General features: G+C 40.2%; 1 protein-coding gene and 10 non-coding genes across 11 annotated transcripts in view; 4 read left to right on the top strand and 7 right to left on the bottom strand.

Moving 5' to 3' along the window:
• Window positions 1-5,487: 5,487 nt before the first annotated feature.
• On the bottom strand, window positions 5,488-5,560 carry TRNAM-CAU (transfer RNA methionine (anticodon CAU)). Its single transcript has one exon. It is a non-coding gene; the product is annotated as a tRNA-Met (tRNA).
• Window positions 5,561-10,332: 4,772 nt separating this feature from the next.
• On the bottom strand, window positions 10,333-10,405 carry TRNAV-AAC (transfer RNA valine (anticodon AAC)). The gene has a single exon. It is a non-coding gene; the product is annotated as a tRNA-Val (tRNA).
• A 3,229-nt stretch (window positions 10,406-13,634) lies between these two features.
• Window positions 13,635-13,707, bottom strand: TRNAM-CAU (transfer RNA methionine (anticodon CAU)). Its single transcript has one exon. It is a non-coding gene; the product is annotated as a tRNA-Met (tRNA).
• Window positions 13,708-15,198: 1,491 nt separating this feature from the next.
• On the bottom strand, window positions 15,199-15,271 carry TRNAA-AGC (transfer RNA alanine (anticodon AGC)). The gene has a single exon. It is a non-coding gene; the product is annotated as a tRNA-Ala (tRNA).
• Window positions 15,272-17,442: 2,171 nt separating this feature from the next.
• On the bottom strand, window positions 17,443-17,515 carry TRNAM-CAU (transfer RNA methionine (anticodon CAU)). Its single transcript has one exon. It is a non-coding gene; the product is annotated as a tRNA-Met (tRNA).
• A 4,163-nt stretch (window positions 17,516-21,678) lies between these two features.
• TRNAR-ACG (transfer RNA arginine (anticodon ACG)) lies at window positions 21,679-21,751 on the bottom strand. The gene has a single exon. It is a non-coding gene; the product is annotated as a tRNA-Arg (tRNA).
• A 9,570-nt stretch (window positions 21,752-31,321) lies between these two features.
• On the top strand, window positions 31,322-31,415 carry TRNAI-UAU (transfer RNA isoleucine (anticodon UAU)). The gene is made up of 2 exons: window positions 31,322-31,359; window positions 31,380-31,415. It is a non-coding gene; the product is annotated as a tRNA-Ile (tRNA).
• A 5,426-nt stretch (window positions 31,416-36,841) lies between these two features.
• TRNAS-GCU (transfer RNA serine (anticodon GCU)) lies at window positions 36,842-36,923 on the top strand. The gene has a single exon. It is a non-coding gene; the product is annotated as a tRNA-Ser (tRNA).
• Window positions 36,924-47,909: 10,986 nt separating this feature from the next.
• On the top strand, window positions 47,910-47,981 carry TRNAP-CGG (transfer RNA proline (anticodon CGG)). Its single transcript has one exon. It is a non-coding gene; the product is annotated as a tRNA-Pro (tRNA).
• A 6,280-nt stretch (window positions 47,982-54,261) lies between these two features.
• Window positions 54,262-54,343, top strand: TRNAS-GCU (transfer RNA serine (anticodon GCU)). Its single transcript has one exon. It is a non-coding gene; the product is annotated as a tRNA-Ser (tRNA).
• Window positions 54,344-60,896: 6,553 nt separating this feature from the next.
• The window catches only part of LOC102976132 (histone H2B type 1-J-like), an 8,867-nt gene continuing 8,815 nt past the window's right edge, over window positions 60,897-60,948 (bottom strand). Inside the window, exon 3 of the mRNA XM_007128599.2 lies at window positions 60,897-60,915. The gene's annotated coding sequence lies outside the window, so the exon portion shown is untranslated. The remainder of the gene's footprint in view (window positions 60,916-60,948) is intronic.

The following is a 60,948-nucleotide window of genomic DNA, read 5'->3' as shown; positions in this document are numbered from 1 at the left end:
AACTTTTCAGCCTTTGCTGTCACTACTTCCCTTCATGGGTATTTTAAAGCCCCCTCAATTAGAAAGGCCATACACTTTTTCTCATAGAGGAATTCTCACTTCCATGCCTGGTTCACACATTCGTGATTTCTCATCTTCATTCTCTAAGGCCCATTCTTGATACTTCCATTCTTATATGATCTTGACTTTTTTTTCTGGAATCCATGACTCCTTTTCAGTAACCATCTTATGGTTTTTGCTGTTCCAGTATTCAGTCTGGATGTGCCCCATCTTTCATTAATATCTTCCATCTAGCAGTCACTATATCCATAAGGAAGTGCAGCCAGTGGAGCTACGCTCCAAACCCTGACATATGCATAGACTAATTATTGAGTTGGCCAAAAATTTCCTTCGGTCTTTAAGTAAAAATAAAAGACGCATTTTTCATTTTCACCAAGAACTTTATTGAACAATGTATTCGCCGTTTTGTTCCACTACCTTCTGCCATTTTCCAGGCAACTTCATAATTCCATCTTCCCAAAATTTTTTATCTTTTTGAGCAAAGAACTGTTCCAGGTGCCTTTTACAGTCTTCCAGGGAATTGAAATTTTTTCCCTTAAGAAAATTTTGTAAAGGAATAAATGGAAATCCAAAGGTGCAATGTCTGGTGAATATGAGGATGAATCAGAACTTCCCAGCCAAGCTGTAACAGTTTTTGCCTGGTCATCAAAGAAACATGCAGTCTTGTGTTATCCTGATAGAAGATTATGCATTTTCTGTTGACTAATACTGGATGCTTTTCATCGAATGCCTCTTTCAGTTGGTCTAACTGGGAGCAGTACTTGTTGGAATTAATCGTTTGGTTTTCCGGAAGGAGCTCATAATAGAGGACTCCCTTCCAATCCCACCATATACACAACGTCACCTTCTTTGGATGAAGACCGGCCTTTGGTGTGGTTGGTGGTGGTTCATTTCGCTTGCCCCATGATCTCTTCCGTTCCACATTATTGTACAGTATCCACTTTTCATCACCCGTGACAATTTGTTTTAAAAACAGAACTTTTTTTTACGTTTAAGTAGAGACTTGCATGCGGAAATATGGTCAAGAAGGTTTTTTTCGCTTAACTTATGTGGAACCCAAACATCAAAGTGATGGACATAACCAAGCTGGTGCAAATGATTTTCAACACTTGATTTGGATATTTTGAGTATGTCGGCTAGCTCCTGCGTGGTGTAATGTTGATTGTTCTCAATTAATGTCTCAATTTGACTGCTATCAACTTCAACTGGTCTACCCGACTGTGGAGCATCGTCCAGTGAGAAATCTCCAGCACGAAACTTCGCAAACCACTTTTGACATGCTCGATCAGTCACAGCACCTTCTCCATATACTGCACAAATCTTTTTTGTGTGTTTCAGTTGCGATTTTACCTTTCTTGAAAGAATAAAGCATAATATGCCAAAAATGTTGCTTTTTTTCCTTCCATCTTCAATATTAAAATGGCTACACAAAAATTCACCAGTTTTGATAAGTTTTTCTTTAAATGCACGCTGATAAGACAGCTGTCAGAATACAATCTGACAAAATTGTTTCGAACGAAGTTAAAGACAACTAAGCGCTACTAGAGACATCTTACGGAAAACCAAATGAACTTTTTGGCCAACCCAATATTTATATTGCCTAAAGAAATTCCTGACTCTGAGTCCTGATTCTGAAGGTAGCCATTTGTTATCTTCTTATTCACTCAGGTTCTTGCTAAGCTTACAGGATCCAATGCAAGTCCCAGGAAAAGAGGGAGGAAGGTAATGCTAACCCTGCTTATGTTTCTACCTACCTGGTTCCTTTAGCTGGAAGCTCTGTAGCATCCATGTCATGGGATGATTTTTGCCATAGTCTCAGGAGTTTTTCTAATGTTAAGAGTATGTTTTCTAATGAACTCTTTCGTTGGTGAGCTCTTGTCATTTGTCTTGGTCAATGCCAGTAACGGGTCTGCATGTCAAAGTGCTTGTAGGTACTTGGGATGTTCTTCTCTTCCTCCATATTTGGGTGAATCATTTTCTCTTAATTAGGGAAGTTCTTTCACTCTTGTTTCAAAGTCTAGTCCAATATGCTTCTTTTACAAAACCTCTTCCTCCATGCTACATTTCTCTTCAGATCCTTTTCAGAGCCTCTTAGATCCTTGGGGTGATGGTTGGGGGGATCCTGGCTATAACGACTTTCTACATTGCTACACATCTCTATTTAAATTTGAACAGGGACATAAAATGAGAAAAAAAATACACATTCGTGTCTCAAAATATATAGCACAAATGCAAATAGGGAACAGCTGACAATAGACCAGGAACTATCTACTTTCTGCTCTGGTTTTAAACAGTTTTTATGTTGTGGCATGTTAAAGACAAATAAGTGGGAGTTATTGGCTAGAACAAGATATTATTCCAAAAGTGCAAGTAATTGGGACACAGGAAATTCATGACTTTTTATTTTATTTGCCATCTCTAAACAGAAATTATATTTACACCAATACTCAGAAATTGAAAATGTCAAGTAGCTTTACATTATAAACATTGTTGTATCTGCCATGTGTTTGGAATAACCCAAATGGAACATTGCCTCTTAGATATCTGAGATGTCATTTTTTGGTATGATAGTAATAATAACAAAACTGATTAATGGATAGCCATATAACTTCATCAATTGGACCTCTCCAAATTCTGTGACATGAAAATGACCAATCTCTGGGATAGAATAATACAGAAGATACATTTAGGTCTTCCATTATCATTTTATTTTTGTTCACTGGATGCATTCTTTTCCTACCTCCATATGAAGTTTTATGACTTATCCTGACTAATACCATCTCAGTCCCAAAATTAAAGTGCTAAGCTCCATGTAACACTCTAAAATGCAAACTTGACATAAAGATAAAACTTCTCCCTTCACCCACTGGGGATGTTGAGTCATGGCTACTTGAATAACTGCTAGGGAAAATATTTCATCTCTCTTTGCTTCCCTGAACTCCTACCCTTCCCCTGCCACCTTGTTAACTCAGGCTTTGACCCTTCCAAGTTTGAGTGTAGTGGAAGGATGAGTTAAGGCAGAGCGAGGTGAGATTAAGGGGACGGGGGTACAATAAAATTCTTACTTAAATGGTGACGTCATTACTGTGGCCCTCTCTGGTTGTTCAGATTTTAAATATGAATAATTCTTCTTTGAACAACACACAAGATTGTGGGTTCTCTTTTGCATTTCCCCTGATGATGACGTATTCTCCTCCAATTCCTTCCTTGTGACTTCCTTTTCAGCAGCTGTGAAACTCAAAGTTTCCTCCTGCTTCTTTTTTCCTAAGCTGCTTTCTTTTCTCCACTCAGCCACTTGAACTGGCTTTAAGTTGATCCCCTGCCATTGCTCCCTCTCTCCTGTTTCCCACACATGTTTTGTGGGAAATGCCCATGACTGGTTGTCCCTGATAAGCTCTGGAACTACAGGCCAATCCCAAGAAAAGAGCAACTTCAGGCAGTCAAGCTGCCCATCTCTTGCCTTTATATTACCCATGCCCCTCTCCACCGTGTCTCCCATATTTTGATGCCATTGACTGGCCTTGCTGACACCTCTCTTGTGCAGATTTAGTAAAAGGGCAGAGACACCCCAATCTGCATCATGTGTAGGGAATGTGTAGAAATAATAGCATACCAACAGCTCACTCTAAAATCCTTTTCATAAATTCTATTTCCATTGCCATCGCTTTGTACTATACGGATGCTCTCCTCACCCTGCTCAGGATCTGATGCCACTGGCTGGGCTCCTGCTTCCCACAGACACATCCCTCCTGCTGATTAGGCTTCAATACCTCATGCTGAGCTACCCTCTTCATCTCACTGGGGCTCCGACACTGTGCTTGCAGCCCCCTTCTTAATTAAGTGGATGCCTTTTTCACTACACTTGGGTTGAACAACCAGCAATAGACAGTTCTCCCTGATACTTGTCTATGCGTTTTCTCACCATGATTTGCATTGCAAGTCTAATAGAATGTAAATTCTTTGTCATTTTTGTTTACTGATTGGTCTAAAAAGTCTAGAACAGTGTCTCTGAAAATATTTGCTGAAGAATATATCTGTGAAAATTTCCTTCTTTCTATAGTATATTCTTGAGATTTCCTTTATTGAGGATCACTTGTGGGATAAACTCTCAAATTTTCTTTTGTCTTCTGGTATCTTTATGTCACTAATGTTCTTCAAAAATAGATTCACTAAATAAAATTTTAGTTGAAGAGTAATTTTATTTCTTCAATTTGAAAATTCTAATAAGCTATTTTGTAGTTAACAGTGTCACCTTTGCAGGCAATCTCTTTTCTATTTTTTGAGGATTGTCCTTTGTCTCTAGTGCCATTGTGATCCTTTCTTTTTTCCTCTTCCCCCTCCCCCCTCCTCCCCCGCCCCTCTCCTCCTCCTCCTTCTTCTTGCTTTTTTCTTTTTCTTTTACAGTTTCATCAGTGCCAAGAAGGCTTTGTATCATTCAACCTAATTCCCATGCTCTAACCCTCTTTTTGACCTGGGGTCATTCTAGACATGTGCCCTAACCAGTTGTATGGGTCTAATCTGGTGCCACAAGGTTATTTCATTGCCACCAAAGAGGACCTGAGAGAGCAGAACATCGGAAATATGACTTCAGCAAAAGCACAACGAAAAAGTACTGTTTCTATTAAGGAGTGGGGGGGGGGGAGTGAGATCTATAGTATTTCATCATGGGAATGATCTAGCTCTGAAACCATTTCACTCTTGAATTGCCAGAAAGCAAGTAAAGGTCCCACCTGGGTGGGGTGCCCAGTTGGAATTGCGGGGCTGTCTCACATGTCATGTATTTCTCTATAAAACAGAGTTGTGATTGTTAGAGATTTTGGAAATATGGCCACCTAGGAGGAGGAGGAGGAGGAGGAGGAGGGGCGGCTTCTGCAGCCCTCTCACCTGCACAATTAAGCCCTCCCAACGTGGCCCAGGTTGCTGGGTAGGGCTTCATTCCTCCTCCTGTCTTCCAGAGAAAGATAGGATTGGCATAGTAAGACACTAAGATCCTGGACAAGGATGAGGTAACAGAGGGAAGAGGAAGAATTTTCAAGAGAACATCGGAAACTGGAAATCAGGGCTTTTACTCGGTCTTTAATTTTAAAGAAATGAAGGAATGGTCAAGAAATAGCAACACATAATCAAGAAAAAACTGCTCAAACAAGAAAAGTTCAACAAAAACGCTGATGCTCCGCAGGTCAGAATCCCTTCTCATCCTAAATATCTGTCAGACATTTTGAGTTTTCTGGTCACAATTTTAGTCAGATTGTGGAAGGAAGATCAGAAGTGTGATATAACTTGTGTTTTCTGGTGTAATCTAAGCGTTTTCACCAATGATTTTACTGAAGTTACTGGGAAGTGCAACAAACTTGAAATCTAATTTCACCCTTTTAAGCAAACGCTGGCTCATTTTTCAAAATGACCGTGGAAAGATAACCTCCACCTTGCCCTCTCTGAGGCTCGAACTCAGGACCTTCAGATTATGAGACTGACGCGCTGCCTGCTGCGCTAAGAGGGCAGATGTCGTAAGCTTTACTCATTGAGAATAAAATAGGAGACAGTACTTTCCAACCACCACTATTTTATCAGTTTCTAGCTTTTAATAAATACAATCAATGGTACTTGAAAATCATTCCAATAAGCCAATGCTCCAGATCAGGAATGATGCAGTCTATGCCTTTCCGGTATTCACCTACAGATAAGATCATCTGGGTTGTTTGACTGGAGACAATGGGCTGTCTTCTGTTAGTCTTGCGTTCCAGTGATGCGCTTTTTCCTGCCCTCAGAGATCTCAGTCAATCTTACACCTTTCATGATCTCCTTTGTTGAAAGAAACATAGGAGCTGCCCAGTTAATATTATTTCACTGAGTGAATCAATAGTCCTCAAATTTGTCTACAGTCTGTACTTCTCTGTCTTACTCTACATCTCCATTCGTAGCTATATGACTGGAGACATTCTCCCTACAAAAACCACAAACTGAACTTAACAAAAAGCCACCTTGTTTTTTCAACCTTACGTGCTAAATCATACTAAGAGATTTATGGAGATTATTTCATGTAGTCCAGTTGAATTTTGGCAACAAAACTATGTAACATATTTTGCACTTTCCAGATAAAATGGAGGCTCAGAGAAGTTAGGTAGTTTTTCTAAGGTCCCAGAGCTGCTAAACAGCAAAGTATGAATTGAGAAAAATTATTAGATTCCAAACTGTGAGCTCTTTCTCAGCTCTAGCTCATGATCTCTCTGTCTGTTCTTCTCCACAGTAGCCCATTCATCCACACATCAACTGTCTAATTCCCAACCTCTGTGCTGGACTTCTGGGCTTATACTTCCAAGTCAACTTTGGCTCAGTCTCCTCCTTCAAAACCTACATCAAATGACTTGCCAAATACGGAACATTATTCTTGTGCAGCTTTTTTGAATCCATCACCTCCTTTCCATTCATTCAGTGCATATTCGTTGGGAAGCTGCTCTGTGCCAGGCACTGCAGTAGGCTCAGGCCACTGAGAAGGAATCTGACCACCCATACCTCAGGAGCAGGGAGGATAAATATGGACACAGAATGATCCACTTCCGGTTTCACCACGTTCAGTCTCCCTGGCATTGGTAGCTAAGTAACTCTTTCTAAAATACCAGTTTTCTGCTTCACACTGACCATTTTTGATTTCCTAATTTTGATATGATTTTGCTTTTCTCTCAACTTCTTCTACCTACATTGCAATTTTACTTAATAAGGTGATTTAGATCCAGTGGTGGATAGTGTTTATTTCCTTGATGTATTCCCTGATTTGTTATCTACTAGGTCTACCAGTGAAAGAGATAGGATTGTTGACATCTGCAACAATAATTGTGGATTTTTCTATTTTTCTTTTCAGTTTCATTAGCTATTGTTTATGGGTTTTGAAGCTCTGTGGTCAGAGGCATACACATTTAGGATTGTTATTTTGTTAATGAGCTGACATCTTATAATTGTATACCTTCTCAATTAATACCTGGCAATTTTCTTTGCTTTCAAATCCACTTTGTCTTATATTAATATATCCACTTTATCTTTTTTGATTAATGCTCATGTGGGGTCTCTTTTCCCATTCTTTTCTTTTAATCTCCTATATCTCCTTTACTCTTGAATATAGCTTTTAATCTCACATTTAACTATATTTGAAATGGGTTTCTTATAATCAGCAAATTTATTTTTAATACACTGACAAACTGATTTTTAATTGATATATCTGGATTGTCAGAATGTATTAAAAATAAATATGCTGACTATAAGAAACTCACATCATATTATTACTAAGTTTGCATTTACCATTTAATAATTTAGTAATGGTTTTTTCCCTTTGTTTTTCATATTTCTTTGTCCCTCTTCCTTCCTACCTTCACCTGACTTATTTAAACATTGTTAGTAGCTGGTCTAGTGATTACCATCCACATCCTTAATATTTCACAGTATACTTAGAATCAATAAATTACCATTCAAGTTGAGTATAGAAACCTCACCACCATGTAGTCCCTTTACCATAACCCCTTTACGTTATGTATATAATACATATAGATACAATGAAAACTCCAGCAGATAATGTAATAATTTTCACTTTCAAGCATCAAATATACTTTAAAGAACTGAAGAGTAACATAAGAGTCTATTATATTTACCCAGTTATTTCCTTCTTTGTTATGGTTCTGATGACAAACTGAAATAATAATGGAGTAATCATAGTTCAGGCATATAAAAATAGGGTGGATGGCCACTGAGGATCTGGTCTTAGACCAGTCCCTACATCACTGAGAATTTGAAATTTGAACTGTACCAAACCCAAGGACACCACCAGCCATATTGGGAGCAACTTCCACAAGCTGCAAACTTATAGTCTCAAGGTTCCCCCTTGTAACTATGTAACCATTGCAGACCCTAACCAATTCTTGCTTAACAAGCAGTCTTGCTTCTTGCCAGTTCCAATTATAATTATGGACAAACAACTTATGTAACTAACTGTGTGGCCTTGTAGTTTTTCCCTTTAATAAGCTTCCTTCATTTTATAGTCCAGTGGAACACAGCTCATGTGCTTCTTGAACCTGTGTCTCCCAGGCTGTAGTCCCAATAAACATCATTTTATTTCAAACAGGTTTCTGTTTCTGAAATTTTGGTTAACTGTTCCTTCATTTATGCTATTCTGTTTCCTTCTGGCATAATTTTTCTTGTCTCATGACATTACTCTTTTCTAGCACTTCTGTTAGCAATGAATTCTCTCAGTTTACCTCAAATGAGAATGTGTTTCTTTCACCTTTATGTCTGAAGGGTATTTTTGTTATATGTAGCTATTGGAGTGACAGGTCTTTTCTTTCACAATTTAATAAAATCATGTCATTTCTTTACGGTTCTTACGGTTTCTGATGAGAAATCCACAGTCATTCAGATTGCAGTTTCCCTTTCATTTTCTTCTGGTGCTTTCAAGCATTTTTTTCCTCTTTTGTTTCCAGCAGTTTAATTGTCATATGTCTGGGTGTGGATTTATTTGGTTTTATGCTGCTTTAGTGTTGCTGAATGTTTTTATTCTGGTTTATATCTTTTGCCAAATTTGGGGAGTTTTCAACTATTAATATTTCCAGTGTTCCCCCCACCCTCTTTTCAAGGACCTCTTTCTCTTCCTCTGTTGGGTTTCCCATGATGTGAATATAAGAACTTTGCTATTTTCCTATTTGTCCTTAAAGCTCCGTCCATCTTTTAAAATACACTTTTCTCTATGTCATTTTGATTGAGTAGTTACTATTGTTCTATCTACACATTCACTGACTTTTTCCAGTCATCTCCTTCTCCTATTGAGACAATCCAGTGAGATGTTCTTTATAATTTTGGTTAATATATTTTTCAGTTCTGAAGTTGCAATTTGGATGTATATCTTCCCATTTTTTGCTAAGACTTCCTAACATTACATTCATTTCAGAGTTCTCACCCCTAATTCTCAGAGCATTGAAAATATTTGTCAGCGGATTCCAACATCTGTGTCATCTCAGTATTGGTATCTGTTGATTCTCTTTTTCAGTGAATTAAGATTTTTCTTGGTTCTTCATATGCTGAATAATTTTGGATTATAACCTGGCCATTTTGTATTACATTATAAGGCTTTATGTTTTGTTCAAAGCTTATGGGGAATATTGCCAATCTTGCTTTTGCAGGCACCTGACTGCCTTGTGTTCAAATTCCAAGTACCGAACAGCCTTATGTGTGTTGTGGTTTCATAGTCCAATCCATTTCCAAAGCCTTTCTGATGCTATTTGGAGATCTCTGGAGTGTGTGCAATCCAGTGACCAGTGTGGACTTGGGCAGTGCGCTAGCACTTCAGTTCTCAAAGTCCATGGTAGGTTGTTTAGGATCAGAGCCACTTATTCACAGTTCGCGGGTGCATCCAGAAGTTCACTAATAACTTCACGTGTTTGCTTTCCACAGTGTCTTTCCTGATATTTTCTGGTTACTTGGGGCACTCGGTTTCAGTCCCTGACAAGAAAACTGAGGCTTTATTGACCCAGCTCTGCCCCGTGCTTCTCAGGAGTGTACCACCTTGCGGCTAAGTAGCAGGAAGAAACAGGAATAAAAAGAGGAATTGGGCATATCCCTTGAGATGACCAGCTATTCTGAAAAAACAGAGAATAAATTATAGGCTGATAGTAAAGGTACATACCAAAGACCAGTGAGCCAGCGCTGCTCTGTCATGTCCTTGCCCAGAGCTGGGTGCAAAGGGTCTAATTTTCTCATTTCTTTCTACAGGTTGGAAGATTTGCAGTTATCAGCCAGAGCTCCTCGACTGAGGGCAAAAAGCTGGAGAATGTGGGCATCGATCCCACTACCTCTCACATGCTAAGCGAGCGCTCTACCACTTGAGCTAATCCCCCCTGCGTCATCTCTTCTTTTCCCCGAGCTTTTCAGAGTCCCATCTCCATCATTCGCTTGAAATAAGGGCAAGTCGTCTCAAAGATGCCCTGAGGCAAGAGCACGGTTGGTACCCATTCCTCTTCTAAGGAAAAGGAGCGGGGGAGTAGCCATGGGAAAAGCTTGGCGTCCCAAAAGTTCACGTTTCAGATTTTCCGAGATAGAAGGGAAAACGTCGCAGTTGGGAGGAGTCACCCAGAACAGCCGGCTAACCCAACAGGACTATCTCAGGATGTTTATCTGTTTCTTAAAAACGAAATGAAAACGACAAACCAACAGGAGTGGGATGATCACTGGTTCCTTTTAGAGGAGGCGGAAGGCTGATTTTCCCCGCATGGTGGAAGGCAAAAAAGCATCAACTGTTTCCGCTCGGTTTCGAACCGAGGACCTCTCGCGTGTTAGGCGAGCGTGATGACCACTACACTACGGAAACTCACATTTTGGGCCGTTTTAAGATATTTCTCTGTTGTTACTGAGGCAGGTCATGAGGATTTACATATCTACACCGCAGGATAGAACAATAAAATAATACAAGATATTACAGACAAGAGCCATCGGAAATAAGACGCGAGAGCATATCATAGTGAAGGAAAAAATACGGACATTTAGGGGTGAAGATGGAAGGAACAGGGTGCACAGGGTGGAAGGAACAGGCATGGAGGTAGAATTCCTGTGTTCAGAAATATACCTGTTCAATTGGAGTGCTTGTGTGTGTGTGTGTGTGTGTGTGTGTGTGTGTGTGTGTGTGTATGTGTGTAAAATAGACCTGGAGAGAAAGTGATTGAAAACCTGTACACGTGAAGATACACTGCGGAGAAAACTGTGGAGGCTTGAAAACCTTTGAAAAAAATCCAGGCACAAGGCTTACATAATCAAGGTAACATTTTATGAAAGGTGGGGGAAACCAGAATTGAAGAGAACGAAAAAGAAGTTATAAAATATTAAGGGATTGAGGTTTATTCTTTTAGCTCCTGGGATTAGCAGTAGCATGAGTCTTTTTGCATCTCCAGCTCAGTACACTGTCTGGCACAGAATCCATCCTCCATAAACATAGAATGGATAAAGGCACAGATGCATGGGTTAGCTGCAATGCTAAATCAAACAAGTTGCATAAATTAATAAAATTTTAGTACAATTTCTAGCACATGGTTCTGAAAGAGGATTTATTTCATTCCTTTTTAATCTTTCTTCACCTGTATTCCAAGTCCCCACTCCCTAAGAGAAAATCACGGAGAAATAGTTGGGATCCTACAAACTATAATCATATATATCACCATTTTGTCATTGGTCCCACAAAAAATAAACTGTTTTCAAGATACTTGATTATCCTGAAAAGGCTGCTACACTGTCTACATTGTCATCATTCCGAACATGACTACCGTCTCCTCTTCTTCCCTGCAGCCTCTAAGCTGTGCAATGTCAAAGATTTGTGGTCTACCTGTATAAGAATTCTCACAAGCCTCCAAACCCTCAAGCTCTCTTCATCCTGACACCTAGAAGAAGAGACGAGGGAACATTTTTGGGCTTCACTGTTGAAGAGAGAAAGAAAGTGGAAATTAAGAACCTGTGTAGAAGAAAATGTTTGGAGGAAATACATGCAAAAGGAAATAGGCTTTAAATTTGGTTCTAGTTTTCACCCAACTTCAAACTGTTATCAGTTGTGACTGTTTTATAACAGGAGTCCTAAACATCTGTGGTCCCTTACACCTTTACTTGTTATTCACTAATTAGAAGGTAGAAAATTCTGTCTGGGAAAAATTAAAATTATGCATTATAAATAAACTGCCATTCATCAATAAAATTCAAAACATCAAATAAGTCATAAAGAAAGAGCAAACTGAATTTAAAGATGCAGAGATTAACATTTTGGAAGTTAATAAAATGATTTATTAAATTATTAACTTGTATTTGATCTGCCTATTAACTCCATTAACCTATTACTTCCATTTTAAGACAGATGCCATATTTATGCCTTAACTCCAGGCACTGAGGACACAGTGATTTGAGCCTAAAGATCCTTATATTCTAGAGGAGAGACAAGAAATTTAAAAAGAAAAACTTCATAAGACACTTTCTAAAACTTCATAAGACACTTTCTAAAACACTTCATAAGACACTTTGTGAGGAAGGTGGCATAAGTTGATGTAATAGATTGAAATCACAATAAGAGTCATTAGCTATGGGGGGTGGTGTCAGTAGTAAAGTGACATGTGATTCAGGGACTGAGTACCTAGAAGTAGGCACCTTATTACTAAGTCTGATTCAAAATGAGAAGATGTATTAGTCAGGAGCTGAGAGGTGAAGAAAGGCCCTCTGTGGGCAACTGGGAAACTAGCCCAGACAGAGCCCGGTTACCAAGTACCCACAACAGAGTCAAAATGTAAGACATTTTCTATCTTATTGCAAGACTGTGTGCCACTGTCTTAAGCAAAAGTTGGGTTTGCTGAAGGCCCACCTATTCAGAGTCTCGAAGAACTTCACCCAAAGGATTCTTTGTGTCTGAAGAAGCTTAAGCTCAATTTGAGGGAAAGGGAAGTCTCTCAGTGAAAAGCAAAGTGCAAGGGCTGTTCACAGCTCAGCATGGCAGAATCATGATGCTCTCTTTTCTCAATTTTTTTGGACCTCATCAGGATCTGATCACTAATGCTGATTAATATATTTCCTGCATTACTTCCTGGGATTCTCCCCCCCACCATTTTAAACCATATTTCAGCTGCCTGTGCAAAGAGGAAAAATTCTATCCGGGTTTGTTTGTGTGGAAATTAAATACCACCTGATTGTTTCATTTTTTTGGAGGTATTTCTGAAGGTATTGATTTGGACTGTGATGGCTGGGTTGGGACAGATGGGTAAGAAACCTTCTTAAGGAAGAACTACCCAAAGATCCTACTCCTATTCTTCCTTCATGAGTTTTCCTAAGAATTCCCCTGGTTTCATTTTTTTTTTCTTGTTGTTGTTGTTGTTGTTGTTGTTTGACCGTCTGGGTCTTTCTGATTCTCTCGCAGACCCAGGCTACTCAGACCTCAGAAGGACAAATTCTGCTGTATGCCTTGTCTCTCTAGGTGTCCCTCAACAGCCTTCCTTCTTTCCTCAGGCCAACTGCCCCATAAAATTCAAGTACAAAATAGTGTAAAGGCCTTGTTTTCACCAGGATCTCTCTCTTCGGAAGCAGAGGTGGGAGGTCCACCCTCCCGCTAGCCAAAAACCATGAATGTTGAGATGGAAAGGCCAGCACTGTCCAGTACAGACCATGTTCACTCCCTCACAGCTTTTTTCAGGTTTTCCTTCCTTGTCTATAGACCAATGACACGGAGCATTCATTCCTTGAAGACTGAAACTGAGCTGAATTAGAAAAACTTCGGGCACAAGGATTTCAGCAAGCGTGAAAGGAGAGACTAAAAGGCATCTTCAACGCGATATCTTTCCTGACTCTTCCGCTGAAAGCTGAACGTGCCACCTCCACACTCCCGAGCCGCTTTACTGCCTAATGATTACACCCCAGCACACATTTCCTCATGTGCTTATGATGCATTTTTTTCTTACTTGCTTCTTGTTCAGTTTCTCCCACTCCTCCTGACTGGGGTAAAGCTCCACGAGGAAGGGACTAACAGGAGATATTTGTTGCTTGATAAAAGATGAAGGAAAAAAAAAAAAGGGAACGCCTGCCCTCTCTGAGGCTCGAACTCAGGACCTTCAGATTATGAGACTGACGCGCTGCCTACTGCGCTAAGAGGGCAGATGCTCCGTATATTTTGGCTTTGAAAATAAAATATGAAATTTTATTTTCCAGGTATGTCTATCAGTTTCCAGCTTTTGAAGAATGTAATCAATGTTACTTGCAAATCGTTCCATTTAAACCAATGCTGCCCCTGAAGTGTTCCACATCCAGGAATTGTGGAGTCCACACCTTTCCAGTATACACCCAGCAGTTGGACACTCTGGCTTGCAGTACCCAAGAATTGTACAGGTCTTTTGCTGCCCTTTTTCCCTCTTGTGTTCCAGTGATCTGCCTCTTCCCACCTTCAGACATCTCAGTCACTTTTATACTTTCCTTGGTACCTTATGTTCAAAAGAAACTTTTGAACAGTGCCCAGTTAATATTAGTTCACTGACTGAGTGAGTGAATGAATACTCCTCACATTTGTCTACAGTCCATATTTCTCTCTCACTCTAAATCTCCACTTGGATATACATGACCGGAGACATTATCCTTACAAAAAACACAAACTGCACTTAATAAAAAACTTCCTCATTTGTTTCAGCCTTATAAGTATACTAAGAAATTTATGGAGATGATTTCATATATTCAAATTGAATTTTGGCAACAAAAGTATGTATCATGATTTGCATTTTTCAGATATAATGGAGGCTTAGAGAAGTTAAGTAATGTTTCTAAGGTCCCAGAGCTGCTAAGCAGCAAAGTATGAATTGAGAAACAGACTTTTAGATTCCAAATTGTTATCTTTTTTCCTGCTCTAGCTCGTGATCTCACTGTCTGTTCTCCACAATAGCTCATTCATCCACACTCTATCTAATTCCCAACCTCCTCTATGCTGGCCTTTTGGGCTTAGACTTCCAAGTCAATTTTGGCTCATTCTCCTCCTTCAAAATCCACATCCACTACCCTGCCAAATACTGAACATTATTCTTGTGACGCTCTCTTGAATCTATCCCTTGCTTTCCATTCAGTCAGTACATATTCATTGGGGAGCTGCTGTGTGCTGGGCAGTAGGCTCAGGTGATTCAGAACGAATCTGACCACACAGATCTCTGGAGCTAGAAGGATAAATATGGACAAGGAATGATCCTCTTCCGGTTTCACTACTTTCAGTCTCCCTGGCATTTGCAGCTAAATAATGCTTTTAAAAATATTTGTTTTCATAATGTCCCTCTGCTTCACTCTGACCATTTTTGATTTTATAAGTTTTGATATGATCTTGCTTTTCTTTCAACTCTTTGGTAGAACCTCATTGTGATTTTGCTTTATAAGGTAAATTCCACCCATTGGTGCATGGTGTTATATTTTCAATCTGTTTTTTGATTTTTTTAATCTACTTGATTTATCATTAATGAGACATGTACATACCAAAGACCAGTAGAGTCAGCGTTGCCCCGTTTTGTCCTTGCCCAGAGAAGGGTCCAAAGTGTATAGTTTTTTCATTTCTTTCTATAGTTTGGAAGATTTGCGGTTATCAACAAGAGCTCCTCCGTTGAACCGGTAAAAGGCTGGAGAATGTGGGCATCGATCCCACTACCTCTCGCATGCTAAGCGAGCGCTCTACCACTTGAGCTAATTCCCCACCTTCAATCTTCCCCTTTTCCTCCCATTTTTCAGAGGACCATCTCCATCCACTTCATTCCTTCTGGGGCCGACCAGAAGGTCAGGAAAAGTCAGGGCCATTAGGTTGGAGTAGGGGCACATCCTCTCAAAGATACTCTGCGGCAAGCGCGCGGTTGGTACCTATTCCTCTAGTAAGGGAGGGAGAAAGTCGCCTTGGGAAAGGTCTGGCCGCAAAAGTACAGGTTTCAGATTTTCCGGGACGGAAGAGGGCACGTCCCAGTTGAGAGGACTCACGCAGAACACCAGGCTAATGCGGGAGGACTATCTCAGGTTGCTTACCTGTTTCTTAAGCACGAAACTAAAGCAGCAAAGGAACATAAGTGGGATGATCACTGGTTCCTTTTAGGGGAGGCGGTGGGCTGAATTTTCCCTATGGTGGAAAGCAAAAGGCAGCGCTTGTTTCCGCGCCAAGGACCTCTCATGTGTTAGGCGAGCGTGATAACCACTACACCACGAAAACCTCCGCTTTGCATTGTTTCTGAGATAGTTATTGAATTCTTGCTGAGTCGGGTCTTGAGAAGTTACATATTTACACTATATGGAAGAACGAAAATACATAGTGTTACATACAAGAGCCATAGGAATTTAGAGGCGAGACGTATCAGAGCGAAGGAAAAATATATGGACATTGAAGTGTACAGATGAAGAGTGAACACAGGATGGAAGGAACAGGCATGGAGGTAGGGATCCTGTGTTCAGAAATATACCGGTTCAGTTGGCGGGGGTGTACGTGCGTGTGCGTGTGTGTAAAATAGACATGTAGGGAAACAGTGATTGAAAAGCCTGGACACAGGAGGATACATTGGAGAAAACATTGTGGAGCCTTAAGAACCCTTGAAAAAATTCCACGCAGCTGGCTTACATGATCAAGGTAACATTTTATGAAAGGTTTTTAATTTTGAATGCCAAATAGGTAGGAAATAGGGAAACCAGAATTGAAGAGAACGAAAAAGAAGTTATAAGATATTAAGGGATTGAGTGAGGTTTATTCTTTTAGCTCCTAAGATTAGCAATAGCATGAGTCTTTCTGCATCTCCATCCCAGTACACTGTCTGGCACAGAATACATTCTCCATAAACATTATAGAATGGATGAAGGCATAGATGAATGAGAAGAAAGAGAAAGACTCTGGAGAGGTTGTGCAGGAAAGATCTACAGTATTTGACGATGTCTCAAGACACTGGATGTAGAGTTTTGAGGGAGAAGAAGGAGTCAAGGACAATTAGAAGTCTTGAACCTGGGTGGCAGACACAGAAGTGATTTTGAATTCATGTCTGATGAATGGAAAAATGAATCCACTCATTTAAAAATATTTGTTCTATGAATGTATGAAGGAAGAAAGCAAGTGGTATGGAGAAAAACTGCTTATGAGACTATACCTTAAATTAAAAGTGAAGCTCACATATTTTCATACAGAAAAAAACAACTTTTCATGTCTGGTTTTGCTCCTTAGAGCTATTAGACCTGAGAAAAATGATTCAACTCCTCTGAAATTCAATTTCATCTTTCAGATAGAAATAATGATATTTGGGTTAGCTGCAAAGCTAAATCAAATGACTTGCATAAAATTAATAAACTTTTAGTACAATTTCTAGAATGTGTTGCAGATGTGAGGGCTACAGAAGCTACCCCACTTCCTCCTCCTATGTGCCATATTTCCAAAATCTCATAACAACCACAGCTGTTTTTATAGAGAAATACACGATGTGTGGAAGAGCTCCAAATTTCTAACTGCACCCAGAACAGTGCATTAACAAGAAATATTTGTTACATAATTAAAAGAATAAATGATTTTGCCCTTCCCCATCCCTTAACTGTGGTTGGACGACATTTAGAGCACGAATTTAGAAAAGAAAATTCCCCTGCTTCTTCCATCGGGTGGAGAGGAAGACCAAAAATATGGTATAGATTTTGTTTTCTAGTGTAATCTACTTTTCTTGTCTACTTCACTCAAACCACTGAGAGGTGCAACAAACCAGAAAGCTGATTTCATCCTCTTGAGCAAATATAGAATATTGAAACATTTATCAAATGCTTATCTGGCAGCATTTGCTAATTTTCCTTTGTGTTGATTTCTTTAAGCACAGATGACACATACTTCGCCAGCCCGACTGTAAAAACAATAGGTCCTACCCTCTCTGAGGCTCGAACTCAGGACCTTCAGATTATGAGACTGACGCGCTGCCCACTGCGCTAAGAGAGCAGGCATCCTGCAGTTTTGGCTTTGAAAGTAAAATATGAAATAGTATTTTCCAAGAACATCTGCTTTATCTGTTTCCAGTTTTTAAAGAGTGTATGTGCTCAATGTTACTTGAAAATCACTCCGTTTAACCCAATGTTACCCAGGTAAGATTCCACACCTATGAAAGGTGGAGTCCATGTCTTTCCGATATTCACCCTAAGATAGGACCATCTGGACCTCGGCACTAGGGACAATTCATTGTGTCTGTCTTTTGCTGGTCTTGTGTTTGAATGACGTCGTATTTCCTGCTCTCAGAGAGCTCAGTGGATCTTACACCTTTCATAATCTCCTTTGTTGAAAGAAAAGTAGGAGGTGCCCAGTTAACATTAGTTCACTGACTGAATGAATCAATAGCCCTCAAATTTGTCTACAGTCCATACTTCTCTGTCTTAGTCTACATCTCCACTTGCATCTACATGACTGGAGACATTCTTCTCTACAAAAACTTAAACTGAACTTAATGAAAAGTCTCCCTGCTTTTTTTTTTTTTCAGTCGTATGTGCCATTCATCCTGCTAAGAGATTTATGGAGATTATTTCATGTAGTCTAATTGAATTTTGGAAACAAAACTATTTATCATAATGTTACCAAACCAAACTTGGGGCCAATGGCCCCAGTGCAGCAAAGCCAGTCTGCTGACATCAGGTTGTGGTGAAGGAAAGTACAGCATTTATTGCAGGGTGCCAAGCAAGGAGAACTGGCTCAAACGACCCAAACTCCCCAAAAGCTTTCAGAGAAGAGTTTTTAAACACAGTGTGAGGGAGATATTCACAGGGTGTATAATCAGCCAATGTGAAATTGCCTGATTAACTGATGGTGAGGTAACAGGGTGGTATTTTGGAAAACTCAATTATCAATTTTCTGGCTCTGACAAGTCTGGGATCTACACACTACTGATCAGCATGCAGTCACCTTTTTCCATCTGTTGGGAGTTTTAGTATCTGCAAAACAACTGAAAGATATGGCTCAGAATATTATCCATAGCCCTTAAGGAGGAACTAAATGCTCTTGAGTTTGTCTTATGGCTAAACTATCAATATTATTATTTGTCTTGTTTGACTGCTTTCCTTTGTCTTCACTTTCTCACTTCTCTGATTAAATTTGCTCTTTGAACTGGGGGAAGGCCTAGGATGCTAAAGCTTTTCTACAAACAAGAGGCAGGCAGGGGATACGGGGGATGGGGGGGGAATCTGTCCCCAGGAAGGCCCTAAAGGGTCCTGCTCAGTTTCAATAATTTGCATTTTCCAGATATAATGGAAGCTCAGAGAAGTTATGTTCTTAAGGTTCTAGAGCAGGTAAATGGCAAAGCCTGAATTGAGAACCAGATTATTAGATTGCAAAACATGAGCTCTTTCTCTACTCCAGCTCATCATCTCACTGTCTGTTCTTCTCCACAGTAGTCCATTCATCCATACACCAGCTATCCAATTCCCAACCTCCTCTGTACTGGCCTTTTTGAGCTTAGACTTCCAAGTCAACTTTGACTCATTCTCCTCCTTCAAACCCCATATCCAATGACTTGCCAAATATTGAACGTTATTCTTGTGCAGCTCTTTTGAATCTGACACTTCCTTTGTGTTCATTTGGTACATAATTCACTGGGGAGCTGCATTTTGTCAGACACTGCAATAGATTCTGGGGTTCTGAAGGGATCATACTACCCTGACCTCAAGAGATAGCAGAAAAAAAAATGTGGATGTGGGATGCTCAACTTCCAGATTCTCCAATTGAATCTCCAGGTATTTACAGCTAAGAAACTCTTTCTAAAATATGAGTTTCATGATACCATTCTTTTATTCTCTAACCATTCTTGATTCCTTAATTCTAATATGATCTTGTTTCTCAATCACTGATCCTTGTTTCTACTTGCATTGTGATCTTGATCAATTAGATCCATTGGTTGATGGCATTGTTCAGTTCTTCAATCTCTTCGATGATTTTTTTTTTGTCTACTAGACAAAAAAATTATTCAATTATTGAAAGAGAATGGTTTTGAAGCTCTGTGGCCAGGGACTACACTTTTAGGATTGTTGTGTCTTCTTGGACAATTGACCCTTTATAATCATGTAACATTCTTCATTACCGCTGGTAAATTTCTTTGCTTTGAAGTCTACTTTGGCTGATACCAATACATTCACTTAAGCTTTCTTTTGATTAGTGATTTCATGTTGTATCTTTTCCTATTTTCTCATTTTAAACCTACCTCTATCATTACATTTGAAGTGAGTTTCTTATGGACACTGTTTATATTTAATCCATTCTGACAATTTGTGATTTTTAATTGATGTATTTAGACCATTTACCTTTAAGGTAATTATTGCTAGTTTTGAATAGAGGTCTACCATTTTATAATTTGTTTTCTGTTTGTTTCCTCTCTTTTTATTCTTCTATTTTCCTCCTCCTCCAATTTGGTACCCTGCTGGAATGGTACTGAAATGCAAATTTAGTTACCGCCCAGCCTAAATTCATTTACCAGCAAACTTTGCTTACAGAAAGTGTCCAAATACTTGCTCTAGGGATTTCCATATAAACACATATTTTCACAGTGTATTTAGAATAAATATTTTATAATTCAAGTGGAATGTGGAAACCTTATCACCATTTAGGCTCTTTTACCCTAATCCCTGCTCATCACACTGAGCAGATGACATCTGAACTTTCCAGCTGTAAAGTTTCATAGTGACCAAGGTTTCAGGCTGATAATAAAAAGGAGATGATAAAGTCTTCCAATCTTCCTAATGAATTTGAAGGGGGGAAAATACTGGAACGTGGTTTATTATTCACTTTTCTGGGAAACACTTGAGAGATCTGATTATGGTGTTCGTTTACTTATGGTTCTGTTGGTTACAGCCTGCGGTTAACAGCCATTACCTTGTCAGTAATCTGGATAACCGAAATAGCCATTACCTTGTTAGAAATCCCCGAAACAGAGTGAAGCATAACTACAAGGTGTGTGTGGGGGGGGGGCAGGGGGTGTCAGTACCAATGAGTTTGAAAGTAGGAAGGGAATGAGAATGCAAATTCGTAAAGACTTGTCTCCTACCCGGCACACACAATTGCTATTAATAGTGGTTGTCATTGGCTCAGCAACCCGGGCAGTGGTATTGGTGGCGTCTGCCTTTTGACTCCAGAAATGTATCTCCTATTCCACGCTTTTAAAGAAAAGGTTTGAGCTGGATTATCCTAAAAGGCCACAACGCAGCAGGGATGAAAGGAGCTGCTCTCCTTCTTTTCTCTTCTTCATTTTCTTTGTTTGTCGTCCGAATTCCATCAGCCGCCTCCCGCGCTCTTTCAGCGTGGGTCTCAGTAGACAAGGATGGAAAAACTAGTCCATTTACTGCCCTTCTTCTGTCAGCGGCCCCGGATGCTGTGCATCCTTGACCTTCACGAGAAGGCTCTTCTCGAGGGCAGAGACCATAGGGACTCCTTACCTTTGAGCCGCGAAGCTTGGGCTGCGCTTGATGCACGCCATGCGCGGCGTTGGATTGATGTTCTGCAGATACCTGCGGGGCAGGTAAACTTGCTGCTAGCTCTTCCCAGCAGATCCCAAACCCATCTCAGTCACTTCATAGACACAAGATCCACATCGTTCTCGTTTACTGTGTGAAGGTCTCATCGCTTACGAGCTGCTTCTCCTCACTCGTGGTTCCTTTAACACCTGACTGCTGATTCCCTCCCCACTTACGTTTCTCTCCTTTGTTGTTTATGACATCGCTGTAGTTTGTTTCGGTGTGGACTTGGACAGCTGAGCACTGGAGAAAATTTAGCACGATTCGTCGAGGATTCTATTCATACTAACTCTCAAGTGAGCACTGTGTTCTCAAGAGGCAAGTGTTCTGAAAATGGAGTTTCTTATGCAAGACGGGCTAGTACAGAAGATATTATTAGTCGATTTGTACAAGATTCTTGTCCTATTCTTTTGTATATCTTTTCTAGTCGCGCCCCGCCGCGCCCCGCCGCGCCCCGCCGCGCCCCGCCCCATCTTCCCTCCATTCTTCCCGGTTGTGTGGTGATCGAAGAACAACACCACAGGTTTTATAAGGACCTCCTCGTAATAAAACAGTCGTAAGTGGATTGTAAGTAACACAGGACATACCTTCCCCGAAAATAGGGAACGAGAGCCTCGAGCCAGCCAGGAGTCGAACCTGGAACCTTCTGATCCGTAGTCAGACGCGTTATCCATTGCGCCACTGGCCCTACTCTTGCTAGTTTTCTTTAAACCATTATTAATTAGCCTTTACGAGGTTTTTGCATTTTCATACCATCGAATTTCTGGATGTGGCTTGATGTGCACTGTCCTTCTTCTGATTTGTCTGCCCTCTTCTCTTCCAGATGATAGACTATAAAGATTCGCGGTCTACTTTGAAGCCTCATTATAGCAATAACCTGCCAGCCCCAGGTCCTTGACCTCGTGGTGAGGGACCTGGAAGTAACAAATGATGGACTTTTTAGGGCTTTGATAGTGAAAGAAGGAAACAGGAAACAAGGACCAGAGTAAACAAACGGAATAGCGGAAATACTCGCAAACCTAATCGAGTTATTAATTCTTCCCCAGTTTGGATGGTGTTCTTTCCTGTACTCCTAGGGTGCAGAACACACCCCTCATTTTGGCATTTATCACAGTGTTGTGAACAGTTGTTTGCTCCGCGGTCCTCCCTACTCAATTTTATATTCCTTAAGGGCAGCACGCTCGGTATCTACAATGACTAATCTTACATTAAAAGTCTGCATGCGTGAATGAAGAGTTGAGTGAGAAAAATGCCAGTGAGCAACAGGAAAACAATTTAATTTATGGTACACGTAGGCATCACGAATCTGTGATTCCATGCTATCTTAACCCGGGTGTTTAATTGGAAGAGCAGTGGAGTGCCGTATACAGCAGCAGAATCCTAGTTTCCCGAATATAGGTTTGTGGCTCACAGTGGCTGTTTATGTGCTCAGGGGCTGAGGCTGGGCATGTGTCCATTAAGTCTAAAGCCAGCGACAATCAGACGGTAGGGCTGGGCTGGAGCTAGTGGCTGAGAAGTAGGCTTTCTAAGTGAAGAGAAGGTCTAGTCTGCTGATATAAAAGAAAAAGCTTAGTGAACCAAGCGCGCACCAGACTGATATATTTAATACCACTTAGTGGTTGGCTTCGAGTTTTTCCTGATGCCAGTCATCAGGGGGACTTACAACACAATGCTTATAAAACTATAAGACATCTATAGCCCAAAGATCCCTCCGCAATCAAGGAAACTTTCAGTGATAGCTCTACAACAATTCAAACAACAGCATTCAATTGGCTTAAACAAAGTGGATTTATTATTGCACGTAACAAGTCTGGAAGCTAGAGAGGCTACGTGCCTCGTTAACTCGGTGCCTCCATGATGTTATCAGGACCAAGATTTTTTGAATCTTTGTGTTCTGTCATTCTCAATATATGGATCTCATACTTCAGTTGGTTTCCTTCCAGTACCTCAAACTCTCACAATATCAAGGTAAAGTCCAGAAAAAAAACCAAACAGACTTCTTTACCGTGTCTCTTGTTGAGAACAATTTCTCTGATATGCTCCCCAGTGGATTTCCCCCACATTGGCTAAATTTGTATCATATATTCTCACCTAATCCAAGTACTGCCAAGAATGTGACCACTGTGATTAATTAGATCAATCATAACTCTGCCTCAGGAGCTGAGAATTGGGCCCACCTCCTGCAAAGCCAAGGCAGTATAGAGAAGGTTATGTGAATAAAATCATGTTTCTGTTGGAAAGGAGGAATGGGGGCACTGGTGTTGGTGACTGGTGGTGGAATAGGCAAGCAGTATTATACCTGCTATACCCTACCATCCCCATATTTGGAATAAAATGAAATACTTTTTAAAAGCATTTTTCAGAGCTCCATTCCTTACGTTATTAACTCACATTAGACATAGATAAATTTCCAGATCTAACCATCATAAAAGGCATTTGATATACAGCTTATATTCAGTATTTGTATTCAGAGCAAATACATTAATTGTACATGATGACATGTTGACTTATAAATCAGAATTGTGTTAAGTTTGGCTATTAATAATTCCATACATCACCGATCTTCATGACTGCATAGTAAAATGACACTACAGTTTCTGAATTTGGAGTGTCAGAGGCTAATACATGTATAATGGTGTAAAGATCTGAAGCTCAACCTTAAATAGTTCCAGGACAGGGCAGGAATCTTAAATTCCTAACTCTGGAAATCAGTAGTTTATGCTACCTAAACTTGTCTGTAAAGTATATAACACTCACTGGTCCCCAGGCTTATTTTTGCAGCTTTTAAAATAACAGTTGGCAGTTTAAATTTGTTTCTTTATCACAATCTGTTCATTTCCAGAATAAGCATAGTTTAACGTTTTCTGTCGTAATGTTTACTCTCTATTCTTATCACTGTTCACGTAGAAGAAACTTGATACAGAAAAAAAAGAGCAGACTGAGAGAGAGACTCTGCCTTTTACTGGAATATGTGAATTTGGACAAATCACTTTACTTTTTAGTCACCCCACTACCTTATCTGCAAAATGGGATGATACTTACTTTGCAGGTTTGTGGTGAGATTAAATTACACAAAGCAGGTAAAGTCCTGGCAACTATTTAGGCTGTCAATAAAAAGTAGCCGTCATTGATAGCAATGTCCAACTGCTTCCCAATCTTCTAAAGCTTAATCTTGATAACTCAAAAAGCATATATTGAATATTCATTTACCGAGCAAAATGTGAAAACCTAAGGATTCACAGGTAAAGCTTAATCCAAATTCCTCAAAAAACTAACATCAAGTCAGAGAGACAAATCTAAATTCATAATTACAATACAACAGGAGAAATGCTACTCCAGAAATAAAGAAGAAAATGTGCCAGCAGCATGGAAGTACAGCAATTAACTCTGGAGGGGAAGTCAGGGGAAGCTCTTCATGACATCGCATTTCAACTTAATCTTGAAGGAGAAACAAATTTGACTTTGTGAAGAAGGAGGAAATAAAGGGCCAGAGGGTTCCGTACTTGTATGACTAAAAGTTACAAAAGTTGCCTGGTGTATTTGAGGAAAGCAGTTTCATGTAGTAGAGCTACAGTTTTAATTGGCATGGAGAGTAGGAACTGGAGGAGCAGGAAAAGTGGCTGGAAAGGCAGCTTGATGGGGCACACTAGGGGGTTCTAATATACTGACAATATTGTTTTTTTCTAGATATGGTGGCTCATTTCTTATCCTTACAACGGTACATATACATTTTAATACTTTTTGCATGTATAACATGTATGAGATGCATCACAATAAAAAAATTAAAACATTTCGAAAGATAGGTTGGTGCCAATTTATAAATAACTTTATTTATCAAGATAAGGAATTTATCCTGAAGGCAAGAAGAAGGCAAAATAAGTTTTTAAGGAGAACATTCTCAGCTCTGTGTTTCAGGAAGATGGAGTTGAGCAGCATTTGTAGAGGTAGACCTCAGTCTGGGCAGGGATAACAAAGGCCTGGTCTGGATGACTAAGCGTGAGGAGGGCTCAGAGAGGGTAACAAAGGTTTGGTTGAAGTGGAAAGGACAGGCTTTGATGATTCATTGAAAGTGATGAGCAAGGGGTTATTAGGCGAGTGCTTGCATTTATGGATCAGGAAATTCCTTTAACCTTTAATGAATAGTAAAAAACATAGTCTCCTGAAGGAAATGAGCTCCAATTCTAGCCCCCAAAGTCTCTCATGTAGCCCCGATTCTACCAGAACTTTCTTTGAGTCTATGAGCTACCCCCTTCATCTTTCCAATAAATTCACTTTTTGTCATTGTTGTTTGAGGTACTTTGGATAAGGTTTTGTTACCTGCAACAAAAAGAGTCTTGAACAATACGGTAGTGAATAGATTCCACTCATAAAATTCCCAGGGAACAGAAAATTTTTATCAAAACTTAGGCTTCATAAGTGGAGAAAGATTTTTGTTACTGTTAAAAGAACTACTGCCAGGAGACCCCCAATACCGGTGAAAGGGTTGGGAGGTAGGTGCCTAGAGAATCTTCAAGGTGAGGAGAAGTTTTTCCGTTCCAAGTCTCCAAGGCCAAACACACTCAACCCTCCCCACACCCCAACTGTGTCTCCTCTTTTGTGAAAATCTAAGTTCCCAGAATCCTAATCCTTATCTGAACAATGATTAGTAACAGGCCAACGCTTTCCAGTCTTACACAGTAATTAAACAAGAGTGTGTGTATAGCTGTGAAGTCTTGAATTACAAGCTGGACATGATTTTTCTTCTAAAATTAGCCTTCTCACCACCACTGAGGTTAGGCTAGCCATCTCTACCCGGTATCTTTTCTGTGACTGTTATTGAGTTCCCATTAGCCACTGATATTTGCAAGGGTTTCACTTGGATTGGTTGTACTAAGACACACTGAAGCCAACAATGACGGGAGCTGAACAAGCAGAGAATTCCTGAGGAAAGAATGACGATGCTGAAGATGAAAATGACTACCACACTTGATATTTATTATGAAATTTACAGTTTTTAAATGGGCTTAACAAATGAGAGTATGGTCTAGGAACCTAAAGTGCAGATTACTCTGTCAATCCCATTCTTTACTCCACCCACCCCATGCCCTACTACAATCTATCTCACACTTTCTCTCTCACTCTCCAAGACATGGTTCTTACAGTATGTACAGGAGCAATGGATTCTATGTTTTCTATAAAGTCAAAATTCTAACATTGTAGAGTAGGAGCAGCTGCGATGAGCAAACGAGATATCATTGCACCAAATCCATGTCCAAAAATTAACAGTACTCAAGGGAAATATTTGAAACCCACAAATATAATTGTTCTGAATTCAGGACCTACCCCCCAAACTCACAGAGCCCCCAGAACACTCACCAGATAAGAAAAACAGCGTGGTGCTGAATGAAAGGATGAAAGAGGGGTAGAGAAAGGCGATTTTTGCGTCCTTGTAAAAGTTAGTTACTTTCAAAACATGCAGAGAGTGCAGCAGTAGTGCAAGGAACACACAGATACCTGTTACTCAGAAAACAAGTGGCGGGCAACAACCCATCTAGTTAGCTTAGTCTATGGCCTTCAGGCTAATTCCCAAGACCTTAAGTTGTCTTTTTAACTCCCCATACACGATTTCTTTCCTTTTGTTGTCATTGTATTACCTTTTTCCTTAACAGTCCCTGAACAGTTTCTAAGAGGCTATGCCCAATGGACAACCACCCCAGCCCAGAACCAGAATGACTGAAGGAATCCTCTTTCTTTCATCCCTTACCTACGATGAAGAAGGTGATTGTGAAGACAAAATACTGTTTCCGGGTATCAGGAAGGGAACGAGGGAAGGCCAGGAGTATAAAGCTCAGGAAGAAGGAGAGAAGGAGGGCGCTGATCATGAAAATTCAACCAAATATGTAGCAGTCTGAATTGGGGAGGGAGAGGGGAGAAAGGCCAAGAGCTCCCTCTAGGGTCCCCTTCTTTCTGGGTCTGAATCCCCAGAATACTAAAGAAGCAGTGCAGAGACTTTAAGGTAGGAACCAATGGTAACTGGTGGGAAGCTTAGGGATGGAGGGAGAAGTAAGGTGCAAAAAGATCCAGAATAGTGATTCTAGCTGGGCTGGTATCCCTAGAGAGGCCTGATCCCCTGGCTCATTCTGAAATGAGCCAATGTTACCGATGGGAGTATAACTGCTTCCTTCAGGTGTACTGGGGCAGGAAAGGAGGCTGAAAATTCTGGGAAGGGACAGGGTTGGAGCAGGGCCCTCCCTTTCAAGCCCAGAACTTATTTGATGTTGATGGTAGAATCCAACATTTGATCTCACCACTGCATATTGCAAAGAGGGCGCTGAACAGGACTTGGGAATTGCTTGGGATTTCTATCCTCACCCAGGGAGAAAGGCTGAAGGCCCACCACAGAAGTGCAGAACCAGTGAAAGTACAGATGAGGATGAGAATGTGATATGGCTTAGCTATCCCACGTTTCACACAAAAGGGTGCTGACTGAAAAAAAAAAAAAAGGCGGGGGGTGGGTGGGGAGGAGGCAAAGAGTTAGATTTCCTCAGTTCCTTTGGGATTTCTCTCCATTCTTAAACACCCATGTAAGTCCAACCTCCTTGCCTTTTCTCATACTCAGCTTGCAGAGCTCTCCCTCCTCATCTCCTAACCCAATCCTCTCCAGGTCACAGACTGACCCTGTGTCTCTCACCAGCAAGAAGTGAAATCTTTCTCCTTGATCTATACGTCTTCTCTGAACCACTTGTACACAACCGTCCACAGTCTTGTATTGTTACTATGTTTTTCCTGGGTGTCTGGGTATCTTGTCTCATCACCTACACTAGAAGTCCCTGGAAAACAACAGCCCAACTTGTTAATCTCCCACCACACTTAGCGTAGTGCTTTACATATAGTAGGATCTCAGTGAATATCTGTTAACTGAAAGGAAAAAAACATAGCATATACCAAATACGTTCCCTAGTGATGTCAAGAGAAGTATAACTTTTCTGATGCTCTGCAGCCTCAACATTCCTCTCCACCAACACTCCCCTCAAATCACAGCCCCCTTCCCCCCTTCTCTCACTGTTAATGATCCCAGCTTACCTTTTCTCTTATTTCTTCTTTTAATATTTCTGTTTCAGCTTTCATCTTTTGATTATAGTTTGTTTTCTACAGCACCTTTTAACACAGAGGCCCATCCTAGCCTTCTCTTCAAGAGTAGAACCTTGTGGTACCTTCCTGTCTCCTCACTGGCAGAAACATTTAGTGACATCATAAGTATGTGAACTCTACATCCCAACAAAAATGTGAGGTCCTATCCTGCTGGCCCTGTTTTTAAAAAATATGTCATCTCCCAACCCGCTCCACCCAGCAAGGCCTTTGTTTTCTTTGATACACGTGTGCCTCAAAAGTTATGGCTTGTGTCCTTAGTTCTAACTTCTAATACAGAATAGGCAAGAGTACTGTATTCTTGTACAAGACTAAAGGACACTTGAGAGAGAAAATGGGATAATCAGGGAAATAACTGGGAAGATTTAAATGGAAATCAGTTTTGTGTTAAGGGTACAGTGGTTCATACTACACCCTTCAATTCCTTCACCAGAAAGATATTAAGACACGTAATGCCTTCTGATCTCAATGTTATTGTCTAACACACTGCTTGGCAATGGTGGACATTCTGTATGTTTGTTGATGAAGGAATTAACAAATAAATCAATAAATGGAAGTGAGACAAAAAAGCAGAGGGTTGCTAGGAACCTCTGTTTAAAATTTTCTTAAATGTAATCTCTGGGAAGGCAGGGATTCTATTTGTCTCTTCTATTCACTTATGACTTCTGGCACAAGGCAGGTGCTAAATAAATATTTGTGGAATCGATGACTAATCCAGGAACAAAAGGATCATCTTTAGGACAGAGGGTTGGCATATCTATCAGTTTCCCTCAACTGACTATTTTTGTTGTATGTGCACTGTATACCAACATATTCCTAGGATAAACTAGGATGTTAGAGTGTGCAATAGTAATACATTTCCAGCTTAGCACTATAGGTTTATGTGTCAATCAGTTAAACTATTAAAAGAGGATAGCATGATAATGCAATTGTCTGGGAAGAGAAGGACTATTTATGAAACCAGAGGTAACTCAACAAGGTAAAGACTACTTTTGACAATCATGTGCACATGGAAACCCAGCCCTGAGACTTAGAAAGAGTAGATATTGCAAGACAGTATCTTTAAGTCTCAAGGTTGGTGGGGTCCCCTTGAGAAGAGCACCATGCTTTCTCCTGGGCTTTGAACTGACCCCAGAAAACAAAGTATACAGGCAAATAGATTTCTTTTGATGTCAAAAAAGGAATAAAGGGGAACTATAAATATATTTAGCAAGCAAATTGTTTACTGTAAACAGTGGGTCACTTACTCTTTCCCTTATAGATAACTTCTCAGCCTACACATTAAAAAATTAATTAATTAATTACTCCACGTTCGCTTGAAGGCACACACTCCCTTAATATAAGACGACAGTTCTTTGTTTAAAATGACTTGGAAAAGGAATCAAGTAGGAGAAGCTAGAGACAGAGAACCTCGATTCAAATCCTAGTTTTGCCACTTACTTTTTGGCTAAGTCACTTCTTATAGTAAGAGATTGCTGCTGAATTTGCTGAATGTAATAGCAACATTGCACTCATATAAAGAAAAGAAAGTGAAATAAAAGAAAAAGAGTTCTTATCTCTAAGGCATACAAACTGAAGAAGTTAGGGTGAAATGATAATGTCTAGATTTTACTTCCACTCCCACCTCCAACCGCCTACCCCCAACACAAAAATAGTACTGGAAAGACAGAAGAAACAAGATTGGTAAAATGTGGATGATCGTAAGACCGATTACATGGGAGTTCATTATCTAATTACGTCAACTTCATTGTGTTTGGAAATTTCCATAATAATACGTTTAGAAATATAAATCTGACATCTCAGTCACCTAAAAGGCTAGAAGCCAATTTCTTTTTCTTTTGTAAACACTCTACTCACATGACTGAAAATGCTGCCTGCTCTCTATTATATTCAATTGTGCTCACTGATACATTTTTTAAATTGTATGACTTTTCGGGGTCTCTCAGATATAAACTCCACAAGAGATTGACTGTTTTGTTCATTTACACTTATCTTTTATTAAACACAGTAAGTGGTCAGAGAATATTGTTTATATATTATATCAATAAAAAAATCTACCCCTGTAGGATTGCTATAGAACTAGACTGAGAAAATAAATGTAAAAGTATTAAAAAAAAAAAGAAGCCCTGTGTAAATTCTACTTCAAACCATCATCATAATTATTATTGGAAATTTGAATCCTTTGCTCCATTTTTAAACATCATACCAAAATTTGACACCAGCATTGCTCCATGGGGATCCCTATTATCTCATTAAGAAAATTAAGTAACTTAAAGAAGTGACTAGAATGAAACTAAGTGTTTTAAAGAAACTCCTAGGACAGTATAAAAATTTATACACCAGGTAGTTTGTATTCTTGCCCAAATTTAAAATCTAGTAGCACACAGGCCGAATGAGCTATCGTTGCGCATATTTGAAACTATATGCTTGGATTCGGAATACTTAAAAGTCAACTGGGTCACAGCAGGTCGATGATACAAATGCGTTTGAGGTTCAAATACTGCTTTCTGAAGTTATCCAAATATTACATATGAAAAACGTCAAAGACATTCACTAAGAGCTATACCTTGGGGGTAGATTGTCTTCTAACTCGTGAAAGATTACCACCAAACTAAAGAGCTCTAAGCAAATGTGCTCTGGAAGCCCACAGGAATTCTGGATGCTCACACACTCTGAGATAGCCTGCAACGGCGTCGTGGTCCTCCCCCATTCACCCCCTCCCCAGGCTCAGAGAGCAAGCCTCCCTCCGACGCCCCGAGGAGAAGCATCCCGGAGAGAGACAAATGGAAGGGCTCCGGGAACCACGCAGCAGCAGAAGTCTCTGCCGCCCACTCTGCCCACTGAAAGTCCTCCTTGGAATGCTCGAGGAGGTCGGAGTCTCCCGAGGGTCTGCACTTTTCGCGGCCGTCTTTAAAGTATCCGCCCCCGTTTCCGCTAGCAGAGCACCCTCCACGTCTTCAGGATTGGTGGCCGGGTGGGGTCTGCAGCTGATCACAGTCCGCCTTTGTGCGCAAGATGCAGTTGCGGGACTCCGGGAAGGATGGAGGTACTTGGACCTTTGCGACCGGAGAAAAACTCTGAATATTCCTGCATAGACCATGTAATGGGTGACCAAAAGAGAAAAACGGGAGCTCCAGTGGCGCAATCGGACAGCGCGCGGTACTTATACGGTAGTATGTGTGCGAGTGATGCCGAGGTTGTGAGTTCGACCCTCACCTGGAGCACCATTTTGCAATCGGAGATGGCATCCCTTGAAGAGACCCTTTCCCCTTTGCTTTCCTGTCTACTACACCATCTTCGATGTGTTTGTTTGAATTTGTCCTATAGCATTTATTCTTACCGCTCCCTTAGCGCCAATTAGCGTCAAGCAATTACCAACTGAATGAATCTTTTGTGCTGCAGTGGGTTAGCTTCTCTAATTCTTTATCCCCACCTTGTCTTGCAAGCTGGTCTCAAATAAAGAACATTTCCTGACACCACCACCCCCACCCCCCCACCCCCCACCCCCCACCCCGCATCTCTCACTTTGCTCTTAGGACCATAATTCCTCAGGGATCCCCTGGTGCGTACTTAGAAATCGCTAAGTAACTTCCCAGAGGTGATAAGCATTGAACTCCATTAGAAGGAATCAAAAGTGGGAACTTGCATGGAGTTCCTGCTTGATTAAAGCTCTGGTTCGGGGGGGAAAATAAAATACTGTTTTCTGAAAAGAGAGTCACCTGTAGTATTTTTCCTGCATTTAATTTCACCCTGATGAACTAACAACCATGCAGCAGCTTTCATCAACTGAGAAACAAAATCTGGCATCCTCAAATGATCCAACTGTCTGGGCCTGGAAAAGGATGAGTGATAATGAGGCCCAGAAACCAGAAACCTGTAGAACAACATTACAGGAAAAAGCATATTGTTGTGAGCGGTGTAGGTAGGAAGTAGGTAGTGGTTTTGACTTAAAAATATGCTCCCCCCTCCACAATGACACAAGGAGTCTGCCTGGTCATACATCTTATCACATGCCTCCCTACTTCACCCCAAGAGGGTGAATTGAACTAAGTAATTTAGAGTACTTTTCCTAGCTGTGAATATTATCCCATACTTGAAAGCATGTATGTCCCACCCAGGACAGGTCACAGAAGGTGCATGTAATAAAGCTGGGTCCAGAGAACTCTCTCTTGAGGTCTGGATTCTTAAATACGTCCTGCATGTACCAGGACATTGTCCAGTCACAGAGTCATCTCCCTGGGAAAGGTAGGGAGGTCCCATCCAGAAAAGCACCAGATAATAAAGTGGACACTTTATCACTTCATAGCTCCTGCTAAGCCACCAGGGTATCTTGGAAGCTGTCAAAGTATATATTTAGGTTATCTGCAGTATTTTGTATCATACTAGACATTTTGTTTTATTTAATATGATTTTAATTCCTTAGATTTAAAAACTTAACCATTGCACCCATTGAAACATAAACTGAAGCACATTAAAATTTATAAGGGTTTACTTGAGCAAGCACCCATTCAAATTAGGGAGTGCCAAACAAAAAGTGGTTAGGAGGCTCTGCAGGCAGAAGCTAGAGGCAAGACTTTTGTAGAGATGTCAGAAGCAAAGCAAAGCAATTATTTGATTGGCTATAGCTTAAGACTGCTTTATGTGGGAAAGCCTAGCTTGTTCATTGTGATAAGCTGTTCTTAAATTTCATTTTCTCAGATTCCAGTTTTGGTTTGCTTACCTAAGCTACCAAGGCATTTAGAGCCACCTCAGTCTAATGGTGTCCTCGTTTAATTACTTTAACAAAGTCCTACCAAATTGTGCTTTCCTTTTACAAATAGTATAAAAACATACAGTAAACATACATTGTAAACTTAGTAAAATAAAATTGGGCTTTATAAAATTAGAAACTTACATGAAAAGAGTAAATATGGCGTCTTAGTTGGTTTGGGTGGCTATAACAGAAATACATAGAATGGGTGGCTTGTAAAAAAACCCAACATTTATTTTTCACAGTGCTGGAGGCTGGAAAGACCAAGATTAATACACCAGCTGATCAGGTGTCTGGTGAGAGCCTTCTGGTTTTGCTGACTTCCTACATGGTGGAAGGGGCAAGCAAGCTCTGTGGGGCCTTTAAAAAAATTTTTTTATTGCGGTGTAGTTGATTTACAATGTTGTGTTAGTTTCTGCTGTACAGTGAAGTGAATCAGTTATACTCTGGGGCCTTGTAAATGAAGGCACAAATCCCATGCATGAAGGCTCTGCCCTCATTAGCTAATCATCTCCCAAAGGCCCCACCTCCTAATACCGTCACCCTGACCATTAGATTTTCAAAATATAAATTTTAGGGGGGCACAAATATTCAGACCGTAGCACATAGAAAACAAAGTAGTTCTACTAATATATATTTTCAAACGCTTTTTTCTTTGAGAAAAAAAGAAAAATGTAGTCAGAGCATAATATAGTCAGAAAATAATGAAAATGAGATATCTTAAAGTTTATATGATTCTGTCAAGGCTCCACTTAGGTTTCAATTCTAATCCTTAAAAGCTTCTGTAATTACAGAGAATAAAATAAATATATGCACCACGGCCTTCTTTTTTTCCTCATTAAGTGTCATCACTTGCTCTGGATTTGTTCCCCACCACTGTGCCCTTGTCTTGGGTGTTGTAGAATGGTAAACAACCTCATGGAAAAAACATGAATGTTTTAACTACCTCCCTTTAACACATCCAATTATTCCTGGCTTTGAATCGGCCTCATAAGCCGCTGACCCAAAACTGGAGAATGCGGGCATCGATCCCGCTACCCCTCGCATGCAAAGCGAGTGCTCTTCCGTTTGAGCTAATTCCCCTTCGCTTGCAAGTTGACGTCATCGATATCATCTCTATATCAATATGTCTTTCAGGCCTTCTAGGATCCATTGGTAATTTTATGCCCACCAAGGCCAAACTGTACGGAATGGAGTTGAGACAACTCATAAGCAGCCTCGGGCAGGAATCCCGACCACCGAGCAAAGGAGAGTGAAAAACAGCTAGACCTGGAAGGTCTCTCTCTCTAGGAAAGATCTAGCTTAGCCCTATTTTAACTTCCTGGACCTCTCCGCAGAGGAAGAGGAAGCCCTGAGCAGGACCACCGACTCATCACTTAGCTCTCTCCAAATGCTCTGCGCTCCTCTTTTGTAATAAAAGGAGGGCTATCACTGAATAGAGAAGTTTAGAGACTTCTGCAGGTGTAAAGAAGAGCAAAGCTCCAGCACAGCCTCACAGTCCAGGCTTTTCCACATGCGGCTTCTGAAAACATATGAGCTACTCTCACACATTTTCCCCAAAGAAGCTATTTTGATTTTCCCAAGATACATCGCTACCAAATACGGGATGCAGCCAGAGTGTGAGTGGAAGAGTGCAGGGGAGGCTGGTGAGAGAGGTCAGAGGTCTATCGCCAAGGTGTAGGTCATCGATAGTTATTAAAGGGTTTTAATCAGGCTTATAGTATGCTCAGGGTGCCAGTTTACCGTCTTGATGTCTGGGTAGACAGTGGGCTGGAGCTGGCATGCTGATTACTTAACCAGGAGATCTCTGACATCCACAGAGCATGGCCAGAGAGTGAGATAACTCAGTCAGGTATTTGAGAGTTAAGTCACCCCGAGAATAGTTGGACTGGATGCCTAAAGAGGGAAGAGATGGATGAAGGCAATGAGGAGCAACTTTAGTCTTGATTTTAAAATGCGGGAGTGGAAGAGAGCGGCAGGGCAGACTATTAGGAAGGTAGTAGTCTTGAACTTGCAAGCTTATGTTACTCAAGCCTTGCACTTTTGTAGAAATCTACTGAGAATAATTTTGCTTCTTGTTTTATGCATAGACCATCTCATTTTAAACAGTGAAATCTAGAAGCATTCCTACTTTGTAGAATTTTAATGGCAATAGAAAATAAATGGAAACACAAGTAATAGACAATAGCATAATAAACAAACAAACAAAAACTGTTGTTCTCTCCACAGCTGTTCCTGAAAATAGTGGCAGAATTTGCTGATTGAAAACTATTTATTCAACAAATTATACTGATAACTTCTAGAATTTTGAAGATGAATGAACACCCTCTTTATCTATTAAAGATTCTTATTGAACAGATGAAAGGAAACACAAAATAATATAATGTCTGAGATTAACCTTACAATAATATGGAAAACCAGTTTGGCAAAATGTTGATAATTGTTGAAGCATATGTGATGCGTACTTGGAGATACTTGACTCTTTCCTATTCTCTCAGTAATTTCTTTTGGGGCTATGATTAGATATATGGTAGAACTTCTCTCCTAGCCTTCATTCTTCCTAGTCCTCTTTCCTAATTTCCAACTACCTGTATCAGTGGATAGTATTTTACATAGTTCCCTCAAATCTAACTTCCAGTTTCCTAATTCTCCCTTCTGCTTTATCTAATCTGCCATCTAATAAATCTGTTTAAGTATATGTTTTCAGTGTTTTAATTTTCAAATTCCTCTTTAATAATTTCAAATACATGAGGGTGTATTACTTTCCCAATGATTCACCACCCCTTCCTGTGAAAGGCCTATTTTTGACAATTTTCCTGTTAATTATACTGTCCTTCCTTGTGAAAGGAATATAATTCCTTTACCCTTTGCTATCAGAACTGACAACAGGATGAATCATATGATTGCTTTGTACGCCTGCTTGCCTTTGCTCAAGCCCTTTCCTCAGTCTGGGACAACCTCATTCTTCACCACCGCTAGAAAACTTGCTCGTCAAGACTCACCTTCAATGTTACCTTCTTTTCCTGGGCATTTATGATCAATCTGATTAGTCAGAATTAGTTCCTATTCTTGTTCATTCATCTGTCCGTTGTGTTCATTCTTATGAAACAACGAGATGGAGCTGAACACTCTTTTTTTCCCTCTTTCTTCCTTCGAATTATTTTCTCGCTAGTGTTGAGTTTCTTGACGTTTTCAGTACCAGAACTCTTGGAAAACCAAGTGAAAGTTGGACAAACTCTCCCTAGAAAACACACAGGTATCTAGCGGTGGGGTGCGCGGGGGCCGTGGAGGAATCAGAACTCGTGGTTCCTCAGATGCGGATGACCCGGGAGGAGAGCCCCACGAAGTTAAAGATTCTTCTCTATGCAATTTCACCCGAAAGTATTGTAGAAGCGGCAATATCACGGAATAGAAATTGAGCTCTATTCAGATCCGTCGTCTAATTTTCCAGACTGTCTCATTAACCACGAATTAGGAGTCCACGTTCGCCAGCTCCCCTGACAGCGACTCCAGTGGAACCGGCTCTGGGAACCTCTGCCCCTGCGGACAGCCGGCCGCGCTCTCGGGCCGCGGGCCCAGGCTCCCCTGACGAGGGACGGTGACAGCAAACTGGTTCAGCCCAGGTTGGCCGCGTCACGCCCACCGCCTGCCAGGACTTGACGCTGAGGCGCCTCCTGCCGGGGACCAGGCAGCCCGAGAAAGGGGAGTGAAAGCCCAGGCAGATGTGTTTCTACCACGTCTCAACCACTTTTTTTTTTTTTTTTTAATCGGAATTAGACAGTCTGTAATCAACCACTTTTATGACTCCTGTGAAAGCTAAGCGTCTTTCTCTCCGGGTTAGCCAGCGAGTTCCCGAGTATAAACTCTGAAATAAAGCACGCCAAAGGGTGGCTCTATGTGGACGAGGTGGCCGAGTGGTTAAGGCGATGGACTGCTAATCCATTGTGCTTTGCACGCGTGGGTTCGAATCCCACCTTCGTCGGTCGTGTGCTTTTTGGTGTGAAGAATTCGGAGTGTTTTCGAAAGTTTCTTAGCAATTCCAGTTATGCTCTCTTTAAGTATTTGTTCAGTATGCTGGATTTGGCCTAAATGACGTCTGCCTTCCTCTCCACTTTCTATGAGCTCTGTCCTGTTTCCCTCCCCTCTGTTAAGTGTGCACGCTCTTGCATTTAAGGTGCTGACTTCTTATAACAGGTTTTGCAGATTATTCTTCAACTCTACCATAACATATTGTTCTCTTGATATTTAACAGACTTCTTGAAGGAGCTTTTGTTTTCAAGCAACTCGTGTCTAGGAGAATTAATTGGTTAAGGGCTTTGAACTCCATGGATCTCTTTAACAATCGACCAATTTTGTTTCCAATTTTTTTGTTTCTTTTTCCAACACCTCCACTCATACTTGAGTAAGCCAGATTCTTCAGTACAAAGGACAATCTAGTTTCACAATGATTTTAGTATTTTGTATTTATATAACAATAGAGTATAGGTTATGTATGTATAAATGTTTGAGGTCTATCCAATTAGGAGAATGACTGGAGGATTTTTTCCCTCCTCAAATTTCAATTCCATTATCTTACATAGTTTTTCCAATTACATTATCTTCTCTTTTAAAATTATTATCTTAAAGATTATTTAGCAAAAATATTTTTCCAAACTCTTCCTTTTTGAAAAAAAATTAAAAACATTTTATTTTGGCAATTTTAAAACATATTGAAAATTAGACATAATGTAAAAAGTATCTGCAAACTCATCTCAAAGATTCAGTTATCCCCTCTATTGTCTGGACTCGCCTGTGAGTCTCCTCCTTGTCTGCTTTTCCCAATTCCTCTCTTTGGGAAATTAACCTCTCATCAGGAAACTGAAACTTGGCAGACCCTCTTCCACATCCCCTAGAGCAGTTATCACCTACAAACTTCATTAGACTTGCTTGCAAACCTATTTAGAGTCTTTGGTTATTTATGAAGAAGAGAAAAAGAAATTGCATGAATGGGAAAGGAAATCTGAATATATGACTCCTTGATGAAACACTTGGCTTCACAGAAGCAAGTGCTCTGTCGAAAGCCAATCTGAAGCAAACATTTTTCTTTCAAATAAAAGTACTCCAGTGTTATAGTATCATTTTTGGTGAAAATCATATCCAGGTTGTGGTTTATAGCAGTGCAATAAGGCAGTGTATTTTTATACTTAAAGATGGTGGTTTCTGGCCGACTGCAATGCACCTTTCCAAACTTCTCATTTTTTTTTTATCTTTCCTCCCTCATCTTCATACCCCAAATGATTCTTTATCCTTGTCATTTCTCTCTACAAACATTTTTAATGCTTGTCCCAAAGAGTAACTGGAAGAGAACTTTATCTTACATTACTCACCAACCCTGTATGATATATATTTTAACTCATTCACTCATTCTCCCATTCACTCAATAATTACTTCTTGAAGGTGGAGGATTGGGCCCTGGTGATGATGGGATGAACCAAGTGCTCCTGCCCTCATCAGTCTCAAGGGATCTAAATCTAAACCTAAAACAAGTCATTGGAAGTGTTGGGAAAAAAAAAAAAAAGACAAAGTGTTAGGAGGGTTTACAGAGGCATTGGAAGAGCAGAGGGATGTGTAGTATTGGAAAGTCTCCAAGGAGAGAACGAGTTGGCTTCTTTAAGGTATGGAGAGCAAGGAAGGAAGGGGTGGAAGTAAGATTTGCTGAAGGTCATTTGAACCCTGAGAGGAAAATGTCCAACACATACGGACTTTCTGAACATGGACCTACTGCTACCTCAGTGTCTTCCTTTACGACTCCTAGACATTAATTTGAAGAACTGATTAAAACCCTCATCTTCCTGTGTTCTACATTGATCTGAGAAAAACCAGAAGCTTATAAAACATTCCCCTCTCTACAAGCCACACGTGGTTCCTGCTTTGTACACTGCCTACACACTAAGTTCTGTAACTGGAGGAGGCCAGTGTCCAACTCAGGTTCTGCTGGTCACTGCCAGAAAGGCTAATATTGCAGAGACAAGTGTTGGTGGAAAAGGAAAAGTTGCTTTATTCAGGAGGCCAGCAACCTGGGGAGATTGTGGACTCATGTCCTGAGACCATCTCCAAGTTACCAGTTAGAGGACAAAGGTTTTAAAAGGGAGTGTCAGGGGTGCACAGGTGGGGGAACTAGGTGCAGAAGAGCACAGTCAGCTCTGATAATCATCTCGAAACTGGTCGTGGGGTGGTCTGATCAGCATCCTCTGATGGTTTTATGTGCAATTAATCTTCTATTCCAAGTTCGGCCATCTTCCACCTCTTTAAGACCAGTCCCTGGAATTCTTAAACAAGCAAGATTAATTCTCACCTAGTTAACTAGTCATTATCTAAGATATGTCAGGGTCAGCAAGAAAGGAAAACATATGTAAGTTAAAAAAATCCGTGCTGCTCAAGATAGAGCATCTTATGCTATGGCTACAGTTCTATAAAGAACCCACAAGGCACCTACCACAAGAAGAGAAACTTTGGGGAACATGGGCATTGATCCTCCTGTTTCGTGCCCGCTGGCGTCTACCATTTGAACTATTCCTCCCGAGTATCAGTTGTATCCCTTAATTTCAGAGCGTTAGACGCCACGTCCCACCAGAACTTTCCAGGCAAACTCCCTCCCTTGGAAGCCTTTGCCTGACATGGGTTCAGTCTCAGTACCATACAAACCCATCTAGACTTAAGGGGGCTTTAAGTCTTTAAAAAGGAGGGCTCGGCCAAGGCCAAGGGGACCCTTCATTGCTCAGCACTTAAAAAAGTGAAGGTGGTGGCGGGAAAGCTCTGATTCGCTAGTTTCAAGATCCTGAATTGTAAGGAGGAGTAGAGAGCAAACAGGTGCCAGCTACGGAAGACCTTGCTGGTTACTTCCGGGCTAAATAGTGCTGCAGACCCCAAAGGCTCTATTTACAATTTACAATAATATTTCTAATATTATAATATTTACAATTGTAGTTGTAATGTGATTATGGCCAATGTGTCCGGAGGGTGGAGGCAGTGGCTCTGTGGCTTCCTGTCGCTTCTGTCTTCCAGATCTTCAGTCTCCACGAGACTCTGCTCCCCTGCCAGGTTAGACCCAAGCTCCCCTGCCAGGTCCCAGCAGGCTTGGGAGAGCTGTAGAGCCCCCTCAAGCCTCAGCCTTCCAGAATGTGGCCCTTGAGCCTTTATATATAATATGAAAAATGTGAAACATACACTCAAATACAGAAGAATGTAATGACTTACGATGACCACGGGCCCATCCCTCAGCATCCATCAGTAACATAATGGCAGTCTTTTTCAAGTATCCTGTCTCTTTTTTCCCTACCACACTAGAATATTTTAAAGTAAATTCAGGATATTATTTTATTCCATAGTAAATACTTCAGGATACATTGCTAATACATACTACAAAATAATACTATGCCAATATCACACCCAACAATTATACTAATTCTTTAATAACACCTAATACGAAGCAGACCTTCAGTAATCTTTGTAACTATATTGTTTTTATTAGTAGCAGTAGTCATATGATTTATTTGAAACAAGACTCCAGAAAGATCCAACATTGTGTTCTTTTCAATTGTCTCTTAAGTCTCTTTAACAAGTGTCTGTGAAATTTTCACTCCTCTTTTTAAATTTCATATCATTTACTTTTTTCTGAAACCAGGACTGTTGTGCAACAGAACTTTTGACATCTGAATATTATTCATTCCCATGGTGTCATTAAATATGCTGTCATCCCCCCTATTTCCTGTAAATTCAAAACTAGATGTATAAACTTGATTGGATTCAGTGTGATGTTTTGGTTTTGGTCAGGTCCAGACATGAAGGAGGCAGATTTTCCATTAGCAGCTTATAAAATAGGTGATCTAATTATAATCAACATGACTATGGCAGTTCAGGATACTCTTTGGAAACATGAAAATCCTGGAACACGTTTTAGAGCAAAGCCATCTGCAATGCAGAAACTAATTCAGAAACAGTTCCCAGATTGCTTGTGAGTCCAGCTAGAGATATGCACGTGGGAATGGATCTTAAGGGTGCAGGATCAAGTTGAAAGTAATATAAAGTTAGATCAGGTAAAATATATTGATATGGGACTATTGAGCAGAGATTAGGAATTCAAAATTTTAACTTGAGGGCCTAGGAATGATTCTAAAAGTTTTCTATGTTTGTTGATTAAAAAATAGACCCACATATGGCCTACACTAAATGAAGTTGAAATCTCAGGACCTTCTTACTATACTGTAGAGGGAAGTACCCAAAGTCTTAGGGATGCTAGAGACAATGTATGTGTTGGTTCTGTTCATCCAAACCAAGGGGTTCGGGAGGAATGCCTTTCACCATGTCTGTGACTAGTAAATTCATGAAGATAGCCCCAGCATAAAAGAAGAGCTCTATCGTGGGTCTTCCCTATTGTACTGGAATCCCTAAACATAACGGTGATGACTGGAACTCAAGGTGACAAGGGCCAGTGGTAGCACTTAATCATCAAAGACAAAGTGGGTACGATTACAGATGTTAATCAGAACAGGCTGACTGACAGAAATCTTTGGTAATGACTGGTTGATCATGGTGTCTGTAGAGCTGAAGCATATGAGAGGTCTACTGAAGTCTTACTTGAACTGTATAAGGAGAAAAGCCTCAGATCTGGTGAACAGAAATCTGACATGAATCACTAAAACAGATCATCAATCAATTCCCAGACTTGAGCCAATTCACAGATCTGGAACACCTGGGATGAAGGAGAAGACTGGAACCCATCCCTGCTACACTGCCAAAATTGTATACTGTTAATCTACCTCTCAGCCTTCCCCAAAAGGACCTGTAGTCATTTACTAGAGCACTATGTAATGGGAAAGGAAATGTAATCAGTATTTTCAGAGATTAATAGACACTGGCTCTGAATTGACAATAATTCCTGAAGATCCATAGTGTCATTGTGGACCACCAGTTAGAGTAAGGGATTTTATAGGATCAGGTGATCAATGGAGTTTTGTCTCAGGTCCAACATTTCTTGTAAGAAATTCACTGTCATTTGAGAATTTTTGTTCCCTTATAGGTAAAACTATTGCTTCTCTTGGTCCATTTACAAGATTTTTTCTATGTTTTAATTTTTACAAACGTGATTATGATTGGCATGAATATAAACAGTTTTGAGTTCTCTGAGATTTTTAAAATCTGGAGCTTTATGTCTTTCACAAAATTTGAGATTTTTCAGCCATTATTTCCTTTAATTTCATGTGTGATTTCACAGGAAAAATTGATGCAGAGTTCATCGTCTTACTTCTTTCCTACTGGTAACAAAAATTGTAAATACATGAAAGGTAAGAGGCAGTTGACATGTCCACCAGCCATATCTGTGTGTTCTAAAGTTATTATCAGTTTCTGCCTCCTACCTGACACTCCTTTAGATATGTAACAATTTAGTCATGTGTTCTTCTATTTTAAATTATTTCCTTTTTACGATTCTAGAGTTAATTTAAATTTCTAAATTCAATTCGAATTTTTAAGAGGTAAGCACAGAATAGCACTTATTTGGAGAACTCAAATTTCAATTTACCATTAACCATTCTGTGCCAGCAATCACACAACATCTCCTTATTTATATAGATACTTCCTGTCTGTTCTTAGTGCTCAATAATCTTTTCTTCATGATTAAATTTTTAAATGATGCTCTTAATTTCTTCCAGACTCTTACATCCCTTGCTTTTCTGACAATTACCAATGACCAACTTGGAGAGTGTTTTTTCTTGTTCTCCATAATAGATATTAGGAGAAGGTTGTGAAACTTTCACAGGAAAGCTATGAAACTAAGGTAAATAACATAGTCCTTGCCTTCAAGCAAGCCACAGTAATGTGAGGAAAATAAGCTCTTAAACAAAGTTACTATAACATAATAATATAGCTGAGTTATTCAAAAACTGTGTGGATATGGTATAATGAAGCCAAAAAGTAGGCACTTACCATTGTTTAGTACAGGGATAAAAAACCTTAGTGTACAAGGACAATAACGGAATACGGTAGAGAGAGTCTTAAAAATGGAGTAAAGCCTGCTTATATCAATTCTAAGATTTTGTACCATAAACATGTGTAACAAATTTAAAAGCATCAAATATTTTTCCAAATGGATTCATCAGATATCTTATTGCCAGAACTATGCATTGTACCAAATACCTATATTCAATGGTTCCAATTTAAGAAATCCTTCAGTTAAATTAAGGTAGGACCAGATTACTTTGTATCTCTTTGATAACGAAAAGGCTGATTGTATTGTAGGGAGTACCAGGGAACTATCAAATGATGTCTAAAAAAACCCCACTATTTTCAATTTATTTATTCATTAAAACAAGATACAATCATTCTCTTCAACAAGTGGTGCTGGGAAAGCTGGAGAGCTGCACGTAAATCAATGAAATTAGAACACTCCCTCACACCATACACAAAAATAAACTCAAAATGATTTAAATACCTAAATATAAGACATGAGACCATAAGACTTTTAGAAGAGAACATAGGCAAAATATTCTTGGACATAAATTATAGCGATATTTTCTTAAATTAGTCTCCAAAGGCAAAATAAAATAAAGGCAAAAATAAACAAATGCGACCTAATCAAACTTAAAAGCTTTTGCACGGCAAAGGAAACCGTGAACTAAATGAAAAGACAACCTATGGAATGGGAGAAAATATTTGCAACCAATGTGACTGACAAGAGGTTAATATCCAAAAATATACAAATAGCTCATACAGCTCAACATCTAAAAAACAAACAACCCAGTCAAAAAATGGGCAGAGGACCTAAGTAGACATTTCTCCAAAGAAGACATACAGATGCCAACAGGCACATGAAAAAAATTCTTCCTATTAATTTTGCAGCCTGCTTTACCTGTATATGTTCTCCCAGCCTGGTGAATGGCAGTGTTTGGGTTTTTTTTTTTTTTTCCTTTTACAGTATGAGCTGATTTTTTACTCTTTCAATCCAGACAAGCTTTACTCTTTCAAACATCAAACATTTATACAATGCTTCCTATATATTAAAATTTTAATTTCACTATCATCAATTTACTGGTGAGAAAGCACAAAGTAATTTTCCCAAGGTCTCAGAGCTAGCAATTAGTGGCATCAAACTCAGGAAAAGTAATTCTAGAGGCCATAGATCAAACCGTTATTCTTTTCTGCCTGTGACTATTATATTATATTATATCATATCATATTATATTATATAAAACTAGATATTAAGTGCTGCTATTTTCCATTTTCAAGAGACCTATCCAACACATAACGAGAGATTAGGTTGGCAATAAAATTATGGAATAAGATATCTTGACTAATACCAAACAATAAGAATGTTGGAGAACCCATATTAATACAAGGCAAAATAGTTAAGATAAAAGAGCATTATTGTGACCAGAGAGGGTATCTATATAATGGCAGTAAACTTTTAATAGAAATAAACATACAAGGAAGTACATAAATCATAAGTGAACATCTCAATAAGTTGTGTGAACTGATTCATATGTATATATCCAGCACCCAGATAAAGAAACCAGCATTCCAGAAGTTTCCTCTTTTGCTGTCTTCTAGATACTACCTATCATGGGTATCCAGTATCCTTCTTCTAACACTGAATGATTTTTCATTATCAATGAAGAAGATAGTTATAATTTTTTTAAAAAATGGCCACTTCTGATTCTCAGATGTTTCTTCCAAATTGTTCCTGAGCTTTGGTGGTGAGTGGAGGGCATGGCAGGAGGCTGTAATAAAGTCTAGGAAACCTCACTCTCTCAGGGAGCTGTGCAGTGGTAACTACTCATCCCCACAGTGCCTCCTACTCATTACTGTCCACTGACTATAACTGGCTTTGGAATGTTTCTGGGCTCAGCAAATTATGGAGCATTAGGGAGAGGAGAGAGATGTGCCCCAGGGATCAACATTGGGCAGAAGCTCTTTACCCCTTGTGAAGGCAAAACTTATGATGTTGACATCTTGACAACAGTGAGAGTTAGGCATGAGTACTGGGACTTTGGGAAACATAAACAGGGCCTGGCTGGTGCTGCTCTGCCAGAACACCACCCAGTACTGCACAGAGCCACCAAGGTGAGTATACCTGACAACCGTGGATTGGGACAGCCTCTGGCTTTGGAAGAGAGGCCATTGGAGGCAGGGCTGGTGAGGGGCAGGCTGTAAGAGAGAAGACTCTGAGCTCTTTTGTCACTTATGGAAGAAGAAGCTGCCAGGACCCAGGGCAAAAACATCTGATCATTTCCCAGCTGCCATCCAGAAACATCTGGGTTTTTTTTTTTTAGTCCATGAGGGAGCTGATCCATTATGTAGTTAGGGATAGTATCTGAGTCTAACCCATTTTGAAAGGCTCAAATCAGAAAAATGCTTACTAGTGAGATCGATAGATAGATAGAGATATACAGATGATGATAAATGAAGGCTTTAGGTCAGAATCAGAAGATAAGTTGGGCTTTATATGTACCATGATTAAATGTTTAAAACTTCTGGAAATTCTCCTTGATACTGGACCCATGTTCCTTAATCATAGGCTTGAAAAATAATCTCACTAGTGAAGGTACATTGGCAGAGATTTAAACATCACTAGGCCTCACGGCCAGATATCTCTTCAGGGTTATGCTGGTCCTCATGTAGAAAGACTCTGCCAAAAAACTCCAGGAGGAGTATACCATGTTTGCAGATTGCCTTTAGTTGATCCTTAAATGCTGGCTGTAAATGCCTTGCAAAGGATTTTTAGAAATGTATGTAACCTCTCACCCCTCCCAGCAGCCAGAGTAGATATAAAAGTAACACCTGCCCAGTCCATTTTTCATCCTCTTGTGAATAGCAAAGAAAAAATTCTCATTCCAAAAAACTGCTCTGGGTGTCTTAGAGTGGTGTGTCTGTCAAGTAACAACTATTTAATCAGAAGCAGTGAAAGGCTAAGTGTAAATTTGTCAGATTTTACTGTCTCTTGAAAGATGGCACGTGTGTCTTATTGGAGCCGATAACATTAATGGGAACCTTGAAGTTCAAACCCACCTATTTATCTGAGGAGACACTGAGGTCCCCAATAAATGTGCCACCCAACATAGATTGACTTGAGTTCTCCAGGTCATCGACTTTTTAGATTCATAAAGAAAAAGAATCTCCTCAAATCCCTCTCCTAATTGGCCCCTAACTTCATCTGTCATTAACATGTACTTTTACAACCATAACTCCATGCCTCATTTTGATTGTTTATTTTTAAACTGTTTATTTAATATTATTTTGCAGATACAGAGCCTGGTAATTTAGATACTAGGTGGAGAGTAAGTTAACCGTGTAGCTTAGAAGTGGAGGAAGAAAAGCGAGAAGCAACAGCCTCACAGTTCAATGAATTTAGTGAGGGCTTATTAGGCAAGGGAAGTCTAAGCTGGTGTCTTAGTCTGCTCAGGCTGCTATAACAAAATACGGGAGGCTGGATGGTTTAAACAATAGAAATGTATTTACCACAGTTCTGGAGGCTGGGAAGTCCAAGATCAAGGTCCAGTTGATTCAGTGTTTGGTGAAGTCCACTTCCTAGCTTGTAGGCATTATATTGCTGTTGCTCACATGATTTCTTTGGGGGTGTGGGAAAGAGAGGGGGCTATGGTCTCTTCTTATAAGGGCACTAAACCCATCATGAAGGCTCCACCTTCATGACTTCATTTAGACCTAATTACCTTCCAAAGGCCGCACATCCTAATACCATCACATTAGGGGTTAGGATTTCAACATATGGATCTGGGGGGGACACAAACATTCATAATGGCTGGTTTATGATGAACGAACAGGTGTTAGCTATGAGGTTTTAGCTATGATTATGAGGTGTCATAAGGAAGTGACATGAACAGGGAAAAAAACCATCTTTCAAAGGAGCTGGCACTTCAGATTCCTCTCTCTCAATACTTACTGAAAAGCCAAAACCTTCTTCTAAAGCTAAAGAGATATACAAGAGGGAGCCAAACTAAGCATTCATCTGCCAGCATTGCCATTTTTCAGAGAAGTCTTATGAGAAACTCAGCAAGCAGGGATGCCAATCTATAAAGAATTTGAAGACAACTGCTTGCGCTGAAGAGAAGGTCTTTGCAAGCTGTTTTCTAAAGTGTTAAATCTTTGAAGGATTCTGTTCTTAGTCCTAGCAGAATATAGAGATTTCAAAGTCATAAAACAGATGCAATAATAATGACCTGTACTTGGGGTACAATCCTGTTTTAGGGGACCACATATTGAAATAATATCTTGACAAAAATGCTTACTTATGAAAAAGCAAGTTTTTAGGGGATTTGTCAAAGAAAATGTCAGACAATTTCCGTTATGAAAGTCAAGTATAGAAAACTAACATGAATGTCACTCAAATTATTTGTCACACCACGAAGGATCAATACATAATGAAATTTAAAATATGTACTTCTTTAGATAAAAATATGGATCAAACCTGAAACTAACATAATATTGTACTCAACTATATTTCAATTTAAAAAATAAGGATGAAAAATAGAGTACTGCCCTAATGTAACCTTTATTATGTAATCTTGTCAATTAAATCACAGATTAGTCTACTGATGGAATTCACTTAGGAGTGGTTATTACACAAGTGACCGGAGGAAGGATGAAAAATTTAGTAACTTGAGCCTAAGCTAAGAGGTCATCATAAGGCCCCAAAATGTATATTAGTTGCAATTTAAAATCAGTTATATTGATTAAATAGTCAGGAAAATTGGGGCTCATCCTTCTGCCTCAAAGTGTGGAAAAAGAAATCTGATTCTAATTCTCTTTATATTAAGTTTGGGACAAAATGTATATTAGTTGCAATTTAAAATCAGTTATATTGATTAAATAGTCAGGAAAATTGGGGCTCATCCTTCTGCCTCAAAGTGTGGAAAAAGAAATCTGATTCTAATTCTCTTTATATTAAGTTTGGGAGTGCTTTTTTTTCTGCACAGGTGGCTCGTTGGTCTAGGGGTATGATTCTCGCTTCGGGTGCGAGAGGTCCCGGGTTCAAATCCCGGACGAGCCCACCTCCTTTTCGACCAACTGGAATAAGGAATCAGAAAAAGTATTTTCTCTAATGTTATTGCCAAAAAGATGGGCTTTCATTACAGTGACAGCAGGATTGCCTTCGGAGAAGCTGGGTGCTTAATTCCAGATCTCATTGACTGGGAGGTATCGGGAGTGTTGATGCGAGTTTGCTGGCGCCGGCCCAGTTCCAGTTCTCCTGTGGATCCCTTCCCAAAAGTCAAGGAAGGCCTTGAGCATCTAGTCTGTGCGTACGTGTGTACGTGCATACGTACGTACGTGTGCGTACTTGACTGAGTAGGGCGGGGAACCGTGAATTATGGTCAACCTGTACCTTCCTTCCTCTCGTAGAGACGTGAATGTTCATTTCCACTGCTACGTCCAACTTGAGTGATCATTTTCGGATTCGCAGCATTTACTGCTACCGCACTGACCAAAGTAAAAGTCACCCCAGCTGCTGCTGCCGTGCCACCCACTGTAATCGACCGTTTACATTTAATCCCACTGTAATCTGCCTCTTTCTTTTCCTGCGTTGCGCCATGGACCTGCATTCCCTGGTCAAAGTTCATTCACTTTTTCACTCAACGAATGGATATTCAGTGAATACTGCGTGTCAGCCTCTGCTGGATGCCAGGAATGCGATGGAGGACCAGGAATTTAAAAAAAAAAGGTTTTGTTTCAATGGAATTAAATATCACAAGTAACTAAATGTTTACAATGATCATGCGTCCTATGAAGAAGTGTAGAATTCCCACAGAAGCACATAGCACCAGAGCCTACCTGTAGATTCCGGGGAATATTGCCGGCCAGAGTTCTTCCCCCCGGAGAGAAAAACCACGAGGAGCAATCACTAATACTGGAAGTTCAAGGTCTTCCCCACCCCAAACGTGGAAACTTATCAGTACCTTTATCCTTGGCCCCAGGAAAAGCTCTCACTTTGGAACTGTTGAAAACGCTCAGGTGAATTGATTAGTATGGAAATTTGGAAGATGAAAAATAGATGGAGAGGAAAGTATTAATCCAGTTACTCTGCTCATGCTAGCTAAATTATTTCCTCAGAATAACCGTGTGGTTATGTGCCCCAAACTGAAAGTGGACACACACATATACACACACGCACACACACACCACCGCAGTTTCTTCCTTGCTTCATGACACCACAGAGGTTCACCTGGCCCTGCTAATCTTGGTGTTCTGAAATAGTATGGATCTTTTTACCTTTCCTTGTTCTGTTTTATCTTTCCTTGATCAGCTTTGGGAACCCATTAAGTATGAAGATACAGGTCCTTATTCAGAAGTAGTGTGTAATATATTGTCTCTTTGTATATACAAATATAAATTTATAATTTATTTGTAATTTAACTTTATAATTTGGAGTAGATGGTGTCATTCATTAAGCTTGAGATTCAAAAAGAATTTCCTCCAACTCCTGTCCTTTAAGTATTTTCTCAGGGGCTTCCTTGGTGGCGCAGTGGTTGAGACTCCGCCTGCCGATACAGGGAACATGGGTTCGTGCCCCGGTCCGGGAGGATCCCACATGCCGCGGAGTGGCTGGCCCGTGAGCCATGGCCGCTGAGCCTACGCGTCTGGAGCCTGTGCTCCGCAACGGGAGAGGCCACGGCAGTGAGAGGCCCGCGTACCGCAAGGAAAGGAGAAAAGAAAAAAAAAAAAAGAATTTTCTCAGAATTCAAGAAGTCAGTTTTATGCCATCTAAGCAGATTGAATGAATGATCCTTCTTCAAGGGATTTTACTATCCCAAGAAGGATGAGTTAAATATATTGTCTGATAGTAAATGGCACAGGCAGATCACTATCATATAGCCCACAATCAATAAACTGGACTCATAATCTCATTTTCAGTTATTTGTAGGGCCTAATTATATCTATAGATCAGCAACCAAAGATCACTAGACATCTAAAGTTAATGTCTAATATGAAAGACAGGGATAAAAGTGAACTAAAAAAATAGAGGAAAATATAATGCAGAGAGGAGAAAACATCTCAGGAAAGTTATTATATCTATTCTTGTCTTTTAAAGAGAATGCTGGGTAACTCTTAAGTACAGATGTCTCTTAAAATTGAAATTGTGAGAGTAGATACGAAAAACGTAATGGAGTAATTGGAATAAAATGTAAAAGACATCCTCCAGAATGTGGAGTAAAAATATAAAGACAACTCCAGCAGTCATGCTCCTTGGTATGTATATACCCAAATGAGTTGAAAACTTATGTCCACAAAAAAACCTGCACATGAATGTTTATAGCAGCTTTATTGATAACTGTCAATACTTGGAAACAACCAAAATGTCCTTCAATAAATGAATGAATAAACAAACTGTGCTACGTCCGTACAATGGACTATTATTCAGTAATAAGAAGAAATAAGCTATCAAGCCACAAAAGGACATGAAGGAAACTTAAAAGCATATTACTAAGTGAAAGAAGCCAATTTGAAAAGGCTCCATATTGTATGATTCCAACTGTACGACATTCTGGAAAAAGTAAAAGTATAGAAACAAAATATCAGGAGTTCTCAGGGGTATGGGGGCTGTAGGGATGAAGACGTGGAGCACAGCGCAGCGTAACTATTCTGTATGATGTAGTAATGATGGATACATGTCATTATACATTTGTCAAAACGCATAGACTGTCTAAAAGGAAGAGTAAACCCTAACATGAATCATGTTAGTAATAATATATTAATGTTGGTTCATCAGTTGTAACAAATGTACCAAAATAATATAAGATGTAAAATAATAGGAGAAGCTGTGGGGGATGGGAGGAGGTATGTGTGAACTCTGTACATTTGTTCTTTTAAAACGGTACGCGGGCCTCTCACTGTTGTGGCCTCTCCCGTTGCGGAGCACAGGCTCCAGACGCGCAGGCTCAGCGGCCATGGCTCACGGGCCCAGCCGCTCCATGGCATGTAGGATCTTCCCGGACCGGGGCACGAACCCGCGTCCCCTGCATCACAGGCAGACTCTCAACTACTGCGCCACCAGGGAAGCACTGACCTCTATGCTTTTGAATTAATTTTTCTGTAAACCTAAAACTACCTAAAAAAAATAGAGTCTATTTAAAAAGTATAAACAGAATGTAACTAGGAGAGAATAATTTTTTTAAAAAAAAAGTAGAGGAGACATCCTGGAGGTTTAAAATCCAAGAATAAGAAATTCCAGAAAAAAGGTAAAGCAAGAAAATAGAGAACACATAAGTGAGAAAATTAGAAACAAAAAATTCAAGCTAATTTCTCAAACTGAAATACATGATTTTCCAAATTTAATGATGTAATGGAGGTCCCAGAACAGTGAATGAAAATAGAAACATACAAAGGCATATCTTTCAGACATTTCAGAGCATTGAGGACAAAGAAATCATCCTGAAAGAGAGAAAAACTAATTACAAATGAAGCATAGTAATTAGAATGACTTTGTAATTCTCAAAAGCAATAGTGGAAACTAGAAGAAAATGGAGAACTCTCTCAAAATCCTGAAAGAAAATATTCCCCAGCCTAGCATTCCATACCCAACCAAGTATTCAATCAAGTGTTAGAGAAACTTGAAAGATATTCTCAATACCCAAATATTCCAAAGTCTTATCTCCAATAAACTCTTTCTCAGGAAGCTACTTACTTGGGAAATGGGGTCTCCAGGGGAAGAAAGTATGCAGATGATGGTGAAGGAAGTCCTCAGGGTGAAAACCGTACAGCAAGTATAGAAAACACCCAATTTCTTTTGGCAAAAATTTATGGTTATTTGTGGTAATATGAGAAAAAAATCTAATGTTCAGGAAACAAAATATCATGAGAGATCAGTGAATGGTATTTGCCAATCATAATATATGAACAGTGATACTAATTCAATACACATTATGATATAATTATATTTGGAAGAAAATTTGATAGGAAGAGTATCTGTATATGGTGATGTTTAAGGTGAGGAAAGAGAAGTGAATCTTCTTTTTGTATAAGGGGTAATCAATAGAAAATACTAAACTTAAAAAATCAAAAAGTAGAAATAAAAGCATTGGTATTAATTACAATACAGTTTTGTCTTTGTAACAAAACCCCAATGAACTGTAGCCTAAAGGAAGCAGAAGTTTACTGATCCCTCATGTAATAGTTTGAAGGTATAATCAAGAACAGGGTGATACTTTGGCTCCAGGGTGTTGGTTCCAGTCTTCTATCTCATGGATCCCTCCTTTCTATGGGTTGCTGGGCCCAATCTCTTTCTATTTCATGACACCTTCATTCCTATGATGTTGCCTTTTCCAGCAAGCAGATACAGTAGGAAGAGAGAAGTGAATGGTATTTCTCTCCTCTTCTGGACATAACCTGGAAGTTTTACATCCACTTTCTCTCTAATGCCCTAGTTTAGAAATTGGCCACATGACCATACATCAAGGAAAGTTGTGCATTGTAATCCTCTCATGGGTGGCTATGAACTCTACTAAATTTCCATTTCTTGGAAGGAAAGCACAAACATCGATGGCAACTAGCCATCTCTGCCATAGCATGATATTTGGAGACATGTTGGTAAAAACAGAAACAACAACACAAACAGAAAGTCAAATGGCTGAAAATCTTTGCCTCTACCAAAGAGGGAGAGGAACACTTTTTTACATACACATGTTTCTGAATTACTTGATATTTTTAAACATGTGTGGTTAACTTTGGTTTTAAATTTTTAATTAAAAAAATAAGCTTTAAACTGAGACCCAGGTATGGATAAAAAAATTTATCCAGGTTAGAATGAAAAAGGTCAAGAGCACCCCGTGAGGGAAAATGGCTTGTCGGAAGAGACAGGAAATAGATTCTTCTTGATACAAAATCATAAATTGGACTAAGCATGGAAAACAAGGTGGAGGGAAGTGGGTTAAATTGAGGTTGAAGATCCAGGCAGGACAATGCAACAAAACACACTAAAATATAAGGACTTTTCCAGGTTAAGAAGAGACATTAATTCTTTGGGACAAGCAAAGGGTGGTCTTCACTCAAGAAGATGTTAGAGCAACCTAAAGTAGTGTCCCCACACTTAGAGTGTGAAAATGCCGCAGGGATCCGTTCCTACAGGATTTCCCCTATGTTTCCTGTTGTTCATCCTGTTGTGGTTGATTTGCTTGGGCTTCAAAAGAAAAATCTTCATGACCACATTCCATTCTCAGATTTATTGATGTTTCCTGATCAACCACTCACGTGCTTCAACGCTCCAGCCACAGTGATTTCCAACAGTTTTCTAGATACTGCTCATCACGTGCTTTCCTCAGTCTGGGACACCCTCATTTTTTGCACCTCTAGAAAATTTGCTCTTCAAGACTCACCTTCGATATCACCTTCTTTTGTCAGGCATTTATCATTCATTATGATTAGTCAGAATTTGTCCCTACTCGTTCCTTCATGTGCATTTTATTCATTCCATGAAACAAACCAATCAAAAACCAAAAAAAAAAAAAAAAAAAAGCAGCTAAAATAGCTTTTTTCACCCTTTCCCAGAATCATTTTCTCACTAGAAGTGAGCCTCAACATTTTTAGCACCGCATCCCTTGGAATATAGAATGAAAGTTGGAAAACATTTCCCCTAGAAAGCCACTCAAGAAACACACAGGAATTTGGAAGGAAAACAGAATTCATGGTTCCTCAGATGCGGATGACCCGGGAGGAGAGCCCCACGAAGTTAAAGATTCTTCTCTATGCAATTTCACCCGAAAGTATTGTAGAAGCGGCAATATCACGGAATAGAAATTGAGCCCTATTCAGATCCGTCGTCTAATTTTCCAGACTGTCTCATTAACCACGAATTAGGAGTCCACGTTCGCCAGCTCCCCTGACAGCGACTCCAGTGGAACCGGCTCTGGGAACCTCTGCCCCTGCGGACAGCCGGCCGCGCTCTCGGGCCGCGGGCCCAGGCTCCCCTGACGAGGGACGGTGACAGCAAACTGGTTCAGCCCAGGTTGGCCGCGTCACGCCCACCGCCTGCCAGGACTTGACGCTGAGGCGCCTCCTGCCGGGGACCAGGCAGCCCGAGAAAGGGGAGTGAAAGCCCAGGCAGATGTGTTTCTACCACGTCTCAACCACTTTTATGACTCCTGTGAAAGCTAAGCCTGTTTTTTGCCCCCGTCACAGCTTTCCATCCCAGTTCTTTGTCCATTCGTGTGGAAGCTAGCCACCGCCACGTCTCCCAGACGTCTGTAAGCCGTCTCCTAAGCGTCTTTCCCTCCGGGTTAGCCAGCGAGTTCCCGAGTATAAACTCTGAAATAAAGCACGCCAAGAGGCGGCTGCATGTGGACGAGGTGGCCGAGTGGTTAAGGCGATGGACTGCTAATCCATTGTGCTCTGCACGCGTGGGTTCGAATCCCACCCTCGTCGGCTTGGCCCTTTGTTAAGGAGAAAGGAAGGCCATTCCCAGATCTGAACTTTGAGCCCAGCTAGGAGAAACCTGTCCTCTCTCTGTTATATGTGTGTATTTTCCCATTGAGGTTCCTAGGGATAGCTGACTACCAACTGATATTTGATAAAGTTTCTTCATGTAGGTGGAGGAGGAGAAGAAAGTGAAAGACGGTTGAAACTGGAGTCTGATCTCTCTAGTTCTTCATTTTAGAAGTCATTACTCTAATGAGCATTAAAATAAATTCATCAAAAAGATATTCAACAGGACAAACACACCAAGGTAGAATTTCAATTACTTAGATGCTGAAGAACAAATCTACTGACCAAAACTGAAGAAATGTATAGCACTGAAGAGATGAGTACACAAGTTTTTTAAAAATTAAGAAATTCAGAGGTAAGTTAGTTTCAAGTGACAACCACACAAACCCCTTTCCAAGAGGCCACAGGCAGGATGCAGCTTAAGGATGGAACCAGGAACCTGTTGCTGAAGATTGATTGGGTTGGACATTCCCAGACTGTACCCCTGAGGACTTGAAAATGAAGATGCCCCATGTAAGGACCACATGGAAAGGAGAAGAATGGTTTAGAGAGATTCAGAGGAACACAGTGTCCCAGGATTTGGTAGGGGAGATGGTCGGAAAGTCTGGGAAGAGTGACTTGTAGGACCCTATCTGAGCCCAACTTTAAATGAATTGAAGGTTGAATCAATAGGAAACAATAAAGCAATATTTTACCCCATTCTGAGATTAATATTTGTTCTTTTTGGTAATAGATGCTACATACATGTTCTTCACTCTACCACATTGCCACTAAAGTACCCCAAACTGAAAGAAAGGGTGTCCTCTTTCCCTGAAGTACACATATTTAATGTTCTTAGCCTGCTGGGAAGTGACATCCTTGACTATACATTGGGTGGGACTCTCGTAAGCCACCAAGTGGACACCAGACAAATTTTCCTGGGAGCACTTCGCAGGTTCTAATGCATTTCCACTTGTGAACTAGAGTTCTTGTTCCTTACTTGTAGGCTTTTTATAACTAATTTTAAGAAAGTATATTGCAAATTTTCCTTTTCCTATTATATTTTAAGTTGACCAAAGAATTGAATCTTTGCTTTTATTTTAAAAAACAGCTTTATTAAAGTATAATTGGCATATGATGAACTGCATATATTTAAAGAGTACATTTTAATGAATTTTGACATATGTATACACATGAAACCATGATCCCAATCAAGATAGTGAACTTATCTATCAGCCTTAAAATCTCATTGTCCCCTTTTTTGTATTTCTTTTCTCCTGCCCCTTCTGTCCCCAATCCCCACAGGACAACTGATCTGCATTTTGTCACTATAGATTAGCTCGCTTTTTCTAAAGTTTTGTATAAATATAGTTCAGTATGTACTTTACTTTGATTGACTCCTTTCATTCAGCTTAATTATTCTGAGATTTATCCATTTTATGTGTGTGGTAGACAGACCCCTCCCATGAGCCCCACATCCAGGTGTTTGGGCTTTTGTCTATGTCCTCCCCTTGAGTGTGAGTTGGACCTGGGACTTACTTTAACTAATAGAATATGGCAAAGATGATTGGATCATTCCTGTGATTACACTGAGCTATATAAGACTCATTCTTGCTAGCTGATTCACTCTAGAGAGTATCCTTGCTGGCTTCATGATGTAAATGGTCAAGGGAAAGCCCACTTGGCAAGGAGCTTCAGGCACCTCTAGGAAGTGCAGGTAGCCCCTGAGAACTGAAAGATACTTCCAGCTAACAACCAGCATGAAGCCTGTGCCTTCAGTCCTAAAGCTGCAAGGAAATAAATTCTGCCAATAACCTGAGGGGGCTTGGAAGCAGTTTCTTCCCTAGCCAATTGAAGGGCGGCAGAATACGCCACCCCAAAATATGCCTCTTTGGTATAAGGATTATTTTGGGCTGATTATTTTTGAGAAGAAAACAAACACAGGAGATGCACTAAAAAACAGTAGACTTTACCCTTTTATAAGGGAACTTTACATTTATAAGGGAAGTCTCCACTTGTAAGGGTGAATCCCTACCAGGAAGAGAAACTCTTATCAATGGAGAAAGTACCCGACTTAAATGTGCATAAGAACATTACCCTTGCTCACTGTGTTTTTCCTGATAACCTCCTGTAACTGACGTCCCCAACCACCACCATCTTTCTTTTGTCTTTAGCTGAAGATGGCACTTAATGTAGTGGCTCGGGGCATTTCAGGGAGTTGTACTCAGTTTTCCTGGGTATCTCCCACGTATGTACAAGGTAAACATGTTGTAGGGGAGCCATATTTGCCAGCCCAAGTGCGTCCCTTTGGCATGAGGATTCATTTAGGCTGATTATTTTTAAGAAACAAGACTCGGGGAGTTTTCCTTGTTGCCTCCTCCTAAACTGCCTAAAAGAATTTGGATAAAAGGCCTGTTCCAGACTAGAGCTATCACCAGAGGTATCTACAAAAAAATCTGGGCTAGTTGTGGCAGGGGAAACTTGGCAGGGCATAGAGATCAGAGCTCACTCCATTTCCCATTCTATCTGCCTGGCCCCGCGAACATTTGTTTACCAAGCATATGTTTTCCCACCTCCACGTGAATTGCCTCCCTTCCCGTTGAAGTGCCAAACCCTACCCCAACATCCTCTTTTGTCTTTGCTGAAAATGGTATTTAAGATGAGGATTTTGACCATTTTGTCAAGTTACTCAGTTTTCCTGGGTCTCTCCCACATATACATGTTATTAAAGTTTTGTTTGATTTTCTCTTGTTAAGCTGTCTCGTGTCCATTTAATTCCTAGACCAGCCAGAATGTTACTGGCTGGAGCCGGAACAGAACTCATATTTGGCTGCTCGTCGCTCAAAAGTCAATGTTCGAGAGACAAGCGTTGGTGGAAAAAGAAAGATGCTTTATTTAGGAAGCCGGCAACCTGGGGAGATGGCAGACTTGCCTCGCAAAAAACCATCTCCAAGTCGCCAGTTAGAGGGAAAAGCGTTCTATGGGGAAAAACTGGAAAGTTTCAGGGGTGGACTTCCTTTCCGATTTAGATGACTCTTTCTTTCTCTTTCCCATTCTCTCTCTCTTCTCCTCCCTTTCTCTCCCTCTCTCTCTTTCTCTCTCCCCTAAATAAAACAAATGAGACAATCCAGGGCAACAGTTTTGTGGAAAGAAATGAGTATCAGGCAGTACTAGACAATGCAAAAACAAAATCCTGTACAGATTCGAATCCAACACCTTTTGCTTACCAGTAGAATGCACAACAAACAATCCCTATACTGTATTAAAATTAATTTATTTGATATGCATCATATGGACAACTTTTAAGAGCATGCCAGTAGAATTTTAGAATTCGTTATTAAGTCACATATTGTTTGGAGCAGGAAACATACCAAGACAAAGCTCCTTGGTACAAAACACTGTCAAGACCTGAACACAGGAAGCTGTCAATTGTGGAAAAGGAAAGATACAAATTGTCTGTTTTTCATTTCCTATCTTGACATCTATAAAAAGTTGTTCTAAAACAACAACAACAACAAAACACAGGTCTTTCCACTCTCCAGGACAAATCAACAAATACTGAAGTTTACAAGCTAGGTGTTAAAAATGTGCTAGGTTACAGTGTGATAGTTACTGCTCTTGGGGAGATGGAGATGTTCAGAAAAGAAGCCACACACACCCCCAAAAAAATATATGGTGGGAAAGTAAAAACACAAAACAAGTATAAATTAAAAAAAGCTGTGGGAGTTTAGAGAAAAACAATATATCAGATCAAAGGAATCAAGAATGGACATTAAAGAATAAAACTGAAGCAAGAAAAGAGTGTAGAGGCCGGACGCAGGCATGGAAATGGGAACTTCTCTCTGAGGAAAGAATAACTTGTTTAATTGGGTATAAAACATTCATTCAGGATAGAAATGAATTTTTAGTGAGCTCGAAAATTGTACATAATGTTGAGTAATGGTTTGAAATTCAGATTAAGGGGATGGAAGATCTTTTGAAGAACTTTGAGCAGAGGAGTTATATTTCAAACTGAGTTTTGAATTACACTTCTTTAGCTGTGTCAGAAAGATTACAAGATGGTGTGACTAGAGGTCAAGAAACCATAAGCTATTCAAACACGGAAGGGCCCCAGATGCTGGGCCATGTTCCTTCCATCAGCCTCTGAAGTGGGAGGTGGCCTATATGTGACAGCATTTCCTCTACAGTACTATGTACCACGAATGGCTGAAGGAATGAGTGAAAAGAAAAGAATGTGCAGGAATAATCTACAAGATCTGGCAAGCCCTCAGAGGTGGGGATATCTCTTTAACTGGCGAAGGAATCCTCAAATCTGTAAATATGTGTTAACAGAACTTGCAAGGACACATGGAGAAGGAACATGGAGAGAACATGAGCTGAAGTGGAAGAAAGAACACACGTTTTAGAGTCAAAAAAATTTGCTTTCCAGTACTGGCTTTGCCACTTATCAGCCATGTGACTTGAAGAATTTATTTTCCCCTGAGCCTCAGCTTCACGTCTTAAATGGGGATAAATGATATATGTTCATGAATAAGTTAAATTAGAATAAAACAATGTGAGTAATTAGATTTTTATCTTTCTGTGGTACACTGCACTGAATAGATAGTGGCAATTATTGCTATGAGGTCCTTTTGATGGTATTTTGAAGAGGATCTCAGGCAACGTGGTTCCAAGTGCAGATTTAAAGGTGTTTAGGCTGGAGACAAGTTTGGCAGTAATTCGTCGCTTCATTGGTTGGACTAGATAGAATACTCCATCTACTATGGCCAGAGAGGAGACTATGGGCAGTGAAACAGTGATTGAAATTTCGGAAGGCAAGGGAGTTTGAGAAAATCGGAGCAGGTGAAGAAAAAAGACTAGCCAAATGCGAACACAACTGTCTCCACTCAGAAGTCCACAGGGTCCTACCGCTGGATGAGCAGCGAATGGCATCGACAGCACCGCCCTCTAGTGCTGGGTCCCTCCAACTGCAGGGGTGAAATGGAAGCCTTGGCCATGTGGAGAAGTCCTTAGACGCCAGCGTTTCTCTACTGCGAGAAATGTTAATTCAGAAAACAGTACTTTGAGGGGAGGGAGATTTGTCATTTCCTGTTAACCGCAACCCCTGAAACCAACCAGGCTGCATGTCTTTCCTGACAGAATGGCGCTAAGTTTGAAATTCAGAGAGGGCAGACTATCTTGATGTGACACAATGTGTCACTTGCCTTATTTGGCATATAAAAATAAAATAAAATAATGTATGTACCAATAATCATTAATGAAAAAAATTTAGGAAGAAGCAGCAATCTGACTTTTAACAAAACCAAAGGTTTTTGCAGGGGAGAGAAAACTGGGAGTCACCAGAAGGAGCACTCAGAGAATGGCAGGAAGTGAAGACAATTTGTCTTTGATCTGCTGAATTCCAAGGAATGAGTTCTTTACTTTCTTTACACCCAAGGAAGTAAAGAAAATTCTTTGAGGGTCTCCCATAACAGCAGTGGAGCCAAGGAATATGACTTTATCCAGATATACTTTGTGCCAGGCACCGTTCTAGAAGCTTGGGGATACAGTAGTGATCAAAGTAGACCAAAACAGAAAAATACATCTCTCAAGGGACTTACATTCTGGTGAAGAGAGCAGTATGGTGAAGATTATAAGCAAAAGAATAAGTAAAGTATATAGCATGCCAGATCTTGATACATATTATGAAGAAAAATATAGTAATAGGAATAGGAAATTTGCATGGGGCGGCTTAAAGATGACAGTCAAAGAAGGCCTCACTGACAAAACGAATACTTGTATTAGAACCTCAATGTCCCTTATTACACAGCATGGAAGTCCCATCTCAGGAAGGGAACAGGAATTCAGCCACCCCAGAGCTTTCTGGACCAGGTTCAGCCCCTGGGCAGCTCATCGAAGAGTCCCAGGCTTCCTCTCAAATAAGCATCAGGCTTATTTTCAGGAAAGATGCAGCCAGTGTAGGAAAAGGTTTGGCCTCAGGTTACCCTCCTAGGGTCACTGGCTCAGGTGCACCTGCTGAGAAGTTTCAGCCACTCTACTTACTAATAGGAAAGAGCTCCAAGCTAGATAATGAGAAAAGCAAGGGGCAGAACCGTGAGAGGAATATAGCCATTGGCCATTTATGTTAATGGGGGCATAATAGAATCCACGCTTACATATTTGTGTTTGTAAAAAGAAATTCCAGATGGGTACACAGGAAACTAATAAACGTGGTTCTTTGTTATTGAGGGGGGAACTGGGCAGATGAGGACTGTGTTTGAAATAGGATTGTTTATTGTATTATTTATATATGCAATTATTAAACCCTAGCAACGGACTGCCTAGTAGAAACCACAAAACAATATTAGCTACATTTTCTTAAAGGGACACAAGATGGCGATAGCGTTTCTTGATTGTAGAGCCTGTGAGATGGGAGGAGGGGACCGCTGCTGCTATGAGCTCCCTTGTGCAAATGGCCTTCTTGTTCCCTTAGTTCAGTCGCCGGAATTTCTCTTTGCCAGCACTTGATTCCTCTCATTGTCACCCCTTGTTGACTGAAAGAGAATTATGTTCGTTAATTGGGCCAG

The sequence above is a fragment of the Physeter macrocephalus genome, chromosome 18 (genome assembly GCF_002837175.3).
Source record: "Physeter macrocephalus isolate SW-GA chromosome 18, ASM283717v5, whole genome shotgun sequence".
Classification (NCBI taxonomy): Eukaryota; Metazoa; Chordata; class Mammalia; order Artiodactyla; family Physeteridae; genus Physeter; species Physeter macrocephalus.
Note: the sequence above shows the minus strand (reverse complement) of the source record. Positions and strands in the feature narration are given on the sequence as shown.